The 72,089-nt window shown below is 38.4% G+C and overlaps 1 protein-coding gene and 1 pseudogene across 1 annotated transcript; both read right to left on the bottom strand.

Annotated features, from left to right (window-relative positions):
• Positions 1-46,126: 46,126 nt before the first annotated feature.
• On the bottom strand, positions 46,127-51,031 carry LOC112195257 (2-hydroxyacyl-CoA lyase). The gene is made up of 2 exons (XM_024335629.2): positions 49,445-51,031; positions 46,127-46,601 (listed from the first exon to the last, which is right to left on the bottom strand). The coding sequence occupies exons 1-2, from the start codon at positions 50,861-50,863 to the stop codon at positions 46,287-46,289; spliced, it is 1,734 nt and encodes a 577-aa protein (XP_024191397.1). The 5' UTR covers positions 50,864-51,031; the 3' UTR covers positions 46,127-46,286.
• Positions 51,032-52,369: 1,338 nt separating this feature from the next.
• LOC121052322 lies at positions 52,370-56,158 on the bottom strand (annotated as a pseudogene).
• Between the last annotated feature and the right edge of the window lie 15,931 nt (positions 56,159-72,089).

Here is a 72,089-nt window from a genome sequence, read left to right as displayed (position 1 = left end):
TGAATGAAATTTTCAGATTCTATTATTGTAATTCGAGAGTTGCTTATGTGAGTTTGTTTAATTAAATTTGCTTTATAGATATCTTTTGTATTTTAATCTTATGTGGTTCGAAACACTTATGGTTTTGATTTGAATGGTGCTAGATTTAAGAACATGAAATCAACTTTTTGTTTTGTGTAACTTGAATCGAAGTAGTAAAGGTTTTGGACAAAAAACCGAATTTAATTAAAGAGGATTGCAATTAGGTGGACTTTTTCATACTAAGTTGCACACTTGAGTTGATAGCCTTTCTATGTGTTTCATGCGTTAAACATGTCATGATTGACTAGCTTTCTAGGGCTTGATTACATGTTTGATAGGAATAATCTTTGTGCTTTCACTTAGGTTAATTAGCATTGAAAAGTAAAAAATGGAAAATTATCTGCTTTCGAATATTCCACATAATCAACTCCTTTCTCATGACTTAGATGAACAATATTAGGGTTTAATCAAATTTGATCATAGTTTCGGTTTTGATCTTTGTTCTCTCATTCCATTCGTGTAATTATGTTTTTAGTTTTCTTTGTTTTCTTTACTTAGTTTATTTCTGAAAACCAAAACCTAAATCCCCCCTTAATTTCGTAATTATGTATATACTTTATTTTATTTTTGTAAATAATATACTATTTGTCTTTATTAATTGTTTAATTGTCCTACATTGACAGGTGTACCCTCAATCCCCGGATTAGATCGATCCCTACTTGCTTATGCTACTAATGATATTTATAGGGTTAAATTATGCGCTTGCTCAGAGCGCATCAAAGTTCCCAAAAACAAAATAGGAAATATTTCCTAAAATGAAAGAGGACAGTTTCTAAAATGACTTGTCCTTAATTTACTCTCATTTCTGCTCTTTTTCGCTTGTTTTTTCCATTTCAGTCCTTGAAGTACCTAAAAACATAAACTATGTTATAATTATTATTTAAGAGAATAACTTAGCCAAATGAGGGAAAATACATATTAAAAATGTCACACTTTGTGCTCCTATCAACACATACACAAGTAGGACTTGGTTGTAGCAATGGTGATAGGGTGGAGCTCAGCATGTTTCAGACAAGTATGATTCATATCCTCACAAGGTATATCCACTCCTTCTTCTCTCATATCAAGGCAATGCTTAAAAGCTTATAATCACTCAATTATATGTGAGAGAAAATATTTTGAGGCAATCAAATAGCTCACATATATAAGAAACGAAAAGCTCTTTGTGAATATAATTTTTTCAAAAGATCTCATGAAAGATATCAACTACTTGCACGAATGGACCCAAGCCATAGGTTCAACTCTTATAACTCATTTCCACAAATCAAAAGTTGTCCCATCTTCAAGATCAAAAAAGTCTTATTAAGAGATGTAATGGAGCCCAGGCTCAAGGTTTTAAGAAACAAAGGGTAAGAAATTTAACAAAGTGTCCTAAAAACCTAGTAGAGCTCATGTAGATTTAAAGACTTTTAGAAATTCACCAAAGCAAAACGTCACACCCATAGAGGCAAAACAAAAGGCCTAATGTCTTCATATTGGACCCGAACTTCACTCTAAACTTCCCTTGAACTCTTGTGAGTTGGACAAAGACCAAATTCTCCAATAGTGGGTCTTCAATTCAAAACAACCTCCAAACTCACCAAGTATGGGGGACTAAAATCCATAAACATTTTTCTTTTCTTTTTCTTTTCTAGCCGTACACATTTTTTTTTCTTTATTTATTTTTCACGGCTTCCACATAAATTTTTTTTTTCCATAGACAAGTCTACCCCCACACTTGAACTTTACCTCTTCTCAATCTCCATCCCTAACGCCAAATCCATGTAGTAAGTCTCAAAAGATAGCTCCACTAAGTTTTTAGAACAAAGGGTCTGGTTGTAACTATACTAAGGTTCAGGTTTAGGATTTTTAGGGTGATGAAACAAAATGCTTGATGTAGGCTCAAAGGGGTTTATTTAGGGGAGTCCCACGACGGGCACAAATGGGGACACATGCTTATTTGGAACTGGTGAAAGATATGGAAGAAAGATCATTTGATTTCAATATGATAATTATTTGCCTTTAGGAGGTGGTGAAGTACACCTGATACATAATGAATTAGAAATGTTGAAAGGCAAAAAGGGGAAAGTTGGAGAGACAATAACTGCCATTCCTCATACTAGCTTTTCCCATTTTCTCTTTTTTTCATTGTTTAATTTTTTCTTTTTCTTATATTCTAGTTGACTGACCTACACAAAAGTTAGTGCTCAATTTAAAACCTTATCAATGTAGTAAGAATAAGTAGGGATCATTTTCAACCGAGGATTAGAGACTTATTAATTTATGAAAAATAAAACTATATATTATATACAATACTTATGAAAAATACAAAGTATGGGATTTAGGATTTTATTTTCTAAATTAATAACTAATTATATACATGTGACACATCAAAACACAGAATCAAGCAGAGATAAATGAATGGAACGAAATTAGATAGAATTAACTACTATTAAGACGTTGGCAAGGTTTCAAAGATCAAATCATGAATCAAAATATGTTATAGCATAGAATCAATCAAGAACAATGATGAATGCATACAAAGTTCTTTTTGCTTCCCTTAATTAAATTAACTAGATAAACGCACCATAGTTAACCCCATTAAGCATACAATTACAAGTGGTAGCTAATCACTCTCAAAAACACAATCAACGCATTAAGCACAATGGAAGTTTGATCAATTCAAGCCAAGAACACAACTTAAAAAGCTAATCAAGCATGCAAGACTCATTGTTAATTTACCTAAGTAATTTTAGGTTTTTCACTTTATTTATCAAAGCCTAGAACGCTAGCACCATAATATGGATTCAATTACATGTTCATTAATCAAAGTATGCATCCAAAGATCAATTAACACATAAAAGATGGGATTGAAGCTCGAAATTGACAATCATGCAAGAACATATTCAAATCGCAATTTTCTGTTTTGAAAACCTAAAACATGCTTCATAGTATTCGAAAACTACATATGTAAAATCAACACTTCATCCACCATAGAAATCACAAAACACCATAGAACAATAAAACAAAACCCGAAATCATATTGAAACCAAAAATTGTTTTACAAAGTTCCAAAACCGAAAACATAAAAGAGAGGTTCATGGTTACACTTTTTGATCTTTAAGAACGCAAGAAGCTTCAAAAAAGGTGGTGGAATTGTTGAGACTAATCTTGACTATGTTTTTAGTGCATTTCTCTCTACATTTTGCTTAGTTATTCTCTTAACATTATTATTTCTAACTTCTTTTGTGCTTTTAGGTAGTTTTGAGTCTAAAATGGAAGGCAAGGAGTAAAGAGCGCAAAAATGAGAAGAAATGGAGAAATGAAGTTTTCCCAGTTCTATCAGGAAAAAGGATCCCAATTGAAGTAGAAATCCTAACTCATCTAGGAATGACCTCGGAAAAATGATGTTCGGAAATGAAGAAATGACAGAGTCCTGGTTGAACTGGGAAACCTGATCACACTAGGAGTCCTGATGCAGCTAGGAGACCTGGTGAGGCTAGGAGATGTTGTGTCTTCAATATGACTCAAGATTGTTCAAGAATGCTCTAGAAAAAGAAAAATTGTGTCACATTTGAAGATGGGTTTCGAATCGGATCATTTGAAGAAGCCTGGCCTAAAGATTGAAGCATGTGACTTGCGCATGAGTCTCTAGAACCATCCATGACATTTTGAGGAGTCCATGGTCCATTTATATTGCTTTTTGCCATAAAATATAAAGGAGAATATCAAGGGAATTTCGGCAAGACCAATTTGGGTTAGTTTTGGATTTCTATAGAATTTTGGAGAAGAAAATAAAGGAATAAATATTGAATTTGGATTCCTGATTCCATTCTACATACTTGGAGACTGATATATGGTCTAGGTACATGGAAGATTTTGGCAAAAGAAATGTGACTTGCTCTCCAATTCTCAAGGAATATTTTCATTGGCCGATGATGTCACAAGTAGATTTCAACCTTGATACCCTAGCCTTTTCCATTCGCTATATATAGGAGGTTTGTGAAGCCATTCTACACACCACAAAATTCAGAATCAAAAGCCACAAACACTTCCCCTTCTCTTCAAAGTTTCAGCAACAATCCAAGCAACCAAAGTTCAAGGCCGTGAGCAATCCCCATCTCCATTCAAGCATTCTTGCCATGATCCTCATCCATTCCACCACCTTTTGAAGCTTCTTATGTCCTTGAAGATCAAAAAGTGTAACCATGAACACCTTATTTTGTTTTTAGTTTTCGATTGTAAAACTATTTAGGATTCTATGTGATTTGCGATTTGGTTTTCTTAGTTGGTTTTGTGATTTGCGATCTCTTGTGTGGATGAAATGTTGATTTTAGATATGTAGTTTTAGAATACTATGAAACATGTTTTAGGTTTTAGGTTTTTAAATTGAAAAGTTGCGATTTCTTATATGTTGAGCATGATTGTTAATTTCGAGCTTCAATCCCATCTTTTATGTGTTAATTATCTTTAGATGCATACTTAGGTTGATGAACATGTAATTGAATCCATATTAAGTTGCTAGCATTCTAGGCTTTGATAATTATAGTGGAAAACCTATAATTACTTAGGAAAATTAACAATGAGTCTTGCATGCTTGATTAGTGTTCTAACTTGTGTTCTTGGCTTGAATTGATCAAACTTCCATTGTGCTTAATGCTTTGATTGTGTTTTCATTAGTGATTAGCTACCACTAGTAATTGCATGCTTAATAGGGTTAACTATGGTACGTTCATCTAGTTAATTTAATTAAGGGAAGTAAAAAGAACTTTGTATGCATTCATCTTTGTTCTTGATTGATTCTATGCTATAACATATTTTGATTCGTGATTTGATGTTTGAAACCTTGCCAATGTGTTAATAGTAGTTAATTCTATCTAAAAATCATTCCATTCATTTATCTCTACTTGATTCTGTGTTTTGATGTGTCACATGTATATATTTAATTAGTTGTTAAATTAGAAAATAAATCCTAAATTCCCTTTACATGTAGTTTTCATAAATATTGTTTATAATATATAGTTTTATTGGTCTAACGTTTCATTTTTCAGGAATTAATAAGTCCCTAATCCCCAGTAGAGAACGATTCCCTACTTACTCTTACTACATTGATTGAGTTTTAACTTGAGCACTAACTTTTGTGCAGGTCAGGAATGGATCAGGATCACGGCAAGGATGCTTGAATGGAGAGGAGGATGCTCACGATCTTGAACTTTGGATTGTTGAATGGTTGCCGAAACTTTGGAGAAGGAGGGGAAGTGTTTGTGGCTTTTGATTCTGAATTTTGTGGTGTGTCAAATGTCTTCACAAACCTCCCTATATATATTGCGCATAGCAAGGGCTAGGGTTTCCTAGGATTTCTCTTCTTCTGCATCATTCAACCAATGAAAATATTCCTTGAGAATTGGAGAGCAAGTCACATTTGTCATGGTCTGAATCTTCCATGTACCTAGACCCTTTTTCGGCCACCATGTATGTAGAATGGAATCAAAAATCCGATTTCAATATTTATTCCCTTATTTTATTTTCCAAAATTTCATAGAAATCCAAAACTATCCCAAATTGTTGTTGTTGAAATTCCCTTGAATATTCCTCTAATTATCACGGCAAAAATCAATATTAATGGGCCAAGAATTCCTCCTAGAGACTCATGTGCACATCACATGCTTCAATCTTCGGGCCAGGCTTCTCCAATTGATCCAATTCGAAACCCATCTTCAAATGTGACGCCATTTTGCTTCTTCTAGAACATTCTTGAACAATCTTGAGTCATCTTCAAGACACAGCATCTCCTAGTCTCAGCAGGTCTCCTAGCAGCATCAGGACTCCTAGTGTGATTAGGTTTCCTAGTCCAACTGGGACTCTGTCATTTCTCATTTCCGAACATCATTTTTTCAAGCTCATTCCTAGTTGAGTTAGAATTCCTACTTCAACTGGGATTCCTTTTCCTAGTAGAACTAGGAAAACCTCATTTCTTCATTTCTTGTCATTTTTGCTCCATTTACTCCTTGCCTTCTATTTCTAGACTCAAAACTACCTAAAAACACAAAATAAATTAGAAATGATATTGTTAAGGAAATAACTAAGCAAAATGTAGAGAGAAATGTACTAAAAATATAGCAAATATTAGTCTCTGTTTAAGCAAACCCTAATTTGTGTTTCTCTGTTCAAGTAAACCCTAATTTGTGTTTGGCCCAAACTCTAGGTTACTTGCTCTAGTGGTAATAGGGTTAAATTAGAAGGATTTATATTCCTATTCAATATACGATTACTTTCCTTGTATGATTGAATTCTATGCATTGTAATCCTCTATATAAAGAGGCCCCTATTATCAATGAGAACACACAGCGATTTCCTCTCAATTTCAGTTTCTCTACAACACGTTATTAACACGAAGCCCTAACCCTGAAACAAATAGCCAAACCCTGATTCAAGAAGCTAAAAACCTTGAATCCGAATACAAAACCTTGATGCCTTTTCTGCCTCCACCTCACATCTTGAAGAACTCTATCCCAGGAGTCCAGAACAGCGGCCCCACCCCAAGAACCGGCCGAAAACCCACCAAACCGGCCACTGGAAGCTCTATACAACTCGCAGTAAATATTCCACCAGTTCACCATCTTCCGGACCTCCAATTTCCACCAAATTTTGGTAGCAGAAGCCTCTTGATCTGAAGTTTTGGGAAACGGAATAAAAAGTCCAAAATCGGTGAAAAACTTGCTGAACCGGCCGACTCGAAGTCCTGCAGAAAAACCGGCAAAAAGAAAAGAAGGAAAAGAAAAAGAAAAAAAAAAGGAAGGAAGAGAAGCCCAAGACCAAGCCCAAGGCAGAGGCCCACTGACGCAGGCCCACAGCCACGTAATCAGGAGGACCCACAGCCACTTTAGCACAGGGACCCACTGACACGTCAGCACAAGCCACGTCAGCACCCCCGGTCAACAACTTTTCCGGCGACTTTTCTGGCCATTTTCCGGCGACCTATTTCGAGGTATTTTTTACTAAACGTTCCCATTTTTTTAGTGTTTTTAAATTCAATCTCTCTTATTTTTTCGGGGACTTGCAACCACCTTTTTTCTACCCCCCTTTCTTTATCATAGGGGAGACCAAATTAAGTCGAACTGTGGGGGTTCGTGCTCACTCCAAGCTTGGAGCTTGTAGAGTTCTCCAAACTTAGAGTTTGTTGAGATAAAACGATCGACCACATACATCATTGTTTCAATCTAATCCAACCCCTCTTGGAATCGAATTTCTTGGAAGCGACTACGCTCGGAAATTCCTAATTTCTTGGAAGCGACTACGCTCAGAAATTTTATTTATTTTTGTGGTAGCCTTTTTCCGCTCCAAAACTAACCCTAATTTCTTGTTCTTTTTCAGGATGAGTAACCTGAACAAATTGGACTTTGCTCCATTGGGAACGACTGGCTCTGAATATCATAGGTGGGTTCGTGATATCCGCCAGCATCTCAAGGCTGATGGAATTTTGGATACGATTCTCGAGCCTAGCCAGGACGTGCTAACTGTTGAGCAAGCTCAAGTTTTGGAAGCAAATAGAGCAGCCTTAGAGGCTAATAAGGCGAAAGTCATCATCCTAATGACTCGTCAAATGGATGATTCACTCCAGTACGAGTGTATGAATGAAGAAGACTGTGATGTCCTGGAAATTCGTATTTATTTTCTGAGGATTTTCCGGAATTTAAATTGTGGTTATTGGACGGTTTCGTGGCTCATGGATGGAGCGAAAGTGTTTCGGATGAATTTTTATTTGGAAAGTATGACTTTAGGGGGGGTTCAAGGTTGACTTTTGATACGTTAGCATTCTCTGAAAACTTCCTTCATGAACGTTTTAGAGCGCTTCGATACGAGTTGGTGGACATGCGGAACGCGAAAATCGGAGTTCGTGTGAAGAAGTTATGGCTGTCGGAAAAAGTTTCCATTTTGGTATATATGGGATTTTTCCAGAAAATTTTCAAAAAAAATCAGATTTCCATTTTGGGAAGGATTTTTCTCTCTCCTCTCTCCCGAGCCCAGATTTCTTCCCCTCTGGTTTTCCGGCCATATCTTCTTCATCCGGCCACCGATTGACGTGAAACAAAGTGGGCTTTTCTCGTCTCGACCCCCTTTATGAGTTTGTAGAAGAAATCGAAGTGAAATACGAGCTGTAGGATGCTCAACAAGGCCGAGAAGAGAACCTCGTTGGTGAAGAAATAACCTCCATCGGTTCTTCATTTTCCGGCCACCTTTGCCGGTGATTCTTGAGGGCTTTTGAAGCCCATAGGATGTTGATGCTTCTCCCAAAGCGGCTTGGGACGATTTCACTTGTGGAGGACGAATCGAAGCTTTGAAATTCTAGGGTTCATCGAATTTCAGATATTGCGAGGTAAATTCCGGCCAAACGGCTAAGATTTAGACTTTGTGTTAGTTATGAAAGTTTAAATTGGAGTTGAGATGAAGAACTTTGGTGCTGGGAGTTTTGTCAAATTCTGACTTTGGGCCGGCGGCGGCGCCTCCACTGTGGTGGTGTTTTCCTACAGTTTCCAGCAACCTCAGGGATAGTTTTTGTTGCTGTGTTCGATCTACTCGTCGATACGAGAATTTTGATATATTTTTTGTAATTTTTGGAGATCGTATGAGTATGTTAGGGTTTTTACGGTTTCGGACCGTTCGATGTTTCAATCCGTGAGGATCCGAGCGTTCGATTGACTTGTGGTTTCAGCATATCTATCGTAGTAGTATATAGGAGACATTGGGTGGTCTCAGATGTGGTTTTGCCTCGATTGGCGTCACTTTGGGGATTTTAGTTCAAAACAGGGATTTCGGACTTAAATCGTTTGTGAATTGTTACTCAGTGGAAACCGATTGTGATTAGGTACTTGACGAGGTATCCTTGGACGGTTGTTTTGTGGTGTGGCTGCCTTGTTCTGTATTGAAGACACAGCAGGAGTTTCGAGGTGAGTAATCTCAAAAAGTTCATTCACGAACGGGCTTACCTTTACCTTTTTGAGAGTTATTGATTTAACTGCAAACTATAGTTGGTATTAGTAGGCATTCCTGAGCGGATGACTACATATATATATATTTACGTGAAATATATATATTTTGGTGGTTTGTGGATTTATGAAAACAATAGGCATGAATGATGCGTTTTATTGTTTTAGGTTGTGGTTTTTGGAAAACAAATGATTGTGGAAATGATTGATTTCGATTTGTTTTGAAAAGCGTTGAGATTTGGGTATGAAAACAATATGCATGAATTGATGCTCTTTATTGTTTTGTGTTATGGCTTTTCGGAAAATAATGATTATGGAAATGTTGATTTCGATTATTTTCAAAAGCTTTGAGATTTGTGCAACATTTTGGGTCCAGTGCGACTCCTTTAATGTTTTGCTCCAAGGGACTGTGCGGCCCGAGGACTGACGGTCTATGACCTTGGGCAGAATATCAGGTAATCACGTCTTTGGCCGGATGAGTGGTTACGTTTTCAATTAGAGCTCTAATCTGTCTGCCATTTAGGTAATTCATGGCGTAACGGGAATTGGTTATTGATAACTCATGACATTACGTGGTTTTTAAGGTAACAAGGTGCAAGTTGTTTTCCTTATTAACGATTTGATAGAAATCAAGGTGTGAGTTGCTTTCTATGGTATGATTATGGTACAATTGATAGAATTCAAGGTGTGAGTTATTTTCTATGTTTTACTGATAGAAATCAAGGTGTGAGTTGCTTTCTATGGTACGATTATGGTACATTTGATAGAATTCAAGGTGTGAGTTGTTTTTCTATGTTTTATTGATAGAATTCAATGTGTGAGTTGTTTTCTATGTTTTGATTGAAAGGAAATTAAAGTGTGAGTTATTCTCCTTTATTTCATGTTTTAAGAAATCAAAGCGTGAGTTGTTTTCCCTATTTCTGGTGTGAGTTCTGTTAACTGTTTTGAGTTACTCATACGGGCTTGCAAAAGCTTATCGGGTTTGTTGTGTGACAACCCGGTATACTATTCAAACGGTGTAGGGGTTAATCCTGCAGGTTAGGATAAACATGGTTGAAGTTGAGGTAGCACCTTTGCAGCTTTACGGTAGGAAGCTATTTCTATGACCTTACATTTGATAAGGACTTCCGTTGTAGTAAACTCTTAGGGGCATTTACGTTTTATCTTGTTGTTGACAATCTAATTCGTAAGCTTATGTAATATATGACTTTGTGGAGCGGGTCAATATTGATATAGTGGGTTTAGGGCATCAATATGTATTTGGGTTAAAAGGAAAAAGTTTCTAGGTATTTTGAATTGATGGCTGAACATTCACGCATATATAATTATGGGATTGTATATCGATTTTTATTTGTGTAAAAAATCAGGGGCATGACAAAGACCCCAAAAGGCTGTGGGTCTCACTCAAAGATAGATTTGGCAATGGCCGTGACTCCCTGCTTCCTGACCTAGAAGTGAGATGGCATAACCTCCGCTTCTGTGATTTCAAGTCAGTTCTTGACTACAACTCGGAAGCACTTTGCATTAAATCCTTAATGGAATTTTGTGGTAAAGAGATCACAAATGCGATGTTGATTGAGAAGACTCTCTCTACTTTCCCCGTCTCTACATTGATGGTTGCTAAGAACTATCGAATCGATGTTACTGCAAGACGAATCACAAGGTTTCATGAGCTCATTGGAGCTATGAATGTTGCTGAAAAGCATGACAACATCCTTGGGAAGAACTATAATTCGAGATCCGTGGGGACAGAGCATATTCCGGAATCCAATTATAGTCGCGCCCCAAAGAGAGGGCGCCAAGAGCAAAACCCTAATCTTAGGAATACATTTGGACGTTCTGGTCCATATAATCGCTCTACTTGGGAAGGTAATCGCCAAAATAGGCGAACACGGAACCGAAGAGGTAAACGTGAAAAGAGAGAGGGAGGCAACGCCTCTGGCCATGTTGGTGGCACCACCAACACTAAAAGCCATCTAAATGACACTTTCAAAGCACCTCAATTAATGGAGTTTGAGCAAAGAGATGTATGTTCTCAATGTGGAGTGTCTAATCATTGGGCACACATTTGTAGAGCTCGTGGAGAAATTGTCACCGCCTACAAACCATATTGTGAAGCAAGAGAAGCTCACTATATGGAACAAGAAGATTAAGAAGATGATCTAGAGTGAAAGGTTGAAGACTACAAATCTTGCTGGGATCAATAGATCGCCAATTTTGTTTAAGTCTTTATTTTTCCAAGAGATGTAATAGGCAATTGCCATATATTTTTGTAGTAAATGCCAATGGTTTAGCTTTTCTTCAAAGTAGGCTCACTCTGTCACGCCCCAAATTTTGACTAATTAAATTCAAATCCGAAACGCGATAACTTAACAAACACAAGAAAAACACATAGAAAATTTTTCATTTAAATTAAGCAACAAAACGAACTGAGCTCATAATGTCAATACCGACTCGTTCTTTAGAGTCACATATTACATTATAAGAGTTTACAAATCAAATTGAATGACAATTCAATAAATAAACACACCCACCACAACTCACTACACAGCGGAAGACTTAAAACTAAGAGTATCATTCGACGTCCACGCTACCAACGTACACCTCAGCTTCGACGACGATTAATCGATATTCTAACCTGCACAATAAACCCTACACCATAGAATAGTGCACCGGGTTAAACAAAACAACCCCATTAAGCTTTTTAAGCTCATATGAGTAAACTCAAATAAAGTGACTCACGTCATGCATGCTTATAATTTCTCAACACGTGAGAAGATTAAAGCAACAATATTTAATTCCACAAAATACATACTTTCACCATCTTAGTCTAACAAAACAATATGCAATTATCACAACAAAAACGTCAAGTTCAAATTAAACAATAATATGCTCAATACTTTTCAACCCAACTAAAAACCCACATGCTCTGTCTCTCAATTCATTTTCCAATCACTACCGATCACAACCCACAACTGTACCTACAATAAGAATTAAGCAAAATCAGTAATCCCTGCATAGAAACTTAGTTCAGGAGTGATACGCCCAAAATAGACGCTCAATTTAACCCTGCGATGATGTAGTCGTCAGTAGTAAAGGATAAGCAAGGATCGTTCGATGCCAGAGATTGAGGGTAACAATATTATTCACACAAAAGAAAACAAAACAAAACAAAACTAACACTAAAGAAAACGTCACACACAAAAAGAGAAGAGAAAAAGATGGAGGGATAGAGAGGAGGATTGTAGAGGCGTTGCAATCCTGAAACACACTAAACTGGGGGTTTTTGGGTTTTTAATGAAAATAAACAGAAAATAAAGTAAAGAAAAACGATTTTGAGTTTAAGGTTTGAAAAGATATGGATGAAGATGTTAGGAACTCGGAAATCCACCACCAAATTATGCTTGAGACAAATTTATCATCCTAGTTTCAATTGCTAAGTCATGAAAAAGGTTTCAATCAAGAACAAACCATGAAGCATGCGTAAGTTCTTATTACTTCCCTAGATTACTTAAGCAAGATGAACGCACCATTACTAAGCCTTTAGAATAAACAATCAAGGTATAGAACGCTATCCTATCAACAATTTATTCTAAGCATTAATCACATGTGGAAGTTTGATCGAAACAAGTATGCAAAACTAGTGTGGAACGCCTACCTAGCATGCAATCCTTTTTATTTGGTTTCACCTATTGTCCTATAGGTTTTACTACCATTGAAACAAGCATTATTAACTGTTTAGGAGATTAAAATACCTATTTCTAGCCCCACTTACAAGTTCATAATGTTCTATGCACGCGTTCATGAACATAAACAAGTAAGAGTTATCCATAAACCAAAACCAAATAAACAATTTCACAACAAAGCAATCACAAAACTAGGAATCAAAATATTGTCAAAAACATATCTTAGGGGCTTCAAACCTCGCCCCTAACAAAAGTAGATTAGCCACACATTGTCTCAAAATTCACAATTAGAAACATATAAGTTGAATTACAAGAAAATAAAAACCGTAAAGGGCAGAAGGTGAGAGCCACGAATTCACTTTTAGGCAGCCTTGAACGCAAGAACCCCCTTCAAGATGGTACACGGCAAGGCTTGATGAAGATGGATGATGGTGTGCACGGTTTTTGCTCTTGGAGGACTTCGGAATTTCAAGATTTTGTGTGCTAGGGTTTATGGCAGGAGATGGCGCTGTAGGGTGGTATTTTTCAACGTTTGCAGAAGCCCTATGTGTATGAGGAGCCAGCCCAAATGTCCTTCTCCAATTCTGCTTTGAAAACCCCCCCCTAGTTGCTTGAGAATTACTCTGATTGGTGCACAATTAAATGATTTCCAAGCCTTAATAATCTTCTAAAAGTATTGAGGAATCCTTATAGGACTCTCCTTCATATTTGTAGCAGAAATAACCTTCCAAAAATGCACCCAAAATTAGTCCACAAAAGATTTCTGCCAAACAGTCCTGTTTCGACTAGGATTCGATTTCTGACTCTGAAGCTTCCTTCTTGGACAAGAAACGACTTCGTCTTGACAAGTTTATGGATGGTTCTTGACTCCCACGTGTTCTATGACATCATATATTCTAGATTGATCAACAACTTTCTGGAAAAACTCCAATTAAATCGCCGGAAAAGATCTCCCAAAAAGCTTCGTGAAAAGCTGACAGTTTCTGCCTTATCGGGAACCTTACTTTGAATTTGATTTCCTGCTGCCTCGCTGATGCTTCTGATCATTTCTTTGGCTATAGTTAAAGTATAACATCATTTATTCAAATATTTCTGGCCCTTTCTACAAAGTTGCTGCTGGAATGATGCAAGAATTGCTCCTCAAAACCGTTCCCAGAAAGCTGATTCTGAAACTGCAGTTTTCTGCTTTGCAGCAACTGTTTTGCACAATGATTTTCGTGGACTTCCGTTGTAATTTCTGGCTAAAAGGTTGATCAAAATTAGTCCTCTGCATCAGTAATTCATGATCCATGGCTCCATTTCTCCCTTTCAGCTCCTATTTCTCTTGAATCACTCCACGAACTACTTAAAAAGAAAACAAAGTTAAAACTGACTTTTTAAATGAAATAGCTAAGAAAAGTGTAAAGGATTGCACATTATATTTGTTGCATTTATGCTCCTATCAAATTCCCCCACACTTAGCTTTTGCTAGTCCCTTAGCAAAATCAAAACAAAAAAATAAAAGAAAGACTCAAAAGACTCAAAACAAACTATGCCTTCAACATTGTTGTCTCAGAAATCTCTTACTTTCATAGCATCAAGATTAGCACGCAACCAAGAATCAATCGTAAGTAATTCGAGAGTTAATTAAAATATATATTCCACATATAAACATGTAAGACACGGATGTGACAATGGCGATGGGTGGAACTCAACATGTATCCAACAAGTATGATTCAAACCTCACAGGATTCACAACTCTTTCTTCTCTCCGATCAAGGCTAATGCTTAAAAGCTTTTTCACTCAAATATATGTGAGAGATGATAATATTTTCGACAAACAAAAAGCTCACATATAAAGAAAGAAAGGCTATGTCGAAATTTATATTTTTTTTTCTTTTACGATCTCATGAAGGATACCAACTACTTGACGGACGGACTGAACAATATGCTCAACTCTTGTAACCAATCTCCACAGATCAAAGGCTGCCCATCTTAAGGATCAAAGAGGTCTTACTTCAAGGTTGTAATGGGGCTAAGGTTTATGGGTTTAAAGAAACAAAAGGGTAAGGAAAAATCACAAAGTGTTCTAAAAACCTAGTGGAGCTGTCATTGAAGCATTGAGATGTCTTCCTTTAGTCACCAAGGTATCTTGCAACGTTGAAGGTTCTTGTGTGTCTTTATTGAGGGCCGGATGTCATTGTGTTGGACTCTTGCTTCATTCTAACATTTCTTTGAACACTTGTGAAATAGGACAAAGACCAAATTCATCGTACTTAGGCCTTCACTTCAAAACAAACTCCTTATCCACAATGGGGGACTAAAATCCATAAATACTTAGACTTTTTTTTTTCATTGCCGTATACATTTTTTTTCCGGCATACATATATATATATATATTTTTTTTTTTTGTGGACAAGTCTTTCCCCCACACTTATTCTTTCTCATCATCTCTTTTGTAGTGCCTTCAAAATCCTGTCTGTCTCATGAATTAGCTCCACTAAATCCTTAGAGCAAGGGTAGGGATATAACTATACTAAGGTTCAAAGGTTAGGATTTTGAGGGTGATGAAAGAAAAAGGTTTAAATGTAGGCTCAAAGGGGTTAAACTAGAGGAGTCCCACGACGGGCACAAATATGGACACAGACTATTTTTGGCTATGGTGGAATTTCCTAGGTGCCTTTATCCTTTCCAGAATCAGGGACATGTATTGATAAAAGTTTCGACCAGCACAAGAGCAAGTTCTAGTAATCTCTAGGGTCCGTCAAACTAAATCTATAGCAAGCAGTCAATCAAAGAGAAAGATAATGAGATCACTAAGTATCGCCAAGAAAGTAAGAATATATTTTTCAATAAACACTCACAAAGAATAGCAAATAGGCTCAAATTCTCACAAGGGTTATTATGAATCAAAACTGATCATCAACATGCTCATAATTCTGTACCAAGGTCAACAAAAACCACATCTACTACACATTCATATGATTTATATATATCGTAATTAACCAAAGAATTATTTTAACATCATCTCAATATTGTGATCCTCTCTTATCTATAATTTCAGAGATTAAGTTCATCCTAGACAGTTGAAAGCAACCTAAGACTCGAAAAACAAAACAAAAACTGAAAACAAGAACTAAAGACTCCAAAAGAAAGAAAAATAACTAACGAAATTTTTTTTTTTTTTTGGATTTTTGAAATTTTTCATTTTTTTTTTTTGGGTTATTTTTTTATTTATTATTATTTTTTTAATAAGACTCAAATTGGATTCCCTTCCCCCACACTTGAATCATACATTGCCCTCAATGTATGGCAAATTTAATCAAACAATGCATAATAGAAGCGTAAAGAAAGGAAATCAAAAAAAATTAAAAGAAGAAAGGTGTGAAGGTTGATAGAAAAGCTCCCCCTTGTAGACCTCCCAATGCTCACGACCTTTGGAGATGACAACAAAAGACCCCAACCTCAAGACCAGAAGGTCTTGACTTCCTAACGTAAGCTCCATGTGAAGTCTTGTTGCATCTTTGAAAACCTTAAGTTTGTGTCGGCAGCCCATGTTCCAGGTCCCATAATTTTTCTATGCAGCTTCAGATGACGATGATACCACTTGGAGGTGAAAGTAGACATTGCGAGCTCTCTGTGCATATGTGGAACACCTTCTAACTCCAAGCGGTTGGAAAGTTATAGCCCTGTAAATTTAGAGAAAAAGCAGAAATTGGAACAGAAAACCTGGCAAAGTGACCTTTACCTACTCAAACCTTTATTCCGGGAGCATCACTGGTGCAATGGACGAGATTTTTGGCCTGAAGGTAGTATACATATAGAGCTTTGAGGACATGTAAAGAACTCCTCATTTGAACCACGGAAATACGCCCAGTTTTTCCTTTTCTGTGACACAACTGCACAGGTTTCTGTTTTCCTGAGCTGACCTTGCTGCATTCAAACTGGAATTGGGAACGCATATGAACTCCGAATCCATTTCTGTAAAAATATACAAAAACTAGACTCAAAGACCTGTGGATCCATATATGGCAAGCCTCCTAAATCCAGGAGAGATGAAAACAGCGGCCAGTCAAAGCAGACTGATCTGCACGTCTGGACTCTGTTTTGCACAAAAAATGACACTATTTCATATTTTTCTACAACCTTATGACCCTGCACCAACACAAACTAAAAACATAAAAAGAAACTAAATAGAAAACGAATAAATAAAGAAAACATCTTTTGGGTTGCCTCCCAAGAAGCGCTTGGTTTAAAGTCTTCAGCCTGACATAGCAGCTCTTCATCAAGCGTAATTAGGAGGTTTAGGCCGCGGTTCGATCAGATGCTTAAGCCTCTTCAAAGATGTTTCATGGTCCCTTGCTAGCAACTTAGGTAACTTGGGAACAATGGAAAGATAGGATTTGATGCTTTTATTTTTCTTTCTCTTCTTCCATTGTCTCATTCTTTTCTTAGGTTCAACAATCACGGCTAGAATAATCTCCTTATCTGATTTGAGATATTCACTTATCACCATCTCGACATGATCAACAAACTCAAACTTTGCTTGGATGGGGTGAACATGTGTAGAGCTTGAATGAGGTGTTGAAGGATCAGATGATCTTCCATGTGCTAGCAATAAAGGCCTAAATGTAGGAGCTTTGATGAGTTTCTCTTTCAAGCAATCCTCCATTGTGTAACCTCTTGGATCTTCGTGAGGTAGCATGATTGGTTCAGGAACTTGGGGCACATTTGCATGAAGTTCATCCTTACTTTCTTCATGATAGGATTCCTCATCATCAAAGGGATCTTCCATTTCCCACTTTTCAATCTCGGTCATGTAGTGATCCTCAAAAATCTCAACGTTGAGTGGCTCTTTATAAGACTCCTCCAAATCCATTACTTCATCCTCATCAAATGTTGAATCATGGACTACTGTATCATGAGGTTGACACAAAATCATAGTTGTCGGGAGCTCCCCTAATGTTGCCATCGGTTTAGAAGGGTGCTCCTGAGATATAAAGGTCTCCCAACGCCTTTGAGTTTCTGCCCAAGCATCATCACCCTCACGAGCTTGCTGAATAGAAGCATTCAAAACTTGTTGTCCCTGAATCACAGCTTGAGTAGCAGCATTTAGTTCCTTAATAATCTCATCATAATTATTAGACATACCTGAGTTTTGAGGAAGTAGTGCTTGTGGCCAATAGTCATGGTATAAATATGGAGAAGCTTCGAACTCATTGAAAGATCCTTGTTGCACGTTTGGATCGTCATTCCACGAAAAGTAAGGAGGATTATCCCATGCCGGATTGTATGTAGGAGAATAGTAATTATTCCAATGCCTTTGGTTGTCTTGAAATCCTCCAAGCATGGTATTTTGATTGTAATATCCTTGATATTGGATGCTTGGACATGTCTCCTTAGAATGACCAACTATGGAGCATATGGAACACACCTCGTAAGATAGATGCCACAATGAAAAACAAAACAGAAATATAAGTTAGTAATATATACAAAAAGAATGTGTAAAATCCTAAAAATCAAAATATAAACAAAAATAAACCAAACAATGTGAATGTGAAAAATAAGTATTTTTCAATCCCCGTCAACGGCGCCAAAAATTGATACGCCCAAAATAGACGCTCAATTTAACCCTGCAATGATGTAGTCGTCAGTAGTAAAGGATAAGCAAGGATCGTTCGATGCCAGAGATTGAGGGTAACAATATTATTCACACAAAAGAAAACAAAACAAAACAAAACTAACACTAAAGAAAACGTCACACACAAAAAGAGAAGAGAAAAAGATGGAGGGACAGAAAGGAGGATTGTAGAGGCGTTGCAATCCTGAAACACACTAAACTGGGGGTTTTTGGGTTTTTAATGAAAATAAACAGAAAATAAAGTAAAGAAAAACGATTTTGAGTTTAAGGTTTGAAAAGATATGGATGAAGATGTTAGGAACTCGGAAATCCACCACCAAATTATGCTTGAGACAAATTTATCATCCTAGTTTCAATTGCTAAGTCATGAAAAAGGTTTCAATCAAGAACAAACCATGAAGCATGCGTAAGTTCTTATTACTTCCCTAGATTACTTAAGCAAGATGAACGCACCATTACTAAGCCTTTAGAATAAACAATCAAGGTATAGAACGCTATCCTATCAACAATTTATTCTAAGCATTAATCACATGTGGAAGTTTGATCGAAACAAGTATGCAAAACTAGTGTGGAACGCCTACCTAGCATGCAATCCTTTTTATTTGGTTTCACCTATTGTCCTATAGGTTTTACTACCATTGAAACAAGCATTATTAACTGTTTAGGAAATTAAAATACCTATTTCTAGCCCCACTTACAAGTTCATAATGTTCTATGCACGCGTTCATGAACATAAACAAGTAAGAGTTATCCATATACCAAAACCAAATAAACAATTTCACAACAAAGCAATCACAAAACTAGGAATCAAAATATTGTCAAAAACATATCTTAGGGGCTTCAAACCTCGCCCCTAACAAAAGTAGATTAGCCACACATTGTCTCAAAATTCACAATTAGAAACATATAAGTTGAATTACAAGAAAATAAAAACCGTAAAGGGCAGAAGATGAGAGCCACGAATTCACTTTTAGGCAGCCTTGAACGCAAGAACCCCCTTCAAGATGGTACACGGCAAGGCTTGATGAAGATGGATGATGGTGTGCACGGTGTTTGCTCTTGGAGGACTTCGGAATTTCAAGATTTTGTGTGCTAGGGTTTATGGCAGGAGATGGAGCTGTAGGGTGGTATTTTTCAACGTTTGCCGAAGCCCTATGTGTATGAGGAGCCAGCCCAAGTGTCCTTCTCCAATTCTGCTTTGAAACCCCCCCCCCCCTAGTTGCTTGAGAATTACTCTGATTGGTGTACAATTAAATGATTTCCAAGCCTTAATAATCTTCTAAAAATATTGAGGAATCCTTATAGGACTCTCCTTCATATTTGCAGCAGCAATAACCTTCCAAAAATGCACCCAAAATGAGTCCACAAAAGATTTCTGCCAAACAGTCCTGTTTCGACTAGGATTCGATTTCTGACTCTGAAGCTTCCTTCTTGGACAAGAAACGACTTCGTCTTGACAAGTTTCTGGATGGTTCTTGACTCCCACGTGTTCTATGACATCATATATTCTAGATTGATCAACAACTTTCTGGAAAAACTCCAATTAAATCGCCGGAAAAGATCTTCCAAAAAGCTTCGTGAAAAGCTGACAGTTTCTGCCTTATCGGGAACCTTACTTTGAATTTGATTTCCTGCTGCCTCGCTGATGCTTCTGATCATTTCTTTGGCTATAGTTAAAGTATAACATCATTTATTCAAATATTGCTGGCCCTTTCTGCAAAGTTGCAGCTGGAATGATGCAAGAATTGCTCCTCAAAACCGTTCCCAGAAAGCTGATTCTGAAACTGCAGTTTTCTGCTTTGCAGCAACTGTTTTGCACAATGATTTTCGTGGACTTCCGTTGTAATTTCTGGCTAAAAGGTTGATCAAAATTAGTCCTCTGCATCAGTAATTCATGATCCATGGCTCCATTTCTCCCTTTCAGCTCCTATTTCTCTTGAATCACTCCACGAACTACTTAAAAAGAAAACAAAGTTAAAACTGACTTTTTAAAGGAAATAGCTAAGAAAAGTGTAAAGGATTGCACATTATATTTGTTGCATTTATGCTCCTATCAAGGAGATCACATTAAAACAAACAATACAAAAGGCAGTACTCCCTGCATATAACTTAGTTTAGGAGATTACATTAAAACAAACAATACAAAAGGCAGTAATCCCTGCATATAACTTAGTTCAGGGGATTACTTAAAATTCAACAATTAGAAAGAAAAGGAAAATAAATGAAGAAGTCAAACAACTCACACTAAAGTCAATAATCACCCATAAACTCCAAACTAAAGTCGATAGTCGATGATCACCCATCAACTTCGACTAGAGTAGATGATCACCCATCAACTCCCAATAAACACCAGATCCGAAGATTAGAAAACGGTCACCACTGTGACTCCAGATCCGAAGATCAGAAAATGGTCACCACTGTGACTCCAGATCCGAAGAACAGAAAGCGGTCACTACTGTGACTCCAGATCCGAAGATCTAAAAACGGTCACCACTGTGACTCCAGATCCGAAGATCAGAAAACGGTTACCACTGTGACTCCAGATCCGAAAATCAGAAAACATTTACAAAGAATCCCACATGACTCAAAATGTTACCCCAACTCAATTACTCTTTCAACACGACAAATCAACAAGTCCCTGATATAACGAATTTTCCACAAAGAGTGAACGCACAATACCACATTCTGAATAAATCACAGCTCATACGCACATCACAATGTCACTCCATTCATATATATATTTCACGTAAATATATATATATATATATATATATATATATACGTAGTCATTCACGCAGGAATGACCACTAATACCAATTATAGTTTTATAAATTATACTTCTCAAAAATCATTTTATATCCAAAACCTTGTTTTAACCTACCCATGAACAGTTGTCGATCAAGTTCATATATTTTAAAACAAATCATTTATTTTGATAAATACGATTTTTAATGCTAACAATTAACTATACTAAATTAAAACATAACTACTTTATTGACCGAAACACCGTGAGATTTACTCACCTCCAAATCCTACTGCGTCTTCACACAAACCAAGACAAGCACAAAATCATCCAAACTCCGCTCACACAATTCCGTCAATCACCTATTCACATCAAGGTCACACTCAATACAACACAAAGCACACAATTCACAAAACACAATCATACGACAATCCAACAGTCGGATCCTCATTCGAGACCATCCAACGTCTTTGGAACACTTTTATGATCAATAAATCAAAACTACAAGTCGATCGAACGGCCGAATCCTCACGGATCGAAAACCCAAACGAATCGAAAACCCTAAAACCCTAACATGCTCATACGATCTCTAAAAATTACAAACTATATATCGAAATGCTCGTATCGACGAGTAGATCGAAATCAGGAACAGAAACTGTCCCTAAGGTGGCCGGAAAACACCACCACAGTGGCGACACCGCCACCGACCCAAAGTCGGAATTTGGCAAAACTTCCAACACCAAAGTTCTTCATCTCAACTCTAATTGAAACTTTCATAACTAGCATAAAGTCATAATCAAAGCCATTTGGCCGGAATTTACCTCGCAAATTTTGAAAACCGATGAACCCTAGATTCCCAATCTTCAAAATTCGATCACCACAGATCAAATCGCTGCAAGCCTTCTTGGGTGTAGCTTCTACTTCCTCTAGGCTAGAAAATCCCCAAAGAACTCGAGCTATAGTGGCCGGAGCTGGGAAACCAAGGCTGGCGATTTGAGGTGATTTGCAGCTCCACCGTGCAACTTCTCAGCCTTGTAGTGTCGTCTACGGTGCTTCCTATGATGAATCACCACTACAGACATGTAGAGGGGACTGAGGAGAGCAGGATTCCCTTTGGAATCGAAGCAAAAGGTGGCCAGACGAGGAAGAAATAGGCCGGCGAAGGTGAGAAGGCGAAACTGAGCTCGGGACCGAAGAGAGAGAAAAGTTTCCCTTTTTGGAAACTTCAGATTTTCTGATTAATTTTCAGAAAAATCTCATATATACCAAAATGGAAAATTTTTCCGACGGCCATAACTTCTTCATACGAACTCTGATTTCCGCATTCCACATGTCCACGAACTCGTATCGACGCGCTCTACAACTTTCGTGAAGGAAGTTCTCACATAATCTAAATGTATAAAAAGTCAAACTTCGTAACCCCCTAAAAAGTGCACTTCGAATAATTATTCGCCCGAAATCGTACAAACGAGCACTTTATTAATCCCAGGAAACATTTTGGAATTAATAACAAATTTCCGAGGTCTTACACACTCAAAGTAAGTGTGATGTCTAGGAAGGTTCTAAGATTAGTGGTACTTAAGCGAGGCTTGCTCCACCGACATCTCTCTACTCACCTGGTTACATTTATTTTTGAATTATCGAAAGAAGTTAGACGACTACCATTGTTTTGCATTAGCTATCATTTTGGATTAGATTTTGTTTAGTCAAAGAGACAAAGATGTAACTACGTTGGGTTATGAATAAAATTCAAGTTCTTTATGACTCCATTTTGATTCTGAGCATATGACTTTTGTGACTATGATGGCTGGGCCATCAATATTAATTCAAGGATATGGAATAGCCCAAGTTCCACTTGCCAAATGGCACCTTAATTACTGTCACAGAAACTCTCTACGCTTCTAGGGCGAATCACACCTATGAATAGCCAACGGATTCCATGCGAAAATGCATGTAGAGAATGGGAATGAGTTCCTTTGAAATACCTCTAATGATTGCAAACAGTGGCGCATCTTAGAGAAGTTTATATGCCTCTCTAGTGGATTCTATGTCACAATTCGAGCTATTAATCCAATAAAGTTATGAAAGAATATCTCTTGGATTTAGACACATATTGGCTTTGTCACGACAGGATAGATCATCCTACTCATGATATGATGACCCGTCTACTAAAGACTTCACATGGACATCATTCCTTTAGAGCGAAACGAAGCATGAATCAAAAGTTGATTTCTGGACTAAGTGTGACCGACGCTGTTGCCTAGGGCACCGCCTCGGTCCACCACCAGCCTGGGGCTGGCACAGTCCCTATCCTGACACCATGGATAGCGTCCATCATGGTGATGGCGCCTCAGGTGATGCTGCAATCACCAACTTGCTTCAAATAGCGTTTCAGACTCTTAGGCCTAACCAAAATTCTTATTGGTTGCTTCTAAACCCTCTCGCTCGTTTTACAAAGCGCATTCCTTAGGGAAATTAGGACTAAGACAGTCCTATGCAAAGGAAATGGACATACTGATTCTGTTCTTACATAGAATCCATGGGGATTATGTGGATTGATTCAACCAACTTGCGGACGCTTAAATATTTCATGATGTTGGTTGACACGCAAACACTCTGGTCACGTGTTGTGCCATTGTCCACCTATAAATGATATTTATACTACACTCCTAGCACATATCATATGACAACAGGCTCACTCCCCGGATCATGCTATTTAGTCAATTGGATTTGACTATGCTAGAGAGTTTACATCGAAAGACTTTCGATGGATATTGCAATGGGATTGATGTTGGACATCACATTCCCATGTACACACCCAAATGGTCTTGCGGAAACGACTATGATGGTAGTCCGGACATTGGTAATGCGCACCAATCTTCTTATATCCGCTAGGGGTAATTCAATATCGCATGCAGCTATGCTAATTCATCTACGACCCACCGCCACTCAATGTACCTCTGCGTTACAGCTAGTGACTGGATACAAGTATCGTACTTACACATATTTGAGTGAGCCATTTATGTGCCAATTGCACCGCCACAGTGCTCTATGATGGGTCCTTACAGACAAATGGGCAACTACGTTGGATTTGAGACTCCAACAATCGTCCGCCACTTAATGCCCTTGCAAGGCGATCTCATTACCGCTAGATTTGCATGTTGTCACTTGATGAGACAGTCTTCCCATCATTAGGGGGAGATAAGAACACGGATGTTCAGCAAGAACGACATGAATTGTCATGGCCTGTCCCCACTATGTCTCATCTTGATCCCTGTTAAAGTGATAAGATCACACAAATATGCTGCAAACAAGCCTGCAAGGAAGGACGTAGCCCCACCCTACACGGAGGTAGGCATGGTGCCAACGCCAAAAAGAGTGGCACTTGGCGTTACAGGCCATGGCCCCAGCTAGGATGCATGGGAGGCCCGTAGGTTCGACGGATGCTTTGGCACACTCCAATCCTTTGATCATCGACACTCAAAATCCGTCTCATGAGAATCTTCCGGGTTATGGTTATCGTTGGGGGACGCCTCAACTTCAAAACCTATTCCTGAGAATATAGAGCTCTATGAAAATTACACTAGTGTACATGAGACGTGGAATAGAAACTCCATCATAATTGATGATGTAGTTTCGCATTTCGTTGCACATGAGTTTGTTGAGTCAGATGATATCGAACCACGCTTCGTTGATGAATGAATGCCAACATAGAGAAATTTGGCCTAAATAGAAAGATGCGATCCAGGTTAAGATGGATTCTCTAACGAAGAGGAAGGCTTTCGAGCTAGTGATGCCAACACCTCCTAACATAAAACCTGTTGACTAATGGGTCTTCTTTAGAAAGCGTAGTGAGAAAAAGATATGGTAATCTCGCCTTATGGCGCAAGGCTTCTCATAAAACGACCTGAAATCGACTACGATGAGACATATTCTCTCGTAATGGATGTCATTGCACTCCACTACCCTGTCAATTTGGTAGTTTCTGAATAACTGAACATGCAGCTTACAAATGTGGTCACTACGTATCTCTATAGGGATCTAGATATGGAATATATATGAAGGTTCATGGTGAACTTCATTTTCCCAAGTCAAGTGGCTGTATACCACGGAGCGCGTTTACAAAGAGGTTGAAACGCTCGCTAAAATAACTACTTGATTGGGAAGGGATATGCCCACGCGTTTCCATAACAAGTTTCGGATTCCATTGCGGTTCATGTTGGACATGATCTTCATTAGAAGCCCTTAAAGAGTTAAGGGAAACCGCTGAACACTTGAAATCCGATTTTGAGATTAAGGATTATGGGAGAACACGATTATGTCTCAGTTTGGAACTTGAGCATCGTGTCGATAGATGCTTAGGCATTTTGACAAAGTCAAACCTTCAAGCACCCCCATGATCGTCCGTAGTCTTGATCCTGAAAATGATCATCTTCATCTGAAGGATGATGACGAAGATGTGCTAGAGACAGAAGTACCTTACTTGAGTACAATAGGCGCATTATTGTACTTAGCTCAATGCACAGGACCGAACATCTCATTTGCAGTGAACTTGTTAGCTAAGGTATAGCTCTGCGCCAAAGCGACACCATTTTGATTAACTTGCTTTGTGTTTTTTAGAAATTGTGTTTTTAGGGATTTTGATTGGTGTTCAATAGGGATTTTAATTATAGTTTGTTTCCTACTTGGATTTGTATTCCTAATTAGTGTATGACTAGTATTCCTTGTCTAATGTGGATTGCTAATATGACAACAACTTGTAAAATGTATTCTAGTAGGAGTAGGATTCATAAATTAATTCTAACATGTATTCCCTATAAATTTTGAAACTTGTATGCTATATATACTTCATAATTTCGTGTAAACTTGCATATTGCTTCTCTCTAATTTCGTGTTACATGTAAGTACGCTCAATCCCCGGTTTGAATGATCCCTGCTTTTTCTATACTAACTACGTTTCTTTTTAGGGTTTAAATTGGCACTCGCTCAGAATGTATCAGATCAAAACTTGTTGAAGAAACTATATCCACATATTCCTAACACTGAGCCCTTCCTAATGAACTAAAATAGAAGGCCAAAAAAGGCTGCACGAGCTCCCATGTGCCACCATTCCAAGTTCGAATCGACTTGTAATACCTTTGTCAAAATGTTCCCAACAACATTTCTAACTACATCAAGATCTAATTATGCATAGAAAGTTTGGAAATTTACCTAGAAATTTTGAAAATCCAAAACTTCAAATCCTTTATTCTCCCTCCTCCATGTAAATTGATGTTGAAGGCTTGGTGGATTTGAACTGTGAGGAAAAAAGATCCCAAATCTAGGTGCTGGTGCAACTTGAGTTGGTTGGAGGAGGGAGATTATGTCAGGTCAAGGTGCTCGGACTGCCGAAGACAAAATGCTTCGATTTGCTTCAATATATGGTGGTTGAAGAAAACAGAAGCAAGAAACCTTGCAAGCATGAGGAGACGCTTCAAACGGGACTGGTGCGACAATTTGGGGAGGCCTGACGAGCTCTCCTGAACCCGTCGGGTCTTGGGTTCGGGTCGGAATAGGAAAATGGATCGCGAATTTTTAGAAAACGTTTATTTGGGCTTCTGAACCGAATGCCCATTTCTCCATTTCAGGAAGCTATTTTAAGAAAAGTTTTCCAAAAAGTAACTGTGATGCCCGGAAATTCGTATTTATTTTCCGAGGAATTTCCGGAATCTAATTTATGGTTGTTGGACGGTTTCGTGGATCGTGGATGGAGCGGAAGTATTTCGGACGAAATTCTATTTGAAAAGTGTGACTTTAGGGGGGGAGCTCAAGGTTGACTTTTTATTCGTTGGGATTCTCTGAAAACTTCCTTCACGAAAGTTGTAGAGCGCGTCGATACGAGTTCGTTGATATGTGGAACGCGAGAATCGGAGTTCGTATGAGAAAGTTATTGCCATTGGAAGAAATTTCCATTTTGGTATAAATAGAAGTTTCCAGAAGGAGAAACTTACTATTTTCATAATTTCCATTTCCGGAAACTATTCCTTTCTCTCTCTTCTCTCTCTCTCGCACCTTCAAAATCGAAATTATCCGGCTGACCCGACCCGAACCCGGACGATCCGACCCGACTTTTCCGGCGAACTGCGGCGGTCTCCGGCGACGAAACTTTCCAGATCAGTTCGTCTCCTCCGTCTGGTCGTCCCTGTGGTGTCCTCTAGCACCGATTCTCGGTGGTGGCGGCGGTAGAAGGCGGTGCAGGTTGGCGTTTCCGGACCCGGTCGGAAATCCTTGTTCCGACGTCGGCGAGGCTTCAAGTCTTCTTGGTTGAGCTCAGAGTAGCCTCGTTGATCGATCCTTGGTGGTTGTTTCGATCGATTCACGTGAAACTTCGATCAACTCAGTTGGGATTACTGTTCACGGCTTGTGAGGTAGTTTTCGATCCCTTAAGCTTGTTTTCTGACTTCGAGCTAGTTATGAGAATTCACAAGCATGCTTAGATGAAGAACTTTGATGTTGGGAGTTTTGTGAAATATTGAGTTTTGGTCGGCGGCGGTGCACCACCGTTTGTGGTGGCTTTCCGGCGGTGTTCTGGCCACTTAAGGAACTGTTTTTGGTATTATATATGTTCTACTCGTTGATGCGAGCGTTTCGATATATAATATGCAAATTTTGGAGTTCGTATGGAATTGTTATGATTTTTGCAGTTTCATACCGATCAATTATTCTGTCCGTGAGGATTTGAGCGTCCGATCGACTTGTGGTTTGGTCACATCGATCGTGGACGTATTCCGGAGACTTTGGGAGGTCTCGGATATGGTTTTGCCTCGATTGGCGCCACTTTGGGGATTTTAGTTCAAAATAGGGGTTTCGAACTTTAATCAAATGTGAATCGTTACTGATTTGAGATCATTGATGATTAGGTGCTTCTAAAGGTGAATTGGACGAGTTGTTGGTGCTAGTGTTAGTTCGGTTCTGTATAGAAGACGCAGCGGGAATCTGAGGTGAGTAATCTCACGAAATTCATTCACGAACGGGCTTACCTTTATCGTTTTGAGAGTTATTTAGTTAACTGCAAACCATAGTTGGTATTAGTAGGCATTCCTGAGCGGATGACTACGTATATATATATTTACGTGAAATATATGTGTTTTGGTGGTTTGTGGATTTTGAAACAATATGCATGAAATGATGCTTTTTATTATTTTGGGTTGTGGCTTTTGGAAACAAATGATTGTGGAAATGTCGATTTCGATTTGTTTTGAAAAGCGTTGAGATTTGTGTATTTAAGGAACATTTTAGTTTCGCGGGTGATTTATTTAAATATGAGTTTTTACCGGGAGTAATTGATAGGGATCAATTACGGGGAATCTTTCATTTTAGATTCGTGTAACATTTTGGGTCCACTGTGACTCCTTTAATGTTTTGGTATTTATACCGCGGGTCCAAAGACTTACGAGTTGAGGATCGTGGGTGGGAAAATCGGGACTTCACGCCTTTGGCCGGGTTAGTGAATACGATCAGTTAGAGCTCTAGTCTGTCCGCCGCGTTTGTTTATTCATTTAAACGTGTGAGTTTATCTCGTGATTTGAGTGAGTTTATCTCGTGCTTTGTTTCTTGATTGAAACGCGTTTGTTTATTCATTTAAACATGTGAGTTTATCTCGTGATTTGAGTGAGTTTATCTCGTGCTTTGTTTATTGATTTAAACGTGATTTGAGTGAGTTTATCTCGTGCTTTGTTTATTGATTTAAACGTGATTTGAGTGAGTTTATCTCGTGCTTTGTTTATTGATTTAAACGTGATTCATGTGAGTTATTCTCGTGATTGGTGTGAGTTGTGTGTGGTTTGAGTTACTCATACGGGCTTGCAAAAGCTTACCGGGTTTGTTGTGTGGCAACCCGGTGCACCATTCAAACGGTGTAGGGGTTAATCCTGCAGGTCAGGAAAATCGTGGGTGAAGTTGGGGTTGCATACTTGCAGCTAAACGGTAGGAAGCAAATTTTGTGACTTTACCGTTATTTGGACTTCCGTTGTAGTGAGCTCTGAGGAGCATTTACGTTTTATCTTGTTGTTGACAATTTAATTCGTAAGCTTGTGTAATATATAACTCTATGGAGCGAGTGTATATTAACTTTGAGGGTTCAGGGCATCAATATGTGTGTAAATTAAGGGGAAAAAGATTTCAGGTATTCGTATTGATGACTGAACGTTCACGCATGTATAATTATGGGATTATATATATCGATTTTCATGTGTGTAAAATCAGGGGCGTGACAGTAACCTAATTTCCTCATACCATAATTCGTTCATATGATATCTGATTTTAGCATGCTTCGTGACTACAGGCTCGATTCAACATTCTCTACAACTTCCGAGAAGAAAGTTTTCTCAAAAAATGAATCAAAGAAAAAGTCATTTTTAGGGCCCATAAATGTTTGAAATGAAAGCAAAAACTGAAAATTTAGTCGTTCACCGTCCAAATGATTAGCAAACATGTAAATCTATGTATGAGGCATAACAAAATGAGTTTACCTATAACATCCTTGTTTGCCTATAAATGTTGAGACTGTTGTACAGAAACTAAAATTTAGAGGAAATCGCTGTGTGTTCTCATTGATAATAGGGGTCTCTTTATATAGAGGATTACAATGCATAGAATCTCAATCATACAAGAAAAGTAATCGTATATTGAATAGGATTCTAAATCCTTTTAATTTAACCCTATTACCACTAGAGCAAGTAACCTAGAGTTTAGGCCAAACACAAATTAGGGTTTACTTGAACACTCCCCCTTGTATTGCCCAAACGCGGTGCTTCTCTCGTTGCCTTGTTAAAAACCTTGCCGAGTAACAAAAACCCAGTGGGATAAAAATAACCTCGGTCGAAGGGGAAAAAAAGCACAACACACCCTTCACGTTTCAAGGTGAACATGTAGACATCTCCTCCTGATGTCTGCGTCTCCCCCTGATGACTACGATGACTACGATCATGGGAGTTCAGATAATTTCCGCAAGCCAATTCTTGCCACATGTTTCTCGAACGTGGATTTGGGCAATGACTTAGTAAACAAGTCTACCGCATTATCCTCAGATTGAACCTAGTTCACTTTGGTATTTGAGGAGAGTCTGCTGTTGCTGATTATGCTTGGTGTTGTCGCTTTTGATGTAGCCTTGCTTCATTTGTTCAAAACGAACAACATTATCCTAAATGCTCGTAGGCTCATCTTATGGTAGGCTCCTCTTGTGGTAGACTTCAAACCACAATTGTTCAAATATGCTTGATGATGGATCCAATCCATAAACATTCACGAACCACTTCGTGAAGAGCAATAATTTATGCATGGTTCGAAGATATAGCGACTACGGTCTGTTCTATAGACCTCTAAGATATCAAGGTCTTTTCCCATGGTAAACACTTAACCAGTTTGGGAGCGACCTTTGTGTGGGTCAGAGAGGTACCCAACATCAGCAAAACCTTCCAAAACACTTATATCGTTTTGGGATGAGGATAGAGAACGCAGGCCAGCGTTAGCGGCGTTTCTGGTGTGTGATGGATCCGAATCCATCATCTCTCTATAGGGATAGAACAAGCCCATATCAATCGTACATCTCAAATACTGAAAAACAATTCCTACAAAACACCAAGGCATATATTTCGGCAAAATTAATTCCTAAGCTATATTTTACGAAATTAAAGTGTATTTTCAGATTATTAACAAGTATATTTACGGTATCATGCTACCTAGAAAACCTAAATTGAGCTACACATGTACAAAAACACAAAACGTAAAGTAAAAAGGGGGGTTTTTAAGATTAAAATTGAAATTTTCAGAAAACATAAAGAACATAAAACATTTTTATTTACAAAGGTGGGAAAAAGAAGAATTTTGGAAAACAATTCATCAAGATCAATTCACTCATGCATCCTTTAGTCTTATTGGTTACCATGGAATGTTATCAACCAAGAAACAAAGTTAAAAGCAAACAATGTCCCTTATTTTACTTCCCTTAACACAATTGATCAAGCAAAGCACTCAAACAATATATTTCGAAAACAGGTTTTACACAATCAAAGAAACCATGCAAACTCAAATTTCAAATCATTAAGTTCATGTGAGAGTTTAGTTGATAATCATGCAAAACCAAGTACTCAAAGCAAGTCAATTCAATGCAAAACAACCTGATTTCGACTTATGTCCTAATCCTTTACTACTTAATTGAATTAGGGTTACAAAGCATAAACCTAATTACTAACTCCAATTACATGCAATCACTCAATGTTTCGAACCAAAGAATAAAGGCACATAAAAGATATCAACCAAACAAAATCAAATCATCATTCCATAGTTTTGGCAACCAACAATATTCAAGAACACATAAACAAATCAAACATTGAAAAGAACATTAAAATTGAATCCAAAAATCAGATTGCATACTCATGGTTTCGGTTTTACACAAAGAAAATCAAAAGTAGAATTTCTATCTAAAAGAACACAAGACCATGAAGAATACATATGGAAGGTGGTATGAACAACCCTTAGTCATGTCCCAAAGATCCAAAGAAGCTCCAAGGTGACGGCACAAGGTGGAATTCACAGCAAGGATGGAGGATGGCACGGCTAGCAACTTGAAGATATGAAAACCTGAAACACAAGAACACACAAGTGAGGAATCGAAATTGTGGAGAAAATATGGTGAACCTTTGACGTTAGAAAGATGTTTCTTTATATAATGGAACGTCAAAGGCTCTCCCAATTCATTCCTACTTGAGTTCTCCTAGTTTGTGTTGATTTGGGTTTTCCTTCTAATTTTCTGATTGGTTGACACATCCCTTAGCCAATAAATTAATTCCACATCATCAAAGCTGCATCATCATCTCCAAACCGTGTCTAATATGCATTCCATGAAGTCTTGACATCAAAAAGTCCCTAGAAACTTCAAGAATCTCATGAAAAAACGAAATCCAATTCAAATCCGAAATCCAAACTCTTGATTCCAAAATCTGAGTTATATATATATTGCACGGCACATGACTTGCACATGATCTTCACACCACTTCTAGATGCTTCATGAATGTTCCAAGACGTCTCCTACCTTCCATAGGTCTCCTAGTATGATCAGGACTCCATATGCAATCAGCTTTCCTAATCAAATACAAACTTCTTCCCCGAGACGCTTCTACACTCTTCCGGAACCTTCTTGAGTAATCTTTGTCCAACAGGGACTCCTTGTCACACCAGGTTTCCTTATCGAGTAGAATTGGGATTCTTTGTTCAAGTACAACTCTTAGTCCAAGTCAGCTTCAGACTCCTAACTCCAACTAAGATTCCTTTTCCTAGTCAAACTAGGAGAATTTCTATTTCTTCATGTTTCTTCATTTCTGTGTCACTTGTGCCTTCCTTAGTCATTTTTGGACTTTGAGACTCCATTTTACCTATAAAACACAAACTAAGTTAAATTGATCAAGTTAAAGGAAATAACTTAGCAAAATATAGGGAGTTAAACATCATAAACATGGCATTTATGCTCCTATCATGATCGTTTGACATTGATTGAAATTCTGTAGTTTTGGAACTTTCGGGTTTTGATTCGTGATAATTGGACCGTTGAATAGTCGCATTTTTTTTTCATTAGGTTGCTAGAATTAATTATTTTTTGCAAAAATTATTTTATTTTTTATGTGAGTATCTGATTTGAGTATTAATTATGATTAGAAATTTTTTTTAGATATTTCATAATCTTTAGGGAAAAAGATACAAACAGTACACAACCTATGGGCCACTAGTAACTTTCGTACCTCAACTTCAAAAACTATCACTTTAGTACCCAGGTTATCTAGCCCGACCCAACATTCATACATGCCGTCCACTTCGCCATTAACGGTGTTAACTTTGCAAGGGTAAATCTGTCATTCTACTGTTCATCTCTCTTCTCCTTCACACCCTGGTACTGTTCAATTTTTTTTCCTTCTCTCTCTCCTCCTGCAAACCGACCCTCACATGGTACTGTTCATTTTTTTCTCTCCTGCAAACCGACCCCACCTTCCACAGTTCATCTCTCTTCTCCTTCACACCATGGTACTGTTCTTTTTTTTTTTTTTTTTTTCCTTCTCTCTCTCCTCCTGCAAACCGACCCTCACATGGGTACTCTCTCTCTCTCTCCTCCTTCATGCTACAGTTGCTGCACGCCTTCAATCTGGATCGGAGTTCAAGCCTTCTCCTTCACACCATGGTACAGTTGGATCAAGCCTTCAATCTGGATCGGAGTTCAAGCCTTCTCTTCAATCTGGAGTTCAAGCTTCAAGCCTTCAATCTGGAGTTCAAGCCTTCAAGTCTTGGTCGTTCGTTCGTTGAGGAAGCCGCGAAGAAGCAAAACAACAGCAGAGACGCGAAGAGAGAAAGAGAGAACTGAAGTCTGAAGAGATGCGGCTGTGGTGTTTGAGGTTTTAGTTGATAACAGCCCCGCGCCTCCTCCTCTCCAGCCCCACCTGCCGTGCAGCAGCCCCATAGCCGGCCAGATCAGCACACCAGGCCGAGTCGGTGCCCAACCTCGCCCAGCGCATCACCTAGCTCCCCGCCTGCACTCACAACACCTACTGCCCCCACATCAGCAGCCCCGCTCCCCGTGTCCCACGCCTGCGCAGCCCACCCGCGCCCCGCGCCTGTGCAGCCCGCCCAGCAGAAAATGAAGAGAGCTTGAGGAAGAAGAAGAAGAAGAAGAAATCTAGTGAAATGACGAGAATACCCCTCAAAATTTGACAATTTACTAACTCCGTAACGGCCAACAGTGTTTTAGGTACTAAAGTTGGGTCGGGCTAGATAACCTGGGTACTAAAGTGATAGTTTTTGAAGTTGAGGTACGAAAGTTACTAGTGGCCCATAGGTTGGGTACTGTTTGTATCTTTTTCCCTAATCTTTAATGGTTATTTATGTCTTGCGATATAGATGTTATGATCATTGGTTAACTTTATTTGATAAATATGATTTTAGTAATTACTTCGGTTTGATTTGCTATGTTATTGAATACACTAAAAGAGATGAGATGGACGAGTAGTTTCAATTTGTGACACCAAGAAGAGAGGAGATGGATGAGTAGCCATGGTGGGAGATGAGGCACCAAAAGAGAGGAGATGTAATGATGGTCATTTTCGTTATTGAGGCACCAGAAGAGAGGGGATGTATTGGTGACCATGGTTGTCATCGAAGCACTGCAAAGAGAGGGGATATATTGGTGGTCTAGATATGTTTGTTTATGATTTGAGATCTTTATGTCTGTGTGTGAGTTTTTAGTTTGAACCAAATGGTTGCCGATGAGTGCTATGGAGATGACTCAAGGTCATCGATGGATATAGCAAATCTAGTAGCTTCCCGTGACTACCTAATGAGTGCTACGGGTGACGTTAACCCTATAGCTGCTTGGTGAGAGCTACATGTGAAGTACTAGTCGTTAAATTTATCCAACCGATTTATGATTTTAAACAAATTGCTCAATATCTCAATATGTATGATAATTTAGTGATTAAGATTTAAGGACTGTGACCCATTTATTGTGAATGTGGAAGGCACATAGGCTCTAAGAATTTGAGGATGAACGTTATTGTTTTTAAGCGTTTTGTTCCCAACAAGTTTTGGAAAGTCCATTTTCAGCAGTGATTTTGCCAAATTTTCGGTTCAGTCTCTCTTAAAGTGGGCCCCACAGAGCCACTCTGGATTTCAATGTGAAATCTACAGCAAGTCCCGTCACATTTCCTCTTTGTTTCCAAAATTTACTCAATATCCTCGAAACATCTAAAAGAATATTTATGTTCCCAGTAACGTTTGAAACATGTAACTAGTAACGAAGAACCTATCATCCTCCCAAGTAACCTACCAAAAATCTTGTATGTTCGGAGGAAATATCTATTTACATAGATCATATAAGGTAACGGAAACCACAGTGGAAAAGTCACCTCTTATTTTATCTATCCTCATCTCTTTCTTTTGGAACCAGACCCTAAACCTCGGCCACCTTTTTTCTCAGAGGCACCAGAAGAACCACATTTACCTTTTCCAGCTGGTGTCCTCTTGGCACTTGGATTTGCTGCACACTTCAAATCCAATTGAACTTGCACTCCTACATAGCAACAAGAATGCATAAATAATGCATTCTGGGATAAATATGCATGCCCAACTTCTCAAAATAACACATGCACTTGAATTTAGTTTCATCTATGGAGGAAATTTCCTACCTTTTTTATTCAAACTTTGAAGTTCCTCTTGCACCTTCTCCCTGACAGCAGAGCTTTCTGTTACATTGCAAAAAGACCAATCACTCAGTCAACGAGTTAGCAGATAGTCAACAACAATGGAGCTGCATTCAAAAGGATGATTCAAATCTTTTCCAACCCATATAATACATCATTAAAACTCAGTGCAGAGTCTGCTCCTGTTGGAGATGTCATGGAAAGATTACCAACCTAACGGCAACTGAAAGAAAACAACTAAAACAAAGCAACTTAACGTAATACAAAGAAAAACAAGGAAAAGGGACACCAAGCACTAGATTACAGTAGCTTTCCAATTCAACAACAAAGAATATATGGACCTATCACTGAATTCAGGAGAAGCAGATTCCCACAGTGAAGCCAAATAACACTCCCACAAATGGTCTACACCTCCTCACCTCTAGCTCCCTCAAAAACTCCCTTATTCATTACCATCCACACCACACAAAAATTTCCATCATAACACAGCCTCACAAAAAGTTTGAACTTCTCACACAATAAGGCTCTACAAGAAGCAAGAGCTAATGTTAGCCTGCTGAAATGATCGTTGCCACAAGGATATTGCACACCAGTGTGGGGAGAGACTGTGCAAACATGTTCAGAGCACAGCACATCTACAAACATGTTTTCTGCACTTCCTATACTTTTGGCAAATTTAGATAACATCACATAAACTCATGGAACATGTGCCAAGTTCAGATATCACCCATGCTATGTCCTGCATTTCTTATCCTTTTGGCAAATTTAGATAAAATCACATATACTCATGGAACATGTGCCAAGTACAGATGTCACCCTATACTATGTCCATTGCACCTCATACAGCTCAGGGCAAAGGCAACACCTTTTTATGAAACTCACTCTTCAGCACATATGAGGACTTATAGTTACTGACAAATTGCCTAAACCTAAAAAAGCCCCACAATAAAGCAATATTCTGAAGATAGATAATGAATCAGCAACAATCTGAAAATAAAATAACTAAAACTCATGGAACATGTGCCAAGTTCAGATATCACCCATGCTATGTCCTGCATTTCCTATCCTTTTGGCAAATTTAGATAACTTCACATATACTCATGGAACATGTGCCAAGTACAGATGTCACCCTATACTATGTCCATTTCACCTCATACAGCTCAGGGCAAAGGCAACACCTTTTTATGAAACTCACTCTTCAGAACATATGAGGATTTATAGTTCTGACAAATTGCCTAAAGCTGAAAAAGCCCCACAATAAAGCAGTATTCTGAAGATAGATAATGAATCAGCAACAATCTGAAAATAAAAAAACGTACCCAAGTCCTCTGTATCAGATGAATTTTCTTCTTCACTTAGAACCTCTGTATCATCATTGTTCTCTCCAATTACATCGTCAGATGGTTCTAAAATATCTGCAATCCTCTTCTTAGGAGCCTTTTTCATTCCAGGGAAAGTGACAAACTCTGCAACTCGTGTCATCCTTGATTTGCTTCCTTCTTTGTATGCTTTTGTCAGAGCTGCTTTTACAGCCGGCTGGACACAATCCAGCGGATTTGGATGCCCCTGATACATAAAAAAAAGTATCGAAAGAAAAAATCAAATTCTAGAACTGTTACAATAATCACGCTCCACTTGGTTAGTTGGGATTACCTGAAATTTTGATAACTCTACGATAGTATCATAGTCATCCTGACTAATGGAGTAAGTATTCATGAACTCCACAACTTCCTGAACAGCTTCATCCTGGTAATAATTTGTCACACAACGTTTTTCAAATGATCTTCAATGATAAGAGCATTTTAATGCGATGCTTTAATAGTTATTTCCTCATATTTTACTTAGTTATTTCCTTAAATAAATAAATTTTAATGTAATTTTTATTTTCTAGGTACATTGGAATAAATGACAAAGAAATGAGCTGAAATGAAGAAATGGAGTATTCCTGGTTGATAGGAGCACTTTTATGCGACATTTTAATAATTATTTCCTCATATTTTTCTTAGTTATTTCCTTTATTTAATCATTTTTAATTTAGTTTTTATTTTATAGGTACATTGAAATAAATGGAGAAGAAATGAGCTGAAATGAAGAAATGGAGTTTTCCTGATCCAACTAGGAATCCCAGTCAACGCAGGAATCCTGATGAGGCTAGGAAACCTGAAGGCATTGGGAGACAACATGATGACGTGGGAGATATTATGGGAGATTAAATCTGATTTTTGCATGGGAAATCATGGAGATAATGTGAAAATCATGGAGTTAATGTCAAAAATCAAGAGAGGATCAAGGATAATGACGCCATGGAGAGATTTAAGGGAGAAAAGGTCCAAAACAAGTCCAGATTCATTCATATTTTCACTTAAGAGTATTTTGGCCGAAAATTAAGAGAAAAATCAGATTAAATCTTGGGAAAATCAGCAATAATATATTTGGAAAGATTATGGATTTATTTTGGAGCTTTTTGATTGGTTGAGTGACATGGTAGAGCTGACATGGCATTCTGTGATTGGTCAAAGCTGTGTGGCATGATTGGATAGTTATTTGAGGAGATAAATCAGAAAATAATCATGCAATTAATTCAAAAATAATCTCCCTAAATCAAGGTGTTAAACTGGAGGTTTCTTATTGGTTGGATGACATAGCAGAGCTGACGTGGCGTTATCTGATTGGCTAATGCTGTGTGGATCAATCTTGAAGACTTGGAGACTAAGTTGTCATCCTCCTATAAATAGGAGCATTCTCAACAACACCATCATACACCATACACCATCACACAACAACACCATCACACCACAACACACCTCTCTCCATTAGAAAATAAACATCAGAAAAATTCTCTCCATCCTCTAAAGCAAGCCACGGAGTTCAAGCAAGGCCAAAGGGAGAGGAAGGAACCTTGACCTATTCCTCCACCATCCACCATTGAAGACTTGCTTTCAAGCTTCAAGGATCACAACGAAAATCATCCATCCTCATCTTCCATCCACGGTGTAATTCGATCTCTACTTTGTAACCTTTGCTTTGAATTTCGTTGGTTTTGTTTTAGTTGACATTCATGATTGAACAAAATTATTATTTCTGGAATTTTTATGATTAAATGAGAATTTCGACTCTTATATTGTAATTCGAGAGTTGCTTATGTGAGTTTTTTTGATTAAATTTGCTTTATAGATATCTTTTGTATTTTAATTTTATGTGGTTCGAAACACTTAGGGTTTTGATATGAATGGTGCTAGATTTAAGAACATGAAATCAACTTTTTGTTTTGTGTAACTTGAATCGAAGTAGTAAAGGTTTTGGACAAAAACCGAATTTAATTAAAGAGGATTGCAATTAGGTGGACATTTTCATACTAAGTTGCACACTTGAGTTGATAGCCTTTCCATGTGTTTTTTATGCGTTAAACATGTCATGATTGACTAGCTTTCTAGGGCTTGATTACATGTTTGATAGGATTAATCTTTGTGCTTTCACTTTGGTTAATTAGCATTGAAAAGTAAAAATGGGAAATTATTTGCTTTCGAATATTTCACATGATCAACTCATTTCTCATGACTTAGATGAACAATATTAGGATTTAATCGAATTTGATCATAGTTTCGGTTTTGATCTTTGTTCTCTCATTCCACCCGTGTATATATGTTTTTTACATTTTCTTTATTTTATTTATTTTAGTTTTTAATTTAATAATCCTAAAACCCCCCTTTTGTGTTCATTTGTATATATTTTTATTCTTTGTTTTATTTTTGTAAATAATACTTTTTACTTTTATTAATTTGTTTTTGCAATTACAGGTGTACCCTCAATCCCCGGAATAGAACGATCCCTATTTACTATATACTAACGATGACATTTCAGGGTTAAATTATGCGCTTGCTTTTAACGTATCACTGGTCCAACTAGGAATCCGAAGTCAACGCAAGAATCCTGATGAGGCTAGGAAACCTGAAGGCATTAGGAGATCACATGGCTTGAAGATATTATGGGAGATTAAATCTGATTTTTGCATGGGAAATCAAGGAGATTACGCTGAGAAAATCAAGGGAGAGTTTCAAGGGATTGTGCAACAAGATAAGACTCGAAACAAGTCCAGATTCATTCCTCAATTCCCTCAAGATATGTTGGCTGAAATTAGAGAATAAAATCTGCAATTTTAATGTGAAAATCAAGAGAAAATCAAGGGGAGAATGTTAAGGATAAAGCCATGGAGAGATTTAAGGGAGAAAATGTCCAAAATGCATCCAAATACGTTGTCTAGGTTCATGCCTAGATATTTGGCCGAAAAGTGTGAATAAAATCATATTAAATCTTGGGAAAATCAGCAATAATATATTTGGAAAGATTATGGACTTATTTTGGAGCTTCCTGATTGGTTGAGTGACATGGCAGAGCTGACGTGGCATTAATTCATTGGTTGGAGCTGTGTGGTGCAACCAAAAAATTCCTTGGAAATTAAATTCATGAAGCCTTGCCTTCCCCTATATAAACCCCCCTATGCTAGATGTTTTATAACACCAACACCACAACCACACCACCACAACACACCTCTCTCCATTAGAAAATAAACATTAGAAAAATTCTCTCCATTCTCTAGTCTTCATAAGCTCTGCGTCTCAACCAAGGAGGAGAAGAAGTCATGCAATACATCATGATCCTATCCGCCATCCACCCTTGTGTCGTCCCTAGAAGATTGCTTGCTTTCAAAGATCTTCGAGTTCTTCGTCTCAAGGCCATGTCATCCATCTTTCATGGTGTATTTCAAACTTTCTTTTCTTTTCCTTTGTTTGATTCGTAGATTTATGAATTCTAGTTAACATGACGTTAAGGACAAAGTTTAAAGGCCATTTATATATTTTGAAATAAAGTTGTGATTTCTTTATATTGATTGATATGTTGCTTATGTGAGATTGCTTAATTGATTTTGGATTACAGAAAACTTTTATATGTATGTGTTCTTTGGTGGCCAACTTAGGATATATGTATGTAATTGGAGCGAGATTTAAGTAGTAAAGGCTTTGGACAAAAGTCGAAATCAATTAAGGAGGATTGCAAATAGGTGAACTTATTCATAACTAGGTTGCGCACTTTGGTTGACATCCTTTCTCTATGCTTCATGCGTTGAATGTGTTCTTGATTAGCTAGCTTTCTAGACTATGATTGCATGTTCAATAGGATTGATTTAGGTGCTTTCACTTAGATTAATTATTGAAGGAAAGTAAAAAATGGGAAATCGTTTGCTTTCTAACGTTTCACATGGTCAACTTCTTTCTCATGACATAGATAATCAACTATAGGAATTGTGATTGGATTTCATTCATATGATTGTGGTTTTTATCGTTGTTCCTTGCGTTCCACCCTTGTATATGTGTTTTTACATTTTCTTTATTTTGTTTAGTTTAATTTTGGAAACCCTAATGTTAAAACCCCCTTATTTTGTTATTTTGTATATATTCTTTGTTTTATTTTTGTAAATAATACTTTATACTTATTTTAATTCTTTAGTTGTTTTTGCAATTACAGGTGTACCCTCAATCCCCGGTTAGAACGATCCCTACTTATTCTATACTAACGATGACATTTATAGGGTTAAATTATATGCTTGCTTTGAGCGTATCATTCAACCCAAACTGTTTTACATTTTTTTTTTCCCTATTGACATGCACCCAAGAATAAAAATTCAAACCTTCGACAATTTACGCAGCAGCATAGACAATCGTTTCAGAAGTAGGGGAAGGTATTCAATTCACAGGGTCTCCCTGATAATTTCACATTGCACAAAATAGTCAGAAGCTTCAACGGGGGTTAAAATAGAAATTATAAAACAAATGGAGGGATCCAAACCAATAAAAAAAAATTAATAAAATTTCAGGGGGAGGGAAAGGCATTTTGAATAATGCCTAGTGTCAATGCAGGATAAATAAAATAAAATAAATAACAATAAATAAAAACTAAAAGAACAAGAAGAAGAAGAAAGAAACTTCCTGCAGCTTTCTTACGAACAGCATAGAAAGGCATACATCTTTGTATATATGCCACCGCCATCTATCTATAGTTTTTCTCTAGAGTTTGAGTAGGTCTACGTTGCTTGGCCTCTTATTTGTGAGGCTTATAACCTCATCAGTACATATAGTCTATTCCATTATGCATTCTGTAGGGTAGTTGAGGAAATGCTTAGTCTCAATGAAGGAATAAAAAAAAGAAAGTTCCTACAGATTGCTCGAACCACGTAACCCAATCAACTTTTAAATAGTGTGTGCAGTAAATGAGAAACAGAGCATAGAGAGGTAGGATGCTAGTTTTTAGTTTTTGGAGGTAAATGATTCTGGGTGTGGAGGTAGATCTCTTCTATAAGCAATCTTTTGGGTGCTCTGCTCAAAAATCCTCCTATTCCATTCTATCCACACTGAAACTAAGTTCGACATAGCACATCTCACCAGGACAATTCCCCTCCAAGAAACTTATACCTCACACAATAAGGTATTGCGAGAAACTGGTCTCACTTTACAGTCCCAAAACAATTTTTGTCAATGTCATTGCAATGGGGCAATGTAGCAACAAATGATCTGAACTTTCAGCAGACTTTTTACATATCACACCAGTAGTGTTGGGAGAGGCAACCAGAAGGCCCATCTCCTTTTACCTAAGTCTCATGTATTCATCTTCCCATGAGCAATAAACCAAGCTACTGCTTGTACCTTGGGAGGTACTTTAGCTTAGGATCGAAAAAGGACAGAGGAGATATCCATTGATCGTTCTGACTAGGATTTACAAGAAACAACTGGTGAAACGCAACACTCACAATCTCTGATCCCACCTAGATTGAACCAACACTATAGTTTCTAATCAAACCAGTATATCAGACTACTTTTCAATGTTTTGATCATTTTATATTCTTCGAAACGTAAAATATCAAGCCAAAGAGAAAGGATCTACACAGTCTGGCAATGTGTAACCGGAATACTGTATACACGGGGAAACGGATACACAGTAGAGCCTTAGTTTGATGAAGAAAGAGAAAAAACAGAAGGGAAAGTTCAAAACCACCATTACGGACAAGCCATGGTAAAAGTCAAACAGAAAGATATTAGATAGTAACCATACGTTCAAAACAAGATATTACCACCCTGAACTAGATTCACGAGATGCAAGAAGATGGAAATGCAAATCTTCTAAGAGCCTCAGATTTTTGCCTAATGTTGAGTTCTTTCCCAGCCAACCTCCAAATCTATTAAAATTTCTTTCTCTCTGCAAAATAAGACCAACTTGCTAGTTGGTAAAACAAAAGACAAAAGAAAGAAAAACAAGGAAAAGCAACTAGTGATGCTTACAAACCTCATTGCACAAATAGGATGTCCATTTAAATAAAAAATTGTGAGGAACAGAACGCAAGACTTGGAACATTTTCCATAGCAACGAAAATAAATAGAAGGTATGACCAAGGTGAATCAGTAGTTCAATCAGAGATTGCTGAAACATTACATGAACAATGAACAACAGTAGAACCCACAAACATGCAGCAACCGCAAACTGAACAAATTTAACCTCAGATCACAAAACGAAAGCCGATGAGGACCCCAAATTTGTAGACTGAACAAATATGTTGGTTCATCTTCTGTAGACTGAAGTTTGGTTATCAGAAGGCTCCAAGTGTTTTATGGTTGTTTGGATGCCATGCTTCAGTTGATAAGTACATAACCACACTGCTGGAGCTTAACTAGTGCCGCTTGCTAATCCACACGGTTGTAAGAACCAAATTGTCTCATCATCAAGTCAGCAAACTCCATCCAATTCTTGGGATAATCATCCTTAAATAAATGCCACATGTCTGCCGCTTCTCCCATAAGATGCATCACTGCAACTGTCACCTGCCTATCTTCTGGAATCTGATAAAGAGCAAAATATTGCTCTAACTTATTCAACCAGTCCACAGGATTACCCCCATCAAATGTTGCAAAATGAAGACGCATTTGCTTTATAATAGGAAGCCAAGGATCATGTGCATTATGGGCACCATGTGAATTGAGAATCATTTGGGCATACTGGGGACCTGGAGGCATGTTAGGTGACTGATTGTAAAACTGAGGGTATTGGGTTGTAGTAACAACATATGTTGGGTGAGACGACAATCAATGGATAGGCTGTTTGGATCGAAGGTGGCTCACATTAAGGAAGTAGGGAGGGGCTTGAAAGCACAGTTGTGATGACGTGGGCGTAAAATCAATATAAGACACAGGGTAAGGTCCAGAATATGTCATATTGAATGAGCTTCGATGACTCTGTGGTTGTGATGATGGAATATTGTGAGAAACATATTGTGGCTGTGAACTTGGAATATTGTGAGAAACATATGGCATATGGAAGTATTGTGGTGCTGAATAATATTGAGAAATAGGTTCCATCATCAAGCTCCACTACTCAAAGCCCATCGGCAAAGAGACCATTGAACCAAGCAAATTAGGTAATTCCATACTCATCATATGCGTATTTGGGACACCAGTCATAAACGAGCTATATAAAGGTAATACTGATAGATCAGGAATTGTAGAATGAAAGTTACCCAAAGCCGAGCTCACGAGGGAAACTGGGGGGTGTACTGATGCTGGTGGTGACGACGACGACGTCTTCGGAGATGACGACAATCTTGGTGACGGCGAGGCCTTTGCTTGAGAAGTACTAGCACCCTCAAATGGGTCACTCGCAGCTGACGAATTTCTTCAAGCAATTCTAAGCGTAAAGCAGAATTCTGAGAGCGCATATACTCCCTGATGTCTTGAAAATCTGTCGACATTTGATCGCGATGTAGCTGAAGATCCAACTCTAGTGGGTTAGGATCCTGATGGCGCGAAGAGGATGCAGAACGAGGATGTGACAGCAACGAACGAAACTCTAAACTACTTGAAGGGCTCTGATACCACTTAATAGGAGACTGGGTTTAAAAGAGTAACAAAAGTTGCAGAAGAAAAGTGAAACAAGGAAAAACAGAGGAAGCAAATTCTCATTGATCTTTACAGCAACAAATACATGACTTATGTAGTCTACAACATACACCAGTAAATAATTAAACGCAGAGTATTATGAATGAAACGGTACACCATTGTAAATGGGCCTCATTGGACCAAGAAATCTTCAAGTTATTCCTTTAGTTGCTGGGAGGCCCATCATGAATTGACTGGAGGAGGAAAAATCAAAGGTGAGAATAGTGGGCGAACAGTAGCTCGCCGGATTAATTGTTTTGGAATTGATTGTTGTTGCAGGTACAAAAGTTGTTTGGTTTGTTGTTGAGATCATTGTACTGTAGGTGGGTCCACCGGATTTGGAAATGGTGTGGTGGCGCCTTGTGGAGCTTGCAGCCCCTATAAATGCATTATTTTAACTTGTAAATTATACCCTGACGATTTGGAGACCTTTGGACACACTTGGTGTTCAGAAATATTGAATTTTGATTTTCATTGGAGGGTGTTAATGTAGAATTTTTATTGATTATTTATTTTTGTGGTCGACATTGGAATTCGAGAAATTGAAAGAGGGTTAGAGAGTGTTAAGAGAGAATCTGGGGATTTTAAGAATCGTTGAGAACCAAAGATTCCAAATATTATCAACCCTAAATGGAGAAAGCCGGGTTTAGGGGATTTACAAGTAATTTGATTCATTATTATTTTCGTGGAAATGATAGTCGATATTAAATGATTCTCCTATCATTATTTTCAAACGCTACCAAATTTGTACAGTACATATTGAGCCCTCGAGTGAAGAGGATCCCATCAGGCAGCAGACTTAGCTCCGAGGCTTACTAGTGAGTGGACTTTGTTTTAAATAAATATTGCATGCACCACGAAATTTTGCTTATGAATTATTTTGAGATTTAAATTAAATGATTAACCATGGCTTCACAGTTTTCGAAGAGAAAGAGATTTTTGAAACGTGACATGATAAGGAGGCCATCATGGTCGCATGAATGCATTACTTGGTCAGCAGTCCCCTCCAAGTATTAGTCTAGTCGGCAGTTCCCTCTAGACTATACACCAGTCGGCAATCCCCTCCAGATAGCATGAGATAGTTAGTCAACAGACCCCTCTAACTATCTATGGTTAGTTGACAATACCCTCTAACCACCGCCTTCTAAATTCGGATCGGCAGTCTCCTCCGATGAATCCTCTGGTCGGCAATCCCCTCTAGATGGCATGAGATGACTAGACGGCAGCACCCTCTAATCATCGAACGTTTTGCACTGAAAGTTGATTTTAAAAGAACCGGATTTAGAGTATTTTCCTAAATTGTGCTGCATGCCGGATTTTAGTAAGAAGATATTGGGAAAGCATTCAATCAGTTTATCTTCGTAAATTAGTTTATTTTCGTCCACTCACTCTTAATGGTTTTCAATGCTTTTCCCAAAGCCCTTCGGTTTCTAACTGCCCAGATTTTAGATTCGCCGAGGTTGTATGTTCAAGAATCGAGATCTAGGATCCACTACTTCTGCTTTGACGGTAGGTTATTACTTAACCTACCTATGTCAGATATCAGCCTAATTTTCATAGACTTGCTCTGATAACCAAATCTATTCGGGAGGATGTTTAACTACATAGAAATTAGATGTTGGTGGTTGTGCTGAATTGAATTACATTCCGCAATGTAAAATATTTGGAATGTATGTATGGTTGTGAGATTAATTGTAAATTTGAGTAGTCTGTTTTAGGGGAAGTTCTGCCGAATTTTCGGTAAAACTTTACCTAAGGTGCACCTTGCAGGCTCGATTCAGGTTTCGGAGTGGAATCCAGTTCGGGTTCTGTCACTACAACAAACCAACCATGTGATGAGTTTAATTCCTTGTAACGATGACTCCAAATTAAGCTCACACCAGATTACATGATTAATTAAGAAGGAACTAAGCCAGTTTGCATTATTGATACAGACTGCAGATGAAACTTTACCGGCAGAGATAAGCACACAAAGATGCAGCTGACGCTTGCATCAGTTTTTATGTTGAAGTCTCCCACTTTCTGAACCAGCATAAGGATCAATAATTACATTTATAACAGCTGGTTTTCTTGTTGCAAAGGATTCCGCAAGGGCAGACTTGAGTTCCTCAGGTGTCCCAGCAAGATAACCTTTGCCTCCAAAAGCTTCAATCAGTGTGTGATAAGCGGCACTCGGGACGAAAGAAGTGGGAGCCGGGTCATCTTTGTAAGGCCCATTTATTTCATCTTGGCTTCTTCGGTCACCACCGTATACACCACCATTGTTGAAGACAATCACAACAACAGGCAACTGGTACCGAACCAATGTCTGCAGAAGTCAGGAAAAAGTGTACACCGCATAAGATAATGTCTTTTAGGGAGTCAAAACAAATGCTACAGACAAGCAGATACATAAAAGACACATGATTATATGTATGGGGTTGTCTGTGTGTGTCAATTGAGCCAATGAACAAACAAAGACATAATGAGGCCAATCAAAAGGTCAAGGAGGTTCTTTCTTAAAGCGAAAGAAGTTGAAACTGATAATCATGTCAAACAAATAGAGCTTCACAATAAAGGTTTGGTGAAATTAACAAAGGCTACATATAGTAGAGCCCAATAACAGAAACCTGAATGGATAAAAATAGGGTGGTAATGTTTCCATTTCAAGTTTCTCATCATTTCATCAACTTATCAGGGTTTGGTGAGAAATCGTGTGGGAATACTATTGTTTTCCTGCTCCTCTTCCCCCATCATTGTAAACACAATTAGCGAATCCTCTTCAAGGATTTAAACCAAATATGTTGCCGTCTACTCTAAATACTAGTTATCTATCAGTCTATCATAGATAGCAATATCAATATACAAGACCCTTCTAGTAATGCATCCCTTTCTTTGCAATTTTAAGGGATCCCTAGTGGGATCCAATTGTGATCGTAACTCGGCAAATACATCATAGCACTCCATGAGTATATCACTTCTGTAAATTTTCAGCCAAATCGGAAATCATTAAGGCATTCATAACCATTACTATTATGAACATGAACAATTCAAGTTATACACATTTGGTTCATCCATTAATTTGATCTACTTTAGTACCTTAATGATTTTCAATTGGGCTAAAAATTTGCATAAAGTGATCTACTCATGGATACTTAAAAACTGAATGGTGGATCTGCCGAGATGTGATAAAAAAAAGTGGATCCTCTATACATACATATACAGAAGAGAAGAAAAAACAAAAAGAGATAACAACATTGCAAGCTGTTACTTATCAGACCCAAAACTAAAGCACATGAATTTAGACAGAAAGAAATCACAGCATTCGAAGATGTTTTTTGTCAGACAAAGCTTGAAATTTTTTACCCAGAACTAAGGCACTTTAATATGCTGTTCTGCTAGAAAATACATACAGAAACTATGCCATTTCTGTCCCATAGAAACGAAAACAAAGACAGCAATGACTCCTGAGCGTCATGCTGTAAAACTAAGCAGAAAGCTTACAGATTAAAGATCGTCAAAAGAAAGGGAACCAAATTCGAAACTTAATATAAAGGAATCCCTCCCTCCCTCCCTCCCTCCCTCCCTCCCTCTCTCTCTTCCAAAGCCTTTCTTTCTTCAGTATGCAAGAACCGGAATGCTTATCTGAGATGACTATCAACTCAAAGATCAGATTTGCTATTTGGAAGCTCACATTCGAGGAAAAAGAATTATAGAAACAAGGTTTTAAACTTTCTAATAAAAAGGAAGTAACTCTCTCCCTCCCTCCCTCCCTCCCTCCCTCCCTCCCTCCCAAGGCCTTTCTTTCTTCAGTATGCAAGAACCGGAATGCTTATCTGAGATGACTATCAACTCAAATATCAGATTTGCTATTTGGAAGCTCGCATGGTTTTAAACTTTCTAATAAAAAGGAAGTAACTCTCTCTCTCTCTCTCTCTTCCAAAGCCTTTCTGGCTTCAGTATGCAAGAACCGGAATGCTTATCCGAGATGACTATCAACTAAAAGATCAGATTTGCTATTTGGAAGCTCGCATTCGAGGAAAAAGAATTATATAAAGTTAGAAACAAGGTTTTAAACTTTCTAATAAAAAGGAAGTAAGAGCACTCTTTCATAAAGACACTAGCGCGGACTTTTGGAATGAAGGCCCTTCTTACGACTAAAAAACCCCGTATCTCACTCCTTCCACATTTACAAGTATAGCCCAGCCATTTTCTTAAGCCCCACCCTCACTTACGCATCCCATTTCCTAGAACCTCCTCACTCATTTTACCCGTCCACCACTTCAGACCGCCTCCCTTACTTTAGCTGACCATAAATAAACCCTATCTTCTGACTGCATATGTTTTTAAAATAAGAAAATAAAATTAAAAACAGAAGAGGAGAAGACAGAACAATATAAAACAATTAAACCAATTTGACACTTCTCCAATCCTCTTCAACACAAAACAACGATTTACCTTTACAACATCTATCCCTCTCTAGCTACTCTTAAAGTTTTTGCTTGCCTGCCTCTGTCCCACACCAGTGTTCCTTTCTCTCTTTTCACAGTTGGACTTTAGTTCTACAGGTTGAGAATGTCAAAACAAAGGTTCTCTAATTTTAATTAAATGAACTGCAAGTGATCTTCTCTTATCAGATAAACAAGTGATCTTCACTTACCATGTACACCAAGTGATCTTTATTTCTTCCTCTTAATAAGGCCAGAGGGGACTTTTAATTGGTAAATCATAATATGCAACTTGCAACCTAGTTGTATCTCTATATTCTCAAGGTGTTGAAATATATGAGTTCTTTGTTTCGTGAAACTATATTCCAATGATCATACGTTTCATTCTAAACTAAGTCCATCTGAGAAATCATATCCCAAGATATTTTAATTTTGGTCTTTAGCATTTCAAATTCTATATATATTCTCTACTTTTTCCTCACCTCTATCATCTCTCTTTTCCACAATTTTTCCTTAAATTTCTTTAATTAAAAATAAACAAAAACAAAAGCAAAAACAATCAAGTTATCTACACATCACCGCTTATACTTTGTAACTGAAACTATAGATGCAAAACAAACACACTATGCTTGCTTAAAATGAATGAATGCTATCTACATAACCACACGTTATCATGATGAACAAAACATATATTATATAAGAGTAAACATGCGGCGGAACATACCTCAACTTCCATTGCACTGAACCCAAATCCAGAATCTCCTTCCACCGCAACCACAAGCCGGTCAGGAGAAGCCACAGCAGCTGCAATGCAGTAACCAAGACCCACCCCCATTGTCCCCCAAGTCCCTGCATCCAATCTGGTCCTCGGTTCAGTCTGAACCAATACAGCTCGGCCAACATCCATGGTGTTCGCCCCCTCAGAAACCAGTATAGGAGCAGGGGTACCCAGTCCCAAAATTGCATCTCTAATAATTTTCATTGGTGTCAAGAAATTAAAGGGCACAACTTGTTTAGCCAATTGGGCCTCCATTTTCAAAACATTCTCCTTGGCCTTGCGGGAAATTGCTTCGACCCATGGATGAGACCTCCCCAAACAAAAGGGGTCATCTTTAATCTGCTTATTCAATTTTTCCAAAACCAATTTGGCATCACCAACCAAACCCAGATGAGGTTTTCTCAGCTCAATCTCTTCCTGGCAAACATCAACCAAAATGAACTTGACGTCCTTGGACCACTTGGGTGGCTCACCAAAGTGCAAGAGCCAGTTAAGCCTTGCGCCAACCACAAGCGCAACGTCACATTTGCCGATGGCCAGTGACCTCGCCGCGGTTGCCGCCAGGTCGTGGGTATCAGGCAACAATCCCTTTCCCATAGGAGTAGGCAGGAATGGGATTCCGGTGGTCTCAACTAGCTTCGTCAGAGCACTCTCAGCTCGAGCAAATGCCGCTCCTTTACCAAACACAATCAGAGGCCTCTCCGCGTGTCGAAGCAGTGAAGCCGCTTCCTCAATCTGCGAATTCTGCACATTGAAAACCACCTCTTCCGATAATTTTCGGAATCTCCCGGCAGCGCCGGCCAGTAGGCCCTCAGCCTCCGAATCGGAAATAGTCTGGTGTAGAACATCCGACGGGAAATCCAAATAACAACCGCCGGGTCGGCCCGAACCGGCATGAGCAAGAGCCTGCAACACGCATTCGGGTATCTCGTTAATATCCTTGGCTTTAACAGCGAACTTGGAAAAGGGTTTCACGGCTGCGATCTGATCGAGCTCCTGGAAATCGCCGCGGCCGAAATCTTTCTGATCACAGGAGCCGGAGATCATGACCATGGGCCACCCATTGGCCATGGCGTTGGAGAGGCCCGCCAGCCCGTGGACGCAGCCAGGGCCCGAAACGGTGAGGAGGACGCCGGGGCGGCCCGTTAGGTAACCGTAGGCGGAGGCTGCATAGCCGGCGGACTGCTCGTTATGGAAGGCGAGAAATCGGACACCAAGCGAGACTGCGCGGTTTGCTAGGGAGGTGACAGGGATGCCCACCACCCCGAACATGCGGTCTACGCCGAAACGGGCCAGGGACTTGGCAATCAGCTGGTTGCCATCAAGGACGACGGTTTGTAAATTGTGGGTGTCTGACTCCGCCATGCTGCTCTGATAGTTGAGCGAGTGCGAGTTGGAATTTGAATAACGCTCATGCCCTACCTAATAAATACCGAGGTTTTTTATGGGAGTGTGTGTCTGATGGGATGCAATTTGCAGAAAGAACAAATGAACAGAGAGAATGAAAAGGGAAGGAAATTTAAAACTCTACTTCATTTCTTCGATGTCTCAAAAATGGCTTGGGTCACAGTACATAACTAATTGAAATAGCAAAAGACAAAATAGCTAGCTGTCTTGATAAGATCACCAAAGGTGCTAAATCAATTTAGTTGACTAATATGCTCTAACCTTGGTAGAATTGTAGGTGGCCCATTGTTGATAAGGACGGAAAAGATAGGTGTGTCCTCCATCAAGTGGGCGATAAAAGCCTGTCCTCAGGCGCAAAAGTTGGAAAACCTTGCTGCCATAAATTGTGCCTCTTCCCATGTTGCGTCTTCCACTGGTAAACCTTTCCATTGCACAAGCCAAGTAGTCACTGCACGCTTCTTCTTTTTGATGACCCCCATATCTAGCACCTTGAGAGGCTGCCAAAGAATTTCTCCATGATTATCAAACGATGGCAGTGTAGTGGAAACTGGAATTGAATCACCAATGCGCTTTTTAAGCAAGGAAACGTGGAACGTTGGGTGTATCTTGGAGTGTGCTGGGAGTGTCAATCTATATGCTACTTTCCCAACTCTTGCTGCCACTTGAAAGGGGCCATAGTAGCGAGGAGAGAGTTTGTGTACAGGCCTCTTGAGCAAAGACTTCTGGCGATATGGATGTAATTTCAAGAACACCCAATCTCCCTCATGAAACTCTCTCTCTCTGTCCTTCGCTGATCAGTGTGCTGCTTCATTCTGTTCTGCGCATTTGCCATATGATCCTTTAGATCCTTCAACAGTTGATCTCTGGCTTGCAAGGAAGTGTCCACTGCATGCACCTTAGTTGTGCCTGGCAAGTAAGTGGACAACGAAGGTGGAGGTTTGCTATATAAAGCCTGGAAGGGTGACATCTTGATGGTGGAATGAAAAGTGGTGTTATTCCACCATTCGGCCCAATACAGCAAGGAACTCCATGAAGAGGGCTTGTCAAATACAAAGCAACGTAAATAATGCTCAAGGGATCTGTTCACTACTTCTGACTGACCATCAGACTCAGGATGATAGGCTGAACTTCGGCACAAATGTGTACCCTGTAACTTGAAGAAGGCAGTCCAGAAATGGCTTATGAATATGGGGTCTCTGTCACTGACAATAGAGTGAGGCATACCATGTAGGCGAAAGACCTCTTTCATAAAAATATCAGCAATATGTGAAGCAGTGTAAGGATGAGTGATGGCAATAAAGTGAGCATATTTCGACAAACGATCCACAACCACCATAATAGCATTGTAGCCATCAGAGACGGGTAAACCATCAACAAAATCCATTGCAATATCAACATATACCTCATCCGGAATTGGCAAAGGCTGCAACAAGCCGGGAGGGTGTATGGACTCATAGTTTTGTCGTTGACACTGATCACAAGCAGCTACGAAGGTTTTGACATCACGCCACATCCCGGGCCAATCAAAGTTGCGTGAAACTCTAATCAAAGTGCATAAGTAACCGGAGTGACCTACCTGAAAGGAGGAGTGAAATTCATGAAGTATTTTTGGCACGCTAATCTGAGGTTGCAGGGACAAAAATCCTATCTTTGTAGAGTAATCTGCCTTGGGCAACTGTGAAACCTTTCTTTGTTGGAGTGCCATTGGATATTGCAGTAGTAATAGCTTGAGCCTCAGGATCAGATAAGCAAGCCTGATCAATTAATTGGATTCCATCGAAAATTGGGGCAGAGACAGATTGAATAGCCATAATTTCGTGGCGGCGGGACAACAAATCCGGAACTGTATTGGTTTTGCCAGGCTTGTACTCAATTGTGTAATTATACCCCAACAACTTGGACAACCATTTGTGTTGAGAAGGTGTGGAGATTCGTTGATCAAGAAGATGTTTAAGAGTTTGATGATCTGTGAGAACAGTGAAGAAATTACCTAATAGGTAGGGGCGCCACTTCTCAATAGCAAACATGATTGCGAACATCTCTCGATCATATGTGGAGAGTGCCTGATGCGGTGGTGATAGGGCTTTACTGAGGAAGGCCACCAGGTGTTTGTCTTGGGTGAGAACGGCACCAATACCCAAACTGCTTGCATCAGTTTCCACAGTGAATGGTTTAGTGAAATCAGGGAGGGCTAACACTGGGGCTGAAATAACTGCAAGTTTTAGTTGCTGGAAGGCGTGCTCCGCCGTCGGAGACCAAATGAAATTGTCCCGTCGTAGCATATCAGTAAGAGGACGAGCGATTGTCCCGTAATCCTTGATAAATCGACGATAATAACCGGAGAACCCGAGGAAGCGGCAAAGGGCTTTGAGAGTATTAGGCTTGGGCCAGTCTTGCACTGCTTGGACTTTAGATGGATCTACTGAAACACCCTCTGCAGAGACTACATGGCCCAAGTAATAAACCTTGGATTGGGCAAAGGAACACTTGGATAGTCTAACCTTCAAGTTGTTAGCCCTAAGTAACTCAAATACCATCTCAAGATGTGTGACATGTGAGTGTAAGTCATTGCTGTAAATCAGAATGTCATCAAAAAAAAACAAGTACAAACTTACGAAGCATTGGCTTGAACACTTGATTCATTAAGGCTTGAAAGGTCGACGGTGCGTTGGTGAGGCCAAATGGCATTACGATGAATTCATAATGGCCGTCATGTGTTCGAAAGGCGGTTTTTGGAATGTCCTCCTCCTTCATCCGGATTTGATGATAGCCCGAGCGAAGATCGAGCTTGGAAAAAAATTTCGCCCCATGTAACTCATCTAGAAGCTCATCAACTACGGGGATAGGAAACCGGTCCTTAACGGTAACCGCATTGAGATTGCGATAATCCACACAAAATCTCCAAGACCCTTCCTTCTTTTTCACCAAGAGCACCGGGGAAGAGTATGGACTAGAACTATGTCGAATCAAGCCATTAGCAAGCATCTCACTCACTTGGGTCTCTAATTCCTCCTTTTGAGAATGGGCATACCTGTATGGTCTTACATTCACTGGCCCTGCATTAGGAATTAGTGTAATTTTATGGTCAATGGGTCTAGGAGGTGGGAGGCCCATTGGAGGTTGAAATAAATCGGGAAACCGGTCCAAGAGTTGCTGGACAGAGGAAGGAACGGGTTGATTAGAAGTCACAGAGGGCTGCTCTATAAGTTGGGTGACTGAGTCAAGTTGTTCAGTAGGAAGGAGTGCCAACAATTCTTGATTACTCGTAGTAGTTGTTGACTGAGTAATTCCATGCAGAGTATGTATAGCACCATCGGCAATAAAGATCATGATCTTCTCAGCAAAATGCCAGCCGATAAAGCCCAAGGTATCCAACCATTTAGCACTTAGAACCAAGTCGCAGCCGGCGATCGGAAGAAGTAAGAAATCACCTATAAATTGATACGACTAAATGGTGACGGTCACGCCTTGCACTGTACTTGCCGGATTGAGATGATGGCCTGAAGCGGAGGTAAACCGGAGGTTCATATCATGATGAATTGTGAAGCCCAGTCGTTGTGCCACCGTGGGGTTGAGGAAATTCGATGCCGAGCCGCAATCAATAAAAATCCGAATTGGGTTGCCGAGTATAGAGCCCTCCATGCGCATCACTTCTCCAATGGTTGAGTGGGTGATTGCGTGGAGGGGAATGATGTCTTCTGGCTCACTAGGCGGAACCCCCAAAGCGGAAGCAGCATCATAAAATTCCAGTGGTTCCTCTGTAAGGACAGGTGTCGGCGACTCTAGGATGGCCAAAAATGGCTTTCGACAGATATGGCCTTTGGAATACGGTTCATCACATGTGTAGCAGAGCCCTTTGTCTCGTCTATCACGTTGCTCAGCTGGGGACCATTTTCTAAATGGACCAGCAGGTCTACCGGTCGATATAAAATTTGCATTGGGTGGCTGAGGTGGCGGAGTGGGTCCCTGGCCCATAGTGGTAGCGGATATGGAGTTGTGGTGTGGACCACTTACTGGTTTTCCCATGTATGACCAAGGATGGGAGCGGAAATTCCGGCTCGTGGCAACACGGAGGTCCTTAACCTTTACCTCGTAACGCCTGGCAAGGCGGTGGGCATAGGATAATGAGCTTGGCTCCATGGCCATTACATCGTGAGGGATCTCAGATTTCAGGCCACCGAGAAAAATGTGTAGCAGGTGCTCATCGGACCATTCCGGAGCACGACAATAGAGTTTCGTAAACTCATTAATGAACTCATCCACGGAATTTTCTTGTTGCAGGTGAGTGAGCTGGGATTTGAGATCAGTGGTGTTGCCTGCGCCAAAGTGTTCTAGGAAGGCTGGGAGGAATTGATCCCAAGAGGCGTATGGGTGACGCTGCTCGAAAGCGTTCATCCAGACGGAGGCAACAGGCCCAAAGTGTGAGGATACGATGGCGACTCTTTCATGCAGGGGAATCTGATTAACCCGTAAATATCGCTCAGCCATGGCTATCCAGTCCATGGCATCAACACTGGTGAAACGAGGTAGGTCGATTTTTGGAGGTTTAAAAGAGTAATCTGGGTATGGGTGGGTTGGTTGTTGGTGTTTATAAGGTGGTAAAGTGTGGTACAAGAGGGGCTGTGATTGTGGGTCAGAGGGCACATAGTGAATGGTGTTGGTGATGGTGGAATAGGTGGCCGAGTTCGAGGGGCCGGCGGTGTAAGAAAACGCAGGGAAAGGTTGGGAATGATGAATCTGTGGTTGTGAGTAGAAGTGAGGTGGGTATGGCCAAGAATATTGGGGCTGTGGGATAGGGGTAAGAGATGATGAAGTGGACTGTGGGAGAGGTGCGGGGGCGGTGGTCGGTGGGAGAGTGGTGGTGGTGGTGCCTATAGGCAACGGAGGCGAGCCAGAGGCACCGCTGGTCGGCGTAGAGATGGGGGAAGGTGAGTTCAGAGATCCAAAAGTAATTTGTGGGGAGCTAGAGGCAGAGCTAGCCGGAGGTTGTTGACGATGAACCAAGGAGGCGACCACCTTGTTTTGCAAGGCTGCAAACTGGGCAGACATTCGATTTTGAAAGGTTTCGAAGGAGTGGTGAAGGTCCTCATTCTGATTTTGGAGGAATTCTATGGTGTTTTGAAAGTTGAGAGCTTGGGTCTCAGATGCGGTGGAGGACGAAGAGGGTTGATCTACTGTTGGGGGTGGTGGATTGACGAGGGCGGAGGAGAAGGGGACGGATGGGGTAGGGTTTTGCAGGCCACGGAGGGTCATGGCTTTGATACCAGATGATGGGATGCAATTTGCAGAAAGAACAAATGAACAGAGAGAATGAAAAGGGAAGGAAATTTAAAACTACTTCATTTCTTCAATGCCTCAAAAATGGCTTGGGTCACAGTACATAACTAATTGAAATAGCAAAAGACAAAATAGCTAGCTGTCATGATAAGATCACCAAAGGTGCTAAATTAATTTAGTTGACTAATATGCTCTAGCCTTGGTAGAATTGTAGGTGGCCCATTGTTGATAAGGACGGAAAAGATAGGTGTCCTCCATCAGTGTCCGTCTGGGTGAGGTCACGACGATGAGGAGTGGGTAGAGACTCGATAGATAAAAGAGGAACCAAATTTGAAGACACCTTCTTGTTGGCCGCCGGCTCCTTGTTCTCGTTCGGTGGAACAATGACGTCTCCGGCCTGGCCCATTTACTTTTGTTGTGGGTCCAAATCGGTATCGACACTCAAGGTGTGAACCATACTCACCCTCTGAGCTTTAACAAGTAACAAGTAGAAATGTCTCAGACTTTTTATCACCGCTAGAGTTAAAATTTTCTTATACTGAACAATTTAATACATAACTTTTAAAAGTGATCAAAATGATACCTAAATTTTTAAAAACAAATCAACTTCATACCTCGGTTTATATTTTCTAGTTTTTTTATTAAAATTGATCACGTGCAGTGTGGTGTTTTGTGGGGTTATAATAATATATACACAAAAACTGTTTTTCAATTATTTTTTATTTTACTTTGTTGATTCTCTTCTTCTATCTCTACCTCTCTCTCTCTCTCTCTCTCTCTCTCTCTCTCTCTCTCTCTCTCTCTCTCTCTCTCTCCATTTTTCTTTGTTTCTTTAGAAGTTAGGAAACATCCTAATTTTATTTGTTTCTACAATCGATGATAGAAATTGAAATTGAATGGAAGATTTTTTTTTTAATTCCATAGAAGGAGAATATTGGGTTATAGTCTTATAGATGGTTGATGGCCCTCTGACCATAAATCACTTCAATTTTTTGGCTTGATTTTGCATTTGATTTAACAAAGAAGTTAGAAAAAATAAACTGAGGTATCAAGTTGATTTGTTTTTAAAACTTTAGTTATCATTTTGATCACTTATGAAAGTTGGGTATCAAGTTGATTTGTTTTTAAAAATTTAGCTATCATTTTGATCACTTTTGAAAGTTGGGTATCATTCTGTCTGGTGTAAGAAAGTTTTGACCCTTGTGGTGATAAAAACTCAATGTTTAATTTATCTTCTTATCCCTCATTTAATTTCGAAAAATTCCAAGAGCGTGGTGGTGATGTACAAAGGTGGATGATAAGTTCATAATTTCATACATTTTTATACCCTTAAATGTAGGATTCTAGACTTAGAACTTGTCATATTTGAGTTATTTACTTTGTCTTTGTGTTTTGCAGGTTAAATTGGAGAAAATAATGATTTGGAGCTTAAAGTCAAACGCAGGATTGAAAGGGTGCTTGCTATCCTGAGTGTCCAAAATTGTCTCTGCTGTGCGTCAAATTTGAGGATTAAACTGTACCTTCTCACAAGGAATTAGCGGGCGAGCCATATACTATTGGAAAGATACGGATGTTCGCTTTCTGGGGAATTTTACGGAAGTGGATTCGCATTCTTCTGGAGGAAGTTATGATGATTTAAGTGAACCTAGTTCGAGAAAGCAGATTCTGAAGGATCTTGCATATCTTTTCAGAATATGACTTGTGAGGCCCAAGTCGGTTGATCTTAGCACTCGAATGGAACAAGACTGAACGTATCTGACATATTTGGAGTAATTTCTTGCGTTGACTATAATAACCTTGTGTCTCTTTGGAGAGAAGAAATCTATTCCAAGTTGGACTAGAAGACTTAAGAAGCCCAAGTCAAGTAGGAATTAAAAAGAGACATACAAGGCAGAAAAAGAGGACGTCTAGAGACAAGAGGCAGCCTGGAGAGCAGATTGAGACGCAACAAGAGCAAGAGGAGTCACCTCTATCTTTATTCCTCCTTCACTATATTTTTCTTAGTTATCTTTATCGTTTCTTTTTGCTAAACTTCTAAGCTAGGGCTGAGATGAAGCCCCTAGTATGACTATTCTATTTGTTTATAGTTGGTTTGCTATTGAATTTCTGATGGCTATGTTAAACTCTTAATCACCGTTTCAATAGAACTTTTATTCAAAATCTTTGCTCGGGATCAATAAGACCTAGGTTTTGTTTATGAGTTATTTGGTTGGAGAACATGATGCTTGATCAAGGAGTAGATGTTTTCTACGGTGCCAAAAGATAATTCAATCTTGTGATGAAAGAGTTGTGAATTGAGAATACAAGTGCTTGATCATAGTCGATATTCTTGTTTGCATGATTTCCTAGTTCTTTTGTGCTTAATGGAGTTGAACATGTTTGCTTGAACCTGATCATTAAGTGGAGTAAATTATAGTTTGGCTACTTGAGTTCTATACAGGATCAATAAGTTGGAATTCATAAGTGAGAAGAACTTTGGCATATGTCCGGGATCAATAAGGCTTATGTACGAGAATCATTAGCATAAAATCTAGGGAATTCAATGGTTGTCAGCTAGCAATAGAGTAGAAGCACTAGGTGGTGGATTCAAAGTCTTAGCATTCAACTCTTATATTTTTCAACCTTCTAAAAAACCCTTCTCTCAATTCTTTTGTTTCTATTCTTAGTTGTTTAATTATAATTTCAATCATCACAATCTTCCCAAATGTTTGTTTATTTTTGTGTTCAATTGGTTATTTGAGTTAGAATCAATTTGAGTTTCAATCCTTATTGGAACGACCTCGTGCTTGCACTAACTATACTACAATCGATTCGTGCGCTTGCGAGTAATCATTTAAAACACAACAGTAGAGCTTGCGTGGTTGATGATCATGGCGGCGTGGTGCAGGTGACATGGTCAGGGCGATGGTTGTGGCGGTGTGATGCAGGCGATGTGGTGGTGGCGGCGTGGTGGTGGCAGCCTAGATTGACGGCAGGTAGGCCTACTGTATGTGCTACAAGAGTGTGAAGGAGGGGGAGAATTGGGCTGGGTGGTAATCCAACTTGCTGGGCTTTGGGTTGTGGCTTTTCTTTGGGCTGCCCTTTTAAGCTTTCTATTTAGTTAGTTTCTTAATTTCTAATTAATTTCCTATTGTTTTTAGGAAAGCTATGAGTTTTTCCCTTTAGGTTTGCTTATTTACTATGTTATTTCATAGTGTATAGGCTTGCTATGTATCATTGTGGTTTACCACAAACTCTTTATCTACTCATAGATGGTATATGGAGGATATTTAATGGTCTTTTATGGCCTGAGTATATTAATATATCGACATGATATTCTTCAAAAAAAAAAAAAGTCCAAGTTACGCTTCAATTAAAATTTAGGACCTTTGAACCCTAACTGACTTCCGGCTTCCAAACGGTGCTCATCCGTCGGTGGCCGGCTTCAACACCGACCTAGTCATGCTATTGTCAATTACTACTACCGCACGAGGGTTTCGTCTACAGCTTGGTTCTCTGGGATAACTTGGCTCGATGACAGCACGATAGGAGCTTGTCTTTGTTTTGGTTGCTGCATCGTCGGATCTAATTCGTGGATACTGACAGCCAATGGTTGTAGCTACATGACCACTAGAAGAGTCAATTCACCCAGCTCACCATCTGGACTAAGTCTACTATGTCTTAGATTTTTTTACTTTTATATAAGAGAAATATAAGCTATTTGACCCATTTTGCCCCTTATAATATGATAAAATATGTAGGTTTACTTTTAGCTAGTTTATGAGACTGAAGCAAAAACATTGTGTTTCTTTGTATTTAAGTTCTCTCATTTCCTCTCCTTATGTTAGTTTATCTCATCCTTATTTAGTGTTTTTTTTTCTCGATTATTTATTATACAAAGAAATATTAGAAATAATACAAAAATTGCTTTCTATATAGTTAAGTCATCCAATTTGTAGATCAGTAGCTATATAAGTTTGACCCCTCTTAACAAAATTTCTCGCTAAGCCACTGTCGACAGCGACGCGAGGCAAACGTATAGGTCAAAGTTTGAAAAGTGGGTCCTCGTGTCGGTGCCAACTCAGCTTCTGACGTCATATTTCGAGTCGAATTTGATTTTTGGACCCACGTGATGGAAAATGGAAGTGCAAGGATCATCATGATTAAAAAAATAAAAATAAAAACATCAGGGACCAAACTGATATTTGCCCCAAAGTTGGAGGGGGCATACTGAATTTAGTCAATTTAAAAATAACCCAATAGTATATTTGGCTTTTCCTTTCCAATCAATGATCATCCACCTTCTTTCTGCTTCTTCCCTCACCATTTTTTGCACCAACAATCGTCCAATTTCTCTCATATCCATTTCTTCTCTTTCTCTCATATCCATCTTCTCCTTTAAATCATTCAATCATCCATCCAGCTTCCATTCATTCTTTTTCCCACCCAGAAATATTTCTCATTTTTTATGAAAATTAAGCCTCCGCCGAAGTAACCCCTTCTTCACATTCTTGATATCACACTCAAATTTTGTTCTTTAGGCTCCACTGATCAGTGGGTATATTTCAAATGTTGCAATCTTGTATCAATTTTGTATCTTTAAGGGTATTCGTTTGAGCATTGTTCTAGGATTTCAATAAGGATTTTGGGCTTTTTTTTATGCCCATTTGATACGCTATAAACAAGCGCGCAATTTAACCCTGCAAAATGTAGTTGTCAGTATAGAATAAGTAGGGATCATTCTAGCCGAGGATTGAGGGTACACCTGTAATTGCAAAAATAAATAAAGAATTAATAAAAGTAAAAAGTATTATTTACAAAAAATAAAACAAAGAATGAAGATACATACAAGTTAACGTAAAGAGGGGGGATTTGGATTATTAAATCAAAAATTAAATAAATAAAATAAAGAAAAAGTAGAAACATATATATAAGGGTGGAACGCAAGGGACAAAGATCCAGACCACATCCATATGCAAGAAATCCAATTACAATTCCTATAGTTGATTTTCTATGTCATGAGAAAGAAGTTGACCATGTGAAGCGTTAGTATGCAAACGATTTCCCATTTTTTACTTTCCTTGAATAATTGATCTAAGTGAAAGCACCTAAATCAATCCTATTAAACATGCAATCATAGTCTTGAAAGCCAACTACTCAAGAACACATTCAACGCATGAACAAATAAAGGATGTCAACCAAAGTGCACAACCTAGTATGAGAAAGCTCATCTGTTTGCAATGCTCCTTAATTCATTTCAACTATTGTCCAAAGCCTTTACTAATGATTTAGATTCACAAAACTATTAGGTAAATTGTTTACCTAAATTTAGCTCCAATTACATGCATATATCCTAAGTTGGCCACCAAAGAACATAAACATATAAAAGTTTTCTATAATCCAAAATCAATTAAGCAATCTCACATAAGCAACATATAAATCAACATATAGAATTCGTAACTTTATTTCAAAACATATAAACAGGCTTTAAACTTTGCCTTTAATGTCATGTTAACTAGAATTCATAACTCTACGAATCAAACAAAGGAAAACAAAAGAAAGTATGAAATACACCGTGAAAGATGGATGACAAAGCCTTGAGACGAAGAACTTGAAGATCCTTGAAAGCAAGCAATCTTCTAGAGACGACACAAGGGTGGATGGTGGCTAGGATCTTGATGTATTGCATAACTTCTTCTCCTCCTTGGTTGAGACGCAAAGCTTTTGAAGACTAGAGAGTGGAGAGAATTTTTGGTGTGTAGAATTATGGGAGAAGTGGTGTTGTGGTGTCAATGATGCTCCTATTTATAGGAGGATGTCCAAGCCTTTTGGATCCTTCTTTTAATTTCTAGGAATTATCTGCTTGCGCCACATAGCTCCAACCAATCAGATAAATCCACGTCAGCATTCTTGTGTCATCCAACCAATGAGAAACCTCCAAAATAACACCTTGATTTAAGGGAGATTATTTTTGCATTAATTACATGATTATTTTCTTATTTATCTCCTCAATTTCAGCCAAGAATGAATGTGGACATCAAGGAATGTATCTAGACCTATTTTCAACCTTTCCGCTTGTTGCAATCCCTTGAAATTCTTCTTCCTTATCTGTCGAAGTCTCCCTTTGGCCATCATCATGTCTAGATGCATTTAGGATTTAATTGAGATGTCATTATCCATATATATTCTTGAAATTCGGCCAAAATCAGTTTGTGTCTAATACAGACCCAAAATATGATTTTTAACCATCTTTTCTTGCCAAAAATGACTCCCAATCCATATCATCTTTGTAGAGGACGTTTTGAGCTTGTTCTTGGGCTCTCCTAGTCCACCCAAGTATCCTATTGTCATCAGGACTCCTAGTCCAACAAGGACTCTTTACATGAAATGTTCTTGAACCTTTCAGAATCTTCTTTTGCTTTCCTAGTTTGATGTGTAATGCCCCGTACCTTAAAGTCTTTACTAGTTACTTTTTACCGTGGTTGACCGAAAAGTGACTTTTCTTTAGTCTGGTAAATTAGGAAATTTCTTTGAGATTGTCGTAGAATACGAAAAATCGAGTTCGTGGACACGTAGTTTGTTTTAATCGGAGTTTCTAAGGAAAAGTTATAACCAAAATAGAAATTTCTATTTTTGGCATGGTTTTCTTTTTTTGTGAGCTTCTATTTGTGGTAAGGAGGGGTTAAAATCAGATGGGAAGAGAGAGAAAGTAAAAGAATCGAAAAAAAAAAAAAGAAGGAGAGAGAACAGGACGAACCCGAGCCACCTCCCCCCCCCTTTCTTTTTCGCCGCTGCACTTCCTCCGGTGAATTCGTCGCCGTCCGGCCACCCCAGGACGAATCGTTGGGCACGGCGTGATCCTCTCTTCCTTCTCCTTCTAGCCATGAAGTCTTTCACTTTGGGTAACTTCGGTTTTAGAGATTTGAAGAGAATTGCAAAAAGGGGAAAAATCGGGGTTTGGCTCCGATTTGGTTTTTCCGGCAATTTCCGTCGGATTTCTTTGGAGTTTTGGGTCTCTGGGTTGTTGTTGATGATCATATCTAACTATTGCAGCTTGTGTTGGCCGGTGGAGGAAGATTTGAGGGTGTTTGGAGACGTGAACAGTGCCGCCGAGTTCTTGATTTTCCTTGGGTGTGAATTTCGACTTTTTCTGCTTGTTTTTGGTGGCTGTTGTAGGTATAGAGATGGTTGTGTGTGTTATGGAGTTGATTTTGGAAGAGATAGGTTGTTTGGTATCGGTTTTAATCTTTGAGTTTTGTGTTAAACTTGAGATTGTTGGATATTGAGTTTTTGTTGGATTTTGTTGTTGAGCATGGTTGTTGGATTTGTCATGTTTGTAGTGTTGGGTGAAATCTCTTGATAAAGGGCTATTGTAAATTATTTGTTAGGAAGTAGAGAGAATTTGAGATTTGTTGGAGTTGGAATTGTGAATTAGAAAAGGGGAAAAAATTAAGAATGGATGTGGAAATTTTTGGAAAGGATTTATATTATAAATTGGTGGTAATTTGTGATAAAGGAAGTGAAATAAAAATTGATTAAGTTATCGAACGGTCCTTGTGAAGGTTTAGATTAAGTGAGGTCGTTGAATGGTTGAGGAATCGAATTAAAAATCGGTTGAGTTGTTTTGAGTTGGAGGGCATTGAGATTGTAAGGGAATGATAGAATTTAATCCCAAATTAAAGTGTGGGAGTTTTATAACAAGTTATGAACAACGGATGCCTATTCCGAGGGAAATGAGTTGATTTTGAGAGTATTTCTTTATTATGGTTAATTATATCCTATTCAATTGTGACAGGACGTACTGAGCCCTCGAGCGAGGAGGACACAGGCAGGCAGCAGGGTTAGCTGCGGGACTCACTAGTGAGTGGACCTTTATTTTATTAAATAATGCATGCAGCATGGTATTAAATTTTGAAATGGATTGTTATTTGAGTAAATGTGATTTTTTGGAAAGAAAAGGATTAAAAAGGAAACAGTTGACAAGGAGGCTAGTTTTGGCGCATGCGTATCTTACCTAGTTGGTAGTCCCTTCTAGGTAATAGTCTGGTCGGTAGTTCCGTCCAGACTACAGCTCGGTTGGCAGTCCCATCCGAAGTGTCATCTGGTTGGCAGTCCCTTCCAGATGACTTGAGGTAGTTAGTCGGCAGTCCCATCTACTACCTATGGCTAGTTGGCAGTCCCGTCTACTACCTGTGGCTAGTTGGCAGTCCCAACTAATCACCGCCTCCTATTCCGGTTGGCAGTCCCTTCCGATGCGTCATCGGGTGGCAGTCCCTCCCCGATGGCATGAGATGCCTAAGAAGCAGTCCTTCCTAGTCATCAAATGAGTTTCTTGGAAAAAGATTGAGTTGGAAATTTTTATGAAGTCTCGCTGCATGTTTGTTTTGTTGGAAAGATAAATGGGGAAGCATACCATAAATTGTTTTGATTCTCGTTTCGGTTTTGTCCACTCACTCTAATGGATTTTATATGTTTTCCCCTGGGACCTTCGTTTTCAAATGCCCAGATTTCAGATTAGCCGAGATTGCGTCCAAGCTCAAGGACTTTGGAAATCAACGCTTCCGTTTTTGTCCGTAGGTTATTACTTAACCTACCTTGTATGATATCGGCTTAGTTTTAGTGTTGCTCTGATAACCCTGTTCTTTTAAATTTGATGGATGTTGTTGTTCGGATTGTTGTTGCTTACGGAGGTTATGTTGGGATTTGAATTTCCGAATGTAATATATGTGCTTGGGTTGTAATTATGATATTGTAGGTTGAGTAGAAGTTAAAGTTATAATCATGTCCAGGTTTGTGAAATTTTGGGTAGCCCATATTTAGGGGAGGTTCTGCCGAATTTTCGGTAGGATTTCGCTTAACGTGGGCCCCGCAGGCTCGTATCCAGGTAATTGGGGTGATTCCTGGGTCGGGTCCTGTCATGATGAGGCTGAAATAGCCTCACAATTTAACCCTGCAAAATGTAGTTGTCAGTCTAGGATAAGAAGAGATCGTTCAGTCCGGGGATTGTATGGTACACCTACACAAAAAGGTCAATTAACAAATAAAAGAATAAAATGGGGGGTTTTGAAATTTGGTTCCTAATCTACTTAAATTAAAAACAAAACAAATAAAACTATATACAATGATTGACTTCCCTAACCTAGACCAATACCACTCAGAAATTACTAAGTGTAAAAACAAAAAATCCATTTCAACATGCTACAAAAATGTGCCCATCTTTAATGCCTAGATAAGAGCTCAAATGAAAAGCCTCAGCGGATCAATCCACTATCTGATTCGTTCTAATGTAGGCTTAAATCGGAAAAGTCCTTACCAAACCTAATACTACTAATTTTCGAAAACACTCAGCGTAATTCTCTTAACTAGTAATATTATCTAACCCTCAAATCAACTCATACGTGCAAATTAACCATTACACATAGAATTTAACACGTAATTTCCAGAATTGTCTAACCATTGAACATGGTTTTTACCACTTTTTAGAACTAATTACTACTTGTTTAACTCAGCATCTTAACAAATAACAATTACTCTTGGCAAATTAAGCAAACACACAAGAACACTCAGCGTGATTCTAGCATGCAAACTTATGAACCTAACTCTGAAAATTACTTAAACACGTAAAAGGGCACAAGATTGTAACATGCATCATAAAAGAATTCTCAAAATTAACTCAATAATAAACTGAAAATCTCAAAAATATTAATAAAAATATTTTGAAAATTTCATGTCTCCAATTACACAACTCGCAAATCCAAACACACAAAACTGAAACAAAAATTATAAGTAGAGTCATAGTTACACTTTGAAGCTTTCCTCAGCGGCTTGGCAACAAGGTGATGAACTCGTCTCTGCTATGGTGGTGGAGCATCCTTGACTCTGCGCTTAAGAGCTTCGTAGATTGATGGATGGATGGTGGTCACGGTCTTGTAGGTGATGGAAGTTTAAGGAGTGAATTGGGCAGAGTCTTGGAAAAGTTTTTGGCCAGGAAGTGATAGGCCAGGAATTATCTTATCAGGAAGTGATGCAAATTCTGTTATGGACGTTGCCTATTTATAGGGGAGCATTGGTTGGCTTTTGTCGATCATACCCTTCATCATTGGACGGATAGGATTGCAGTATAATTCCTTTAATTTTTCCAACTGAAATATCTCCTTTAAGGCCTTAACTCCTCTCATAATTGGGCAATTCCTTTAATTTCCAAGCTGAAACATATTTATCCTTTATTCTCCAACTGAAAATGTCTTTCTCTTTATTTCTCTTCTTCATTGCTTGGTCAACCTGATTTAATAAAGGGCACAAAATTAAATTCTTTTAGAGAAAATAAAAGAAATTAAAACAATTTAATTTTAGAAAAATACTCCCATAAATTCTATCTTAAGGCCCACAGATTAGCATGATGGTGAGGAATCCTGATCCAGCTAGGATTCTTCATGAATCGTTTTCTGCCTATTTCACGCCAAACACTCTACAAGACTCTTAAAATGACTCGATGACTCAAAACACGAAACTTAAGGGAGAAACAAGGCTAAAATGGGGCATATACTCATTAATATTATCGCACATTGTGCTCCTATCATAGTTCAACTGGGACTCCTTGTGTCATTAGGATTTCTTCTCCTAGCAGGAGTAGATTTCCAAGTCGGACCAGAATTTCCAAGTTGGACCTATAAAAACTTCATTTCTTCATTTCAGCTCATTTCTGCAGCCCTCGTACATTTCCTCTATCATTTCCAACGTTCCCTTACTTCTCATGTGCCTTTAAGCTCATTTCTTCTCCATTTGCTCCAGTGCACCTAAAAGTAGAAGCTACATTAAAAATGATTATGTAAAGGAAATAACTAAGCAAAATATGATGAGTTAAATATTAAAACATTGCATTAATATACTCCTATCACCATTATGGGATTTGGTGGATCTAAAGGTTGCATGGCGAAAGTTGAGTCATCAATGGAATAAGGAGCCTGGGTCAGATCAGCGATGACATATTTGAGTTGCCAGAAGAAGTTTGGATCATTGTGTCGGAGGATTGGATAGTATTTTGAAAGAGTAAAATTTGAGTTAAATGCAAGCAGGACGAACAAAATCACCAGATTGCAGAGCCTTCCCAGATCCGTAGCCAATTTGAAAGCTCCAAGATGGGGGAAGAGGTACAAGATGATGCAAACCTCTTCGGCAAACAATTCGAAGAAGAAGAAGAAGAAGAAGAAGAAGAAGAGGTTGAGTCCAATCCCTACTCCACTATGCCTTTGTACAATCCGCCTAGCGCCAACCGCCTAAACGCCACGACCCCTAATAGCCCGCCTAGACCTTCCAGGCAACCGCCTAACCCTAGCCCACCCAACCATGCTGATTCAGCATTAATCGAGTCGAAGTACCGCCACCTAGAGCCTAAGCACCGCCTAGGCTACCAAGGCGGTCAAGTTTTAGAACATAGAACTATGCTTGTTAGTTTTAGTAAGCGTCAAGGAGTCAGAGCCGGCCTTAAGGGTTGCTACCTAAAGTAACTGTCTCAGGTTGCCTGCTTTCGGCAGACCTTGGGAGCTCTAAGTTCTAGTATACATAATATAATAAATAGTAACTTTGCGAGCTAGATACCCATTGGTTGTGTTAGTGCGGTGGTAATGTGACTTTTAATATATCTTTGTAACTGGGCTTTGAATCGTACTGATAATTTTTGAGATATGAGTTCCTTTTTTTTTTTTTTTTTACATTTTGAGTTCCTTTTTTTTATAATTTACAAACAGTAACATAATTTTTTGAAATATACTTTTTTGTTGGTATTATTTTTATAATGAAAAAAAAAATTGTATAGCTATAAGCTATTTGAGAAAAAAAAAATTTAACTTCATGTATGGTCATATTTTAATTATTTGTCTCATGCCTGTACAATCTCATGACCGGCCGGCCCTGTAAGGAGTCTTAGTATCTTCGCTTATTTACTATGGTGTGGTGCTAACATAGTCTATAGGCTCGCTTTTTAAGTGAACATGGAACTATTGAATGAGTAGACCTAGCCTATGTATAGCTGTGACACCACCATAAACTTTTTATCTACCACATGTCGATAAAGGAAGGATATGTAATAATCTATTCTGTCTTTAGATGAATGATATACATCTGATTTAGGTTTGATTGAAAAAACTATAAAAGAGATAGAGAGAACAGAAAGAGACAAAATATATGAGGATGTAAAAGTATATTCATTCTCAATTAAAAAAAAAAGTATATTCATTCTCATTAGAACCATTTATATAGGAGTAAAGTTTACATCATAAAGATATAACTAATGCGTATTTACATAGACAACTATATATACATAATATTTACAACACTCTCCCTTGGATGTCCACCAATTAATATGGTGTTGGACGCACTTATTTTTGCCTCGTTAAAAATATTGCCAGGTAACAAAAACTAGTGGGATAAAACAACCCTAGTCAAAGTAGAAAAGAGTGCAACACGCATATGTCTTAAGTAGCATAATTTTGAATGCTCCACATAATGAGAATCTCCTCCTAATAGCTGCAAGCTTAAATCATATATGTGATAAAAATGCATATACTGTGTATAATGGATATAGTGTGTCGATTACAAAAGTGAGACATGTGTGCTTTGCATAAAGGGGACTCATCATAAATTTCGATTCCTGCAAAGGTTGGAATAATACCAATAAAACTATGATATTCACAATAAATCATACTACACATAGTATTATGTTATTCTTTTGACATATGCATTCACAAACACATAATTTGCTAGATATACTCATTGATATATTGTTATTTTTATGATGTTGACTCAAAGTTGATTTACTTTTGTAATTGGTTATGTGACTGATATTTGTATCTTGATCTGTGAGTAGTTAAAAGCCTTATCGGTAGATCTTTCAACCAAAGCCTTTTATTAATAGGATCCGTTGAATAATTGGGGGTGCATTAGTTGAGTGTATTGTGATGGAATTCAATAGACTAATGGTTTCTTAGTAGTTCCAATTGAATAAGTTTGAAGCAAAACCAAGGAAAAGGTTATGTTTAGGATTTTGAGGGATTTTGTTTCTAATACAAGTATGTCATTTGTACACTTTACAATGATTATTAATTACCCTTTAGGTACTGATTAACCAATTTTGAAAGTCACTTGTAACATTTACATATGTAGTGCTATGCCTCATCTAGTTTGCAATTCAATGCAGCTTAGACGTTTTAATTTGTTCCTAAATCCCATACCACTTTGCTTTTGTACTGTCTAGATGATAACCTGTGACAAATGTTTTATATTTGTCTAAACACATATAGTACTTATTTTGTGCCTTCATCGAGTTTATAATTCGCATCTCATCAGTTTAGTGAAGTTTATAGCAGAGAGGAGAAAAGAACAATAGCTCTTGAGCATGTGCTCAAGGCTTTACATGTTATTGACAAACTCTGATCATATATTTCAATGTCTCGATATTGGCTCTTATTCTTTGTGTTGTATTGTCCTGGGTGTGTTGTTCTAAATGGTTCTAGTCCATAGTGCACATGGGCTTCCATATTATGGTTTATTAGTAGATTGAGTACCACTATTAGCTTCTCATAAACATCTTACAAAAAGCTAGCAAAAGTTTTGTAGAGTATTATGCATGCTTGAAATGGCTGCACTTGACAATTATTCTATTATGTTATCAGGTTCTTGCGTTCAGCGAGTACATCGAGGAAGTTTATGCAATACATGAATAACACAAGATTGAGAATGTGGTAAGTATTCATTATGTTGTGCTTTGTATGTCTATATAAGTAGTGCAAGATTATAGTTGCTAAAACTTAGAACCATAGTGGGATCTATGTTTATATAAGTAGTGCATTTTCTGTGAACTTTCTACATAAAACAATGTACTGATGAGAGTTGAATCTTTTTTAGTATGACGTAGCAAAAATGTCAAATGGGGCAATAGAGCGGAGATGACAGATTAATTTAGGTATATATATGGTTAATGTGCATTGGACACATTTGTTGACAAATTTATGTTTTTAGCCTTTAAGTATATAGGCAGGGTTAGTATGTGTTAATGTTGGGATGAACACAGTACTAATGTAATAAATTGGTTTTAGAATCAATGGATGTGTTTTTGGATATGTATGATTCTCTCTCAGACAATTCGATTCCAACTAAAAACTACTAACAATTGAACATAAAAAAATGGAATGCAGAAACTGTTGTATGAACCACCTAATTACAATACTTTTCAAACATATTCAATTGCCCAATTAGAAAACACACAACAACATAATAGTGTATTCTATTGTATCAAATATAAACAAACAATGATTTTCTCAATTTTCTGTTGTCTTACTTAAATAAACTCAAGATAATTAAGTTAAATCCTGATGTAGAGATTAATAGAGACAACAGTTTCTGCACAAGGCTTGTTGTTTGACTTCTCTTCACAAGTTCATTTCTGTTAGGCTCATGTCGACAGACTTTGCTTGGGACAACATATATGATATCAAGTTCTGTTATTCTTTCTGGTGTTCAGATAACAGACATTTACATATTTGCTCTCATACTAAAGCAAATCAGACAACACATTTCTTCTGTTGTCTTATTCTTCTATCAGACGGCATGAGTATTAACAACATCTATTTGGCCTATCAGACGACAGTGAAAAGCTATAGTCTGATTCATTTTTTGGTGCAGTAAATTGTTAGCTATAAGGTGAATTTCGGCATCAAGAACGCAGCTCAAATAGTTCTTGCCAAAATTTTCAAGAGGCTCACAGTCTAATTTTGTCAGATGCATCATCTTTCTACAAAGAGAAAATACGAGATATATCAAGATCGATAAGTATTAGAACTATATATTCTATGAACAATGATAGAAAATTCATATACGAAACAAATGTTTTGAACTATTAATAAATATGAACAATTAATCCCATGGGAAACACGAGAAAAACATTCATGTGATGTCTATAGAGCCATAGGTCTAAGACTACTCGGTCAGCGGACTCGAGTCTTGACTATTGAAACAATAGTTCTCAAAATCAAATATAAAACATAAATCTCAACAATTATATTATATAAAAGATACATACAAATATATGTTAATGATAACATAAAAAAATTGATGTTTACATGTAATAGGAACAAAGATGATAAACATGAAAAACGTATATCCACTATGCGATAATATAAGATATTTATGTTATATATAAAGCAGTTTGTAGAGAATGAGAGAAAAACTCATAAATCATTAGCCTTAGTCATAGGCAACTATGTTACACCATAGGCTTATAGGTCATCATAGAATTTAAGGTAAAAAAGAAAAATAAGAGGAAAAACATGCTGATAACGTGTTATAAACTAAATAATAAAAGAGAGATATGAGGAGATAGAAATGTATCATTCTCATTAGACCCTTTTATATAGGATTAATAGTTACATCATAAAGACTTATTAATGAGTATTTACAATGGACAACCACATATATATAATATTCACAACAGAAATAAGTTGATTTTTAATGATACTTTTACTATGCCTAGCTAATAATCCTGGGAAAATAATTTTAAAATCTGTTTTGGAATGGAAACTTGCTATCATCAAAGCCAAAATTGCAAGGACTTATGACTTCACTATGGTCTCTTGGATGAGGCCTCCAAATTATTACAAGCTTAATGTTAATGGCACTAGAGCTTCGTTGTCTGGAAAGATTGGTGTTGGAGGTATTTGTAAACACAAAAATCTGAAAACAAGTAGAATGCAGACATGTGTACAAAAAGATAATAATTTTATTAATAATTTAAGTGCGGGTTACAATTTTTGGGTAATCCTCTGATTCTATCTCCAATGGTATGTTTGACTCAAGGGCGATCTTGATCTTGAGTTGCACGATGGCCACGAGGATTGACACGTGATGAGTGCTTTGGCTTAAGGTTGGTGAGGAA

This window comes from Rosa chinensis, chromosome 3 (genome assembly GCF_002994745.2).
Source record: "Rosa chinensis cultivar Old Blush chromosome 3, RchiOBHm-V2, whole genome shotgun sequence".
NCBI classification, from domain to species: domain Eukaryota; kingdom Viridiplantae; phylum Streptophyta; class Magnoliopsida; order Rosales; family Rosaceae; genus Rosa; species Rosa chinensis.
Note: the sequence above shows the minus strand (reverse complement) of the source record. Positions and strands in the feature narration are given on the sequence as shown.

Excerpts from the sequence above, each read along its gene's own strand:
- LOC112195257 (XM_024335629.2), bottom strand. The coding sequence starts at position 50,863 with ATGGCGGAGTCAGACACCCACAATTTACAAACCGTCGTCCTTGATGGC. Across the intron at positions 46,602-49,444 it reads TCAGTGCAATGGAAGTTGAG|ACATTGGTTCGGTACCAGTT; the intron begins GTATGTTCCGCC and ends TGACTTCTGCAG.